At 33.9% G+C, this 72089-nt stretch overlaps 1 protein-coding gene and 1 long non-coding RNA gene across 3 annotated transcripts; both read right to left on the bottom strand.

Annotated features, from left to right (window-relative positions):
• Window positions 1-828: 828 nt before the first annotated feature.
• Window positions 829-5913, bottom strand: LOC105179685 (uncharacterized). 2 transcript variants are annotated; one of them, XR_016067270.1, is made up of 6 exons: window positions 5394-5913; window positions 4257-4309; window positions 2976-3273; window positions 2749-2878; window positions 2582-2644; window positions 829-1218 (listed from the first exon to the last, which is right to left on the bottom strand). It is a non-coding gene; the product is annotated as an uncharacterized LOC105179685 (long non-coding RNA). The 2 variants fall into 2 exon arrangements; XR_002286362.2 differs by having other exon boundaries at window positions 829-1202.
• A 16128-nt stretch (window positions 5914-22041) lies between these two features.
• LOC105179687 (uncharacterized) lies at window positions 22042-46493 on the bottom strand. Its single transcript, XM_088885007.1, has 6 exons — window positions 46150-46493; window positions 45639-45748; window positions 31034-31116; window positions 24709-25741; window positions 23056-24558; window positions 22042-22406 (listed from the first exon to the last, which is right to left on the bottom strand). The coding sequence occupies exons 1-6, from the start codon at window positions 46491-46493 to the stop codon at window positions 22042-22044; spliced, it is 3438 nt and encodes a 1145-aa protein (XP_088741133.1).
• Between the last annotated feature and the right edge of the window lie 25596 nt (window positions 46494-72089).

The following is a 72089-nucleotide window of genomic DNA, read 5'->3' as shown; positions in this document are numbered from 1 at the left end:
TAAATTGACATGTAGGGATAAAAGAGAACGAGGGAGATCGATGATGATCATCAAAAGAAAAGCTGCCTCCACTACAATAAAACGGCCCAAATTGTCCATTAGCATATAAATATGATGTGTATCTACCTCAAAGCACATACAACATACAAATAATATGGGAGAGAAAAGCATCTAAAAATAAAGCAAAAATGAGTGACATAAGGCTTGTTACCGAAATGATCTAAAAATCTAAGGGGCTCCATGCGGCTTCTAAGATATTTGGCCAGTGGCTCGTGCTTTTTTATTCATAATTTACATGTGGAACCTTCTTAAGTAACTCAACTCAAAAGGAGATCATTTTCTGTATGATACAAGAAGAGGTTCACATATAAGAAGAAAAGAAAACAAACCTAGAACATAACACAATTGCTAAATCTATCATAACTGGAAGTGAGACACCATTGGAGGACAATTAATAGTGCACTACGTATTGAAGCTTGTTTGGCAAAACTCAACCGTTCAAGAGTAGCAATATCAGCAGCATCTCCACAATAAAATCCTAAAATAATAGATCGAATAAACAAAATAAGCACTTTAATTGTCAGATATTGAAATTAAATAACTTCTAGAGATAGATCAACATAAATATTGACAGGAATTAAGCCAGTAAAAGTGACTTACCAGGACTGAACCTCGAGTGATAAGCTTTTGGGGAGTGACAATAAATTCTCCAATAGCTCACCCTACCAATGAACTATTGAATGGGTTTAACATAAGAACCCAGCAACACACAATTGTGTGGGACAAATGATAAAAATGATATGATAGAATACGAATAGTCACCTGCACCATGGAACACCAACACTAAGAAGCACTTCCCGCGACATCACCATGGTCTTCTCACCAAGTGTACAAATATAACTGAAATAAAATTATCTCATGAACTTCATTAGAAGAGTTAAAACAAAAATGGAAGACAAAAACGGAATCTGATTTTATATTCAATTGTTAGTTAACAATGATTCCCGACCTCATATACCTGGATAAACTGCATTCATGGGTCAGTAAAGTTAAAAAGTTATGATACTTCTCTATATCCAGCATGAAAGATTCCTTTAACTCTTATATTCAAGCACAACTTGTACATTTCCTTCTAAGTTTTACAGTTGGGGCTTGGGGAGAACCCATGTAAGAAGCATCACCGCTGTATACTGATCTTGAACCTGCTGAGATGGCAATCTAAAAGAAATAATTCATAAAATTAAAGAGAACTATAATAATATAAAATTTAAATGTCGTTACAATAATTATTTTCAGTTATATTGATAAAATAATATTAAGGCAAAAATCTATCTCCTACTATCCAAAAATAATAGTCCCACAAGAAAAGGCATCTCTAAATAAATCATTTTTACACAGAAAAAATTTCATATAGCCACCAAGAAATAAATGTGATAATTTTTTCAATAAATCGAAAAAGAAAGAAAGGATTGTTGTAATGTCTTTAAAGTTATAGCTCCCCAGACAAAACGAAATATTATGTACACATAATCTTAAAACACAAATGCAGCAATACGTTATACAAATGCTAACTTATCATAACGAGGGTAAGAGGCCAATCACATCACCACACTTTGTTTTGCCAGGTAGAGAGCAGGACAATCAAGCTTCCACAAAATCTATAGGTTTCTAAATGTTATCATCCCCGATGCTAGCACAATACCCTTTATCTCCTTATATCTACCTAAGTAGGGACGGATTTCGCTTTTCTTTCTTTTCTTTGGGCCAATAATGATTTTTTTTCTTTTTTCTTCCCCTTGTATTTTGTCACGGCTCTTTTCTCCTTTTTTTTCCTTCATTTTTGCCCGTGACTTGTGTTCTTTAGGCCGTCTTTCGGTCTTTTGACGCGAATGACAACACTTGTGGTGAAGGCACCCGGTTACTCAACCAAAAAACGTCGTATTCTGGCCTTTTGACGCGAATGACAACACTTGTGGTGAAGGCACCCGGTTACTCAACCAAAACACATTTTACCTAAAGTGCTTTGCATACTCATAGCTCCGGCCACCGTTTTACGTGAATAACAACATTTGTGATGAAGTTACCCAGTTACTAAGTGACCTAAACCAGCGGAGTAGATGTAATTTCATTTTTTTTTGCTATTCTTTCTTTTTTTTCCCAAGGGGAAGGGCCTTTGAATTTTTTTTCAAAATGATGCATGTCCCATGTTAGGGATATAAGGATCAATCGGGTAGGGTTTTAGCAAACAAATATGATGTCACAAGAATCCTAAGAGTTAGTAGAAGCGAAGACATTCCAACTCTCTTTCAAAGCAATTCAAAATGCATGAAATTATGCCTCAACTACTCCACATTTAATCAAAGCAACAGTCACATAACGCTAGTGCACATTCATGTCTCAATCTTATGACTTCCTAAAATCACATTTATTTGTCAAATTACTAAGGGTAACTAGAAACATAATATAAATGAAAGTAGTTTGATAATAACTAGCAAAAGAAAACAAAAAAAAAAAAAAAAGAGAGTAGTTTGATAATAACTAACATCCGAACCCGAAAGATCCACAGAGAGTAGAGATGAACCTGTGAAGAGACGAAGTCAATCCAATTGTCATTAAATCCTGGGTATTCTCCCAAATTAAGATCCTGCAACAAACAGAAAAATGAGCTCATGAGACCAGCTGTTGTCTATCCTTTAGGCAGCCAAAGCAATTTGTGACCTATTTCTTCACTTAGCAAGGCTTGCAAACCTGAAGAGCACAATCCCGAAAAGCTTCAAGTACAGAATCAGTTAGACATTGGGAACACACTAAATCGTCAAAAAATCTATTGACTTATATCCCTTGGCAGCATGGAGAAGGTGCTATATTTGTTTATGTCCTTCAACAAAAGAAAATTGCTTGTCAATACACTTAAAACAGTTTGGCTCTCCCTCTTATACAGTGAACTATAAATAGAGTAACCACGCCAAACATACTTGCCGAATTTTATATATACACATATCCATAAGAGATGGGCAACTTCATTTCCCTTGACCAGCGTCCATAGATGATCTAGAAAATGAGGTTCCAAGCCATTTTGAGCTCCCACTTTTAGTATATCTACCTGAAACCCCTCGGTTCAGGTTATCCTCGTTTACTGGCTGGTCTCGCTTCCTGGAATAAGCTCCCCCCATTTTTTACTGTATTCTATTCTATTTACATTAAGAAAACTGCAGCAAAGCCCAGCAATTGTCAACTTATCACCAATGCTGGGGGTACAAATTCAGCATCACCCTGCAAAACATAAAGAAATCAGATGATTCATCATGATTCTAGATGGATTACGAGTAGGCATACAAGTCTAAGTCAAACTTTCCTCATCCTCTTTCAAGAAAGCGCCTAATTTTTCCATTAAATTATACATATGAAAACATATAGATGAGTTATTACATCCAGGACTTCCAATTACAGCATGCCCATGGTACACTGGACAAGAGAAGAGACAAGTACATGACAAATATAGCATAAAAGCATATTTAGTAAATACGGAAGAACATAAATTAGCAGCTTCTATGAAAGAAAAGTATAATCCTCGTCCCCGTAACACAAGATTAATATAATATCAACTTTGTAGCTATGGTTAACCACGTTGAAATATTTATCCTAAGTCATATTAGTTGCTAGAGCATGAAACTTTCCCTGAGTTCCGGAAAAAAGCTTCAACATAATTGACAAAAGGGAGCGCTATTCACAGGTTAACCATGGTAATGTCAAACCAATCCCAGCATTATGTAAAACCCAGTATATCGATGCTAACTATTAGAACTTGAAAGCAGTGGAGGAAATATCTTGTTAATTAATGAGGACTAAAAAGCACTGACTATAAAGAATGCTCTTCACACTTCAACAATGGAGATAACATGGCATAGCTTATGATTATTTATTTATTTTAAATGAATCATCGTATAAGACAATCAAGATTAAACATTACATGCAAAAACTAATTCAAGTATGAACCAAGAACGACAGCAGAAATGGAGACTTGAATGTAAAAAAAAATGCTTATTGCCTTCGCCTTTAATCATGTTAGATTACTACACTATCTTTTACAGGAATGGGAATAGCATTTAATCACGCTAACGTAATAATAGTGGCAAACTACTTCACATGTAATAATACATAATCAACTAATGTGCACCAAATACGTCAAGAATATGTGCTTAAGTAGAAACCACAATCAAACTATATTATTTAAGAAAGCATTTTAAATTCGATACCTGCATGCTTGTGGACTGGGAGTTATTGGCCATTTCAGGCAAATGACCAATCTCTGAAACAACCATGAAAAACACAAAATATTAGTAAATTAGTTTTAGAAAACTCTATATTTTATAAATTAAGAATGTGCAAATTGTCATAAGAGCTCAGTTTCATAGCAAAGAAACAAGAAGTGAGAGGGAATACATTAAAAGTGGCAGATAAAGCAATGATAAGGCTAAGACAAGTTATGTCCTCGGTTAGGACTTCATGAAAACATTAACAACTGTCAATTCAATACGCGACTGTTAATTTAATTGTACAGGTGACCATAACATATTTTCCTTGTGAGTCATGACCACTACCAAAAGAACATACAAAACAATATCCACATATGTTCCAATATTAAAGTTTTGAACTATGCTGACAACAAGATGGAGTTAGTCATACCTAACAACCAATAAAGGGATCAAAAGAAACAGATCCGTGATAATGATAAAATACCTAGTTAGAATGCATGCCTATTATTTTTCATTCAAGCCTTTTCTGTTTCCTTGATTTGCCATAGAAATTTCATAACTAATGCATAATCAGGCTTTATTTGTAGATATATGCGGATGGCTGTAACTTAAAAAACCAGAAAGGTAAACCTCCTCTGCAAGGTCCCAGTTTAAAATGGATGAAACCCAAAGAGAAAGAAGAATAGCCAAATTTTATCTAAGAAACGCATGATCTTCTTGGGGTGCATTTTTTTCGTTAAAACAAAAATCTGCATTCTCACTCCAATTCTTACATCCTAAAGTTCAATAAAACCCTGCCTTGGCAGGCCAACCAAAATCTTGAAAGAAATCAACCAAGAAACGAACAACCCACCATCTTTAAGGAAAACCCTAAAGAAACTAAAAACTGGAGGGGGGAAAAACGTGTTGTTCTCTAGACATCTTTTACCCAAGAAAAACAAGAGAACACTTCTAAAACTTGATTCCAGAAAAAACCAACCAAGAATTCAATCAAGAAGCCAAGAATTGAACTACTCTTCAACCCAATGATAAAACCAAAAGCGCAGTTTTCATACATTCAAAAGTGAAAAACTAACAAGTTTTCATCACCCAATATTTCAAGAAAAGTGGAAGGCTGAGAGCGTCAAAATGAATTACATTGGAACAGAAGACAAGAGGTCCCCATCACCCTCCGGAGTCATAAACCCAGATCATGAAACCACTTAACGGCCCCCTTGTTCACATCACCCTCCGCTGCCGCTGGTACTCAACCCTAACCCTTCCCTCCCTTTCTGCTAATCTTTCCCCCTTATTCTTTCCTCTGTTTTTTTGGGTGAGAATCGAAACATGAATAGAGGAAATGGAAAATGAAGGGGTGAGGCTTAAAACGTGGGATTGTGGATGGACGGTGGTTTTGGGTAAAATGGCCGGAAAGAGGATGGTGATTTTTAGGGTTCTTACCCGTGGATTTTTTCTTTTTTGGGATATCTTTAGTACAATTTCTTCCCAAAACTATGACATCAAGATTCTAAGAAATCATCCATAAAAGGAAGAAGAAGAAGAAAAGGAATTCGCATTCGTCATCTTCATACCGAAGTGAAGAGAGACAGACTTTGAGAAATATGAGAGAGAAATGTTTTGTGTTTCTTGGGTATGAAGATGATGATGACGACATGTACCACTTGTGATTCCCAAAGTTGCCATTAGCCCCCACCCCCACCCTTTCTTATTTAGTAATTTCTTTTTGTAAAATACACAAACTCTTTAGATTAATTTCTAATGTAAATCAACTTCAATCACTTAAAAAACTAATTATTATTTAAAAAATATATTAATTAGATAAATGAAAAATATAAAAAAATATAATGAGAAAATTCTGAAGAAAAGAGAGAGACAGAATAAAAATTGATGTAGAAGTTGACAAGAGAGAGAGAGGATAGAAATAAATCTATGAACAGTTTTTTTTTTTTGTTCTAAATGTTTGAAAGTGACCAAATTAATCTGGACTGATTTTTGGAACAGTTGGTTGTACGTTCTTATAAATGCGTTACAAATATTTGGGAACAGGTCATGCCTGACCGTTCTAATTTAAGACTGGCACCGTAACACATTGTTAGAAGCTGCTCTTAATATTAAACTTTTCTAAAAAAAATATTTTTTTAATTGCAATGAACTGGACTAAATTTAGAAGGCTTATATTATTTACATCGGTTTACTTTTGGAAAGGTCTTTGTAATACTCATGTCTGAATTTTGGAACTGTATTTATTTTTATTTGTGATAAATATAGAAATAGCCTTTGTAATGGTTTGTTTGTCAATGTTTGCAATACTATTAGGCACGGTTATATTTTTGTTTGGAACAGTCTTCTGTAACTGTTTTATGAACGGTCAGTCATGTAAAATTATTTTAGTAATGGTATTAGGAATGATCATTCTTATTTTGGAGCACGTACTTAAAACTATATTACCAATGGTATTAGGAACGATCAACCACTTTTATAAACACGTATTTGAGATGATTTTAGCAATGATATTTGGAACGGTCAATGTAATTTAGAAATACGTGATTAGAACTATTTTAGTAATGGTATTAGGAACAGTCATTTAATTAGCTTTGTAATATTTTCTTTATAATTACCAAAATGTTCCTAATTTTTGGTTTTATAATTTATTATTTTTATGTAGTATATTTTAATAAATTATTTAATTCATATATTTAATAAATTTAAATAAATAAATAAATTATTTAATTCATATATTTAATAATTAAGGAAAAATATTATATTAATATAAAATATTATCTAATTAAAAAATAAAAAAAATAAAACCTAATTTAAACCCTCCTCATCAACAACGTCTATGTCGTCGTGGTTCGAGGCCGGGGGGTCTATCGAGGAGGTGGCCCGCATCTCCCTTATCATGGTCATCATCGTTTTCAAGGCGGCGGATGCGGTCCTCGACAGTCAATGTAACACTGGACTAGTAAATATCGATACAATGTTGAAAGATAATTTTTTATTTGACAGTGGTAGATGGCACCAATGGAGGTTATTTTTGATAGAATATTAGAATTATGTTGCATTGATTTATATATTGTCGTAAATGTTGACTAACGTTAAGTATTTAATATCTTTTTTCATTTCTTATTTATTGCTAAATTTCATAAAACAAATATGAATCTTTTGACATATATATATAGAATACTTTTTATTTTTTTATTCGATTCACTAAGGATCTCCCACACTCAATTTCATAAAACAAATATGATTAGTTCGGTTGCCTTTAATAGTTTCAACCCATTAAAATAATTAAAGTACCAATCAATTATCGAGATAAAATTGTCCTTATAGTGTAATCAAAGAGAGCAAAATTGTCCTCAAATGATGGAAGTGATGGAATGTGTAGGGATGAAGTCAATTTACTTTTTTCAATATAATAGCAACAAAAATAAGCCAGTGTAAACAATATTTCTCTGGTATGAGGGTCCCTCTTTTCTCTATCTTTTCAATAAAGGTAATTTTCATTAAGTAAAAAGAAGTACAATAGTAGAATACAACTTGTTTAATCTAAGCGGTTTCCTCGACAGCACAAAGAATCTGCCATAAGCGGTAAAACGTACAATTACTAATAGCAGTAGATAATTCTACAGTAAGAATCCTTTGCTGTACATCTCAAACCATCAGTGCACCCACAATACATGTATCTCTATGCCCTCTTTTCTCTATTCCAAATTTCGAACTAGCAGTTTTATGCAAACCCTAACTCACTCACATACATTCTCAAATGATAGGTTGTGCACATGAAGAGCATGCCCCTTGCTTGAATTTGCTTCGCATCTCTTGTAATCTCACTCTTCTTTCTTCTTTTCCTCGTCGTATTCTTTTCTTCCCTCATCATACGCTTTCACGTGTTCTTTTATTTGAAACTAGGGTTTACTATTTGATTTTATTTAAGGGCACAATATTTTTTTAGTCATACAAAATAAGGGTAGAATTGTTTTTAATACCACAACGATGTAGGTGCCGCTTTTAGTCTCATAAAACTCAAATCACGTACTTTTAATCCCAAAAAGTGTGATTTTAAGACTTTTTAGTCCCCATAACACAATGCCTTTTACTCCCAAAACCACAACATACTTGACTTTTCGGGACTAAAAATGCGTGATTATGAGTTTTATGGGACTAAAAGCAACATCTACCGTAGTTGTGGTATCAAAAACAAAATTATTCGGCCTTGTTTTCGGGACTAAAAAAGGTAGTTTGCCCTATATTTTATCTTTTTCTTTCTAGTCATATATATGCGAGAATTAAACGGAGGGCAAATACAACAAATAAAGGCTGGTTTATACCCAAACGTATGTTAGCTACATGGATTGGCAATTTAGAAGCTGAGGGTTGAAATCGGGTAAGGGGATGGAAGTTTGGTTCATCGTTTTTTATTCAGTTTGGTATATCATCGACATTTAACCAACCCATTGGTTAACATCCCTATCCAATTTTCAATTTCAGCTAGACAATTATCAACAACTTCATCTAGTAAATTAAAGTCTTAACCAAGCAATAGAGATGGAGGTAGGTGTGGGCGTTGGATTGGGTTCGAGTATTTTGGGTCAGATACCCGACAAGTTGGATAGTGTAAAAATTAACCCGATCCCGAACCCGATTGAACTAGGTACCCGACTAATCGGGCACCGTTGGGTTCAGGTGCTCGATTCGGGTAATTTTCTTTTTTGGAATAAATAACTATATATATTTTTACATTAAAAAATAAAGTCCAATTAAATATATTAAAGAGAATATATGAACATATTGTTATAGAAATGTAATTACAAGTATGAAAGCATTGACCAAAATTTTGGGCAAAATCATGTTTTGGTACCATTAAAAGAAGTCAGTTTTCTTTTTGGTATCACAAATTTTACAAGTTCGGGTTTTGATACTATTGAACCAAAAAATAAATATTTTTTGGTACCAACTTAATGGTAGAGCCTATGTGGGCCTTAACGGCCGTCGACCCTACCATCTTGGCGGAAAAAGTCACGTGAGTCTGAAAAAAAGAAGGAAAAATTGGTCTTCCAACATTCCATAGTCTTTTAGTACCATTAAATCTAAAAATATGCCTTTTTGGTCCCATAAAGTCATGTGCGGCGCAAAATAAGCAATAAACACATTCCAAAATAAAATATACATTTCATAAATATAAAGCAAAATATATTGGTTATAAATACACGATTTGAACTAATTCAAACCTGGTTGGACAAAATCCACTTGACAAAATATATACATTGCAATACACAATTTTTCGCTAATTGAAACCTACCAAAAGACTTCAACCTATATATTTAGTATATGGCTTTGAAAATTTTGAATAAAGTGATAAAGGTATTGATTTGACATATATAAAAATATATAAGATAAAAATTTAGTTGAACAAATAGGTATAAGAATTTACAAAATCGAGTTGAAGAATAACTACAATACAGACTCACAGTTTACATGGATGAATTTATAAAATTCGGCCATCCATAGAAAAATCTTATAAATTTTATATGTTACTCAAGACTCATATTAGTTAATACAGAAAATAATAAATCATTATAGAACTATTTAAAATTATCATATAATTTCCAAAACTGCTGAAAATTAACAAGTATTATATATATATATATATATCAGGTAATAAAAGTTTATAAAAAGTTTCATAACAAAAAGACATCTAGAAATATGTTAAATACTTGTATAGGTTGAAGTCATTTGGCGGGTTTCAAATAGTGAAAAATTGTTTATTGCAATGCATATATTTTGTCAAGTGGGTTTTGTCAACTTTTTATCAAATCAGGTTTCAATTAGCTCAAATCGTGTATTTATAACCAATATATTTTACTTCATATTTATGGATTCTATCTTTTATTTTAGAATGTGTTATATTACTTATTTTGCACCGCAAATGACTTTATGGGACCAAAAGGCTAATTTTTAGGTTTAATGGTACCACACAAATATTGGAAGACCAATTTTCCATCGTTTTTCTCAGACTCATGTGACTTTTCCCCCCAAGATTGTGAGGTTAACAGCCGCTAAGGCCCATGTGCACGGCACATGGCTATGTCGTTAAGTTGGTACAAAAAATGCTTATTTTTTTATTTAATGGTACCGGAATTCGAACTTGCAAAATTTGTGGTACCAAAAATAAAACTGACCTTTATTAATGGTACCAAAACACGATTTTGCCCAAAATTTTGAAATGTCTATTAAAAAAGAAACTCAATTAATAGTAAGAAATCTAAGACCTACAGTTTGCATTCTTCTTCAAAAATAGAATCCACACCTTTCCATGACAGCTTCATAAAATCAATGAGCAAATATTTATAATTATGAAAACTAATAAGAACAAAAAAAAAAAAAATAGACAATCATTTACATAAAACTAATTCTACCAAACTAATAATTGACCATACTAAATTATAATCATAAAACTACAACCACGATTTAATTACAAAAATAACTTCAACAACATATTTAACATACACCATATCTCATTAACAATTCACAACTATATGATACTAAAACACAAAAAGAAAATTCTATTGAATTGATTCGAGTGCGAAGAGCTGTCGTGCATAAAATAGAAATGAAGAATTGACATAATCAAATATCGATAATTATTGAATCAACCCCCAACTTAGTTAATTCTATAATAAAATGGAAAATAATTAGACAACTAGAAAACAGTTAGAGTACATAGAATTAAACAAGAAAAAAATAAAAATTATCTTTTTCAATGACTTCAAGTTTACTCAAATTCTCCTCAATGCTAATTGGTTTGGAATCTTTTCGAAGCCAATCTTAAGCACAAATAAGTACTTAAAACTATTTTAGGAGACAAAGAGCTCCTAAAAGCATCAAGAACACTATCACCGGTACTAATTACCGCTTCTAAAGCAACAATTGAGATCAGAAATGTCAATACATCTTGAGTCATTTTTGAGAGAATCGAAAACCTCTGAGCGTTTACTTTCCACCAATTTAATACATCAAAATTTTCTCTATGTATTCAACATCTTCACTAAAATATTTCCCCAATTCTGATTTCACACGATCACCTTTACCCCCTGTTTTGTACTTATTGAACTTTTGTTCAATGGTAAACTTATGAGTCACCTCATGATCATGCTCAATCTCAAATGCAGAGGAAGATGGTGAATAAACACAATTAGATGATGACCCAGGGCTTTTTGGTGTTCCTTGGTGAGTATGACCATATCTTAACTTATAATCATTAAACAACTCATAAAGACCATCTTTTGGTTGTCTTTTTATTGTATCACTTTTTCCAATACCACATACAATTTATCAAGGGAAAATTCTATGAACTCAAATTATGACGTAGATCAAGAACCACACAACATAATATAAAATCATATTCATCTTTTCAATTAATCCCGAATACTTGTCATATTTTTTTTTCCTTTTTCATACCATCTCACTTAATTCAATATTGTTACTACTTAACCACTATCTGAGAAGCAAGTCAACCCATATATTTCACAAAACACAAGATTAGATGTAGATATAAGGCATCAGAAATGTGCAAAGTAAGATTGTAAACTGCCATAAAAATTTCACCGATAGTTTTGTCCTCTCCTAGTCATAGTCAATTGGCACACCATCAGATCGTTTTTTTGATAGATCGGTCTTATAGGCAAGATTGACACCTTCATAAGAATCAAATGCTCTCTTAAGGCGTATAGCAGTCTCCAACATCAAGTAGTTTCACAAGAATCCTAAGACTTAGTAGAAGCGAAGACATTCTAACTCTCTTTCAAAGCAATTCAAAATGCATGAAATTATGCCTCAACTAATCCACATTTAATCAAAGCAACAATCATATAACGCTTGTGCACATTTATGCCTCAATCTTATGACTTCCTACAATCACATTTATTTGTCAAATTACTAAGAGTAAACTAGAAAAATAATATAAATGAAAGTAGTTTGATAATAACTAGCAAAAGAAAAAAAAAGTAGTTTGATAGTATAACAAAAGATAAATGAAATCTTGAAAAGAAGTTACCCTCTGGTTCGCATGTGTTAATTAACACTACACATGTCACATAATTCTTTACTTTTAAAATGGTTTTATCTCGTTCCAATGATGAATTGGGTCCTTCACATCAAAGTTGGAATATGAAAAGTTTCATGCAATTTCAATTGAACAAAGACTCTTAACCCTAAAATGCTAAACAATAAATGGCATCCCGACAACAAAGTATGTCTCACAAAGCTTGATATACCAGAAAGAAGAATACACTTTGTTTACTTGAATGAGATAACATAATAGCACAGCCAGATAAAACAGGATGAGAAATGCCCACATCACAGTAATAAATTAATTGGAAACCACTGAAAATACAACCAAAACTATTTATTAAAAGAACAACTTGCTATAGATAAAAAGAAAAGTACTACACCATAATGTAGATGATAAATATCAAGAATTCAAGATAACAATACAAACACATAAAAAGAGAGACATTCTTCATGGATGAAATGAAAAGTGGGGGGGAAGAAAATGATCAACTTTGTAGCACCATTATGACTTTGCGAAGACTTCCTAGTTTCTTTAATCATCATCTGTGTCATTGTTTCCAAGCCCCAGCCTCCAACACAGCTATAGTATTCCTCCTCTTTGCCACCTCACACACTTGCTATTGGTTTCGAGCATTCATGAAGACAAACATATAAGTTCAAAATTCCTCAACCAGAGTTATTAAACTGCACGTTCACAAGAGGAATTAGTGTATTGTGCATCATTCAGCAGTGTTGAATAAACTAAATAACGAACAGAGCTTACTTCTAAAGCCTTCATGACTCCTCAAGCTCTACTGCCTTCTTGGACCATTCCTCCAAACTTTGTACTACAAGCTTGCTTACCTATGTGGTCCAAAAACATTGAAACACAAAGACGCTGTCAAATGCATAGATGTGGCAAATGTCTACATATAACTATGAACTACCAATGCATTGCTTAAAAAGATAAGTAGTTGATAAAATGAAGCCTTAACCAACCATCAATCAATAACTTATAAAGCCATCATACAATCATTACATACACACAACACACAACTAAAAGTGACACTCTTATAAACAAGACCTGGATGAGCTACAGTACTTCAATACAAGTCAAAACAAATTATAGATGACATAGTGGAAACATGAAGCACAAAGCTCATGATGGTCCAGATTGGCATCATGGTACCATTCTGAATGATACAGGTATAGACAAAGGGATATCAGTTCAAGGCCTAAACCCGAATGACATCAAATTCTCAAATTGAACAACATGTTTAATTGTTTCAAAGTTTCAGATCTATTAACAAGTTGCATATTTTAGATAGCAAATACAATAGAAGGGTTTTGGGTGTAGCTGATCATAACCAATCTTGAGTAGCATAATCATTCTTGATACATGTACTCATAGAGATTCACAACTAAGTCAATTGCATAAACGAATAATACAAGCCTCTGTTATACTTGAAATTGTTTCTTTTAGGTTAACCACTCTGCATCTTATCCCTCTACTTCATATGCACAATGAAGCACTCATCTCTTTGTCTATATACTTTGTGTTCACTAATTTCTATGGTAAAAATAATCAGCATGCAGCATTGAGCAGTACAAAAATATTAGAAAAGTAGAAGAAGAAGAATAAACTGAAAGCTAAATTAAATTTATGCTTTCTCAACTTAGACAATCCTTTAAAAAAATCTACTTTCTCAACATGAAAAGTAGCTTACGACATACAATTACATACTCTCACTAACATTCAAATCAACCGCACAAACCTCCAAGCTCTCCATGAATATATTTTTGAAATGTAACGGATTCTTGCTCCGCCAAACAACTCAGATGTTGACATTTCTTCATTCTTTCCTTCTATCATTTAGGAGAATGCTGTTTCAAACATGAAATAATATTATGGAAGGCAGGATGCCAAGCAACATAGCAAGGAACATCGTTGAGGAAAGTTGGGAGTTCATGCTTTACTACATTATTAAGCGTTGAGAACAAGAAAGGATAAAACTTAAAGTTGCTAATATGCAAACTAGACAGTTAAGTTATGAATATATGGGCATATGTTGAATATTGAGTACAAGAATGTACAAAATCAGCTCACTAATAACATCAGTGGAAAATACAACACATGCCCAACTGAAAGCATATAAGGAGGACTTCATAAGATTATCAAATAGCATGATTGAATCTCTGACATTGTCTAATTAATAGTATGAATAGAGGCCACATACCATATTTTGAAAGAATGTTAAGTATTATTACTCCGTGGCCAGCCTGTTCAAGGACAAGTTTAAAGATTAGAAATCAAGATAATTGGTGGAAAAGGCCTAGCCAGAAGTATTAATATAACAACTAAAGACTCCTAAATAGTTGTTCACGAACAAGTTCGAAGATTAAAAATCAAGATAATTGATGAACAAGGCCTAGCTAGAAGTATTAATATAGCAACGAAAGACTCTAAATAGCTGTATGAATCAGCTGTCTCTGCTACTAATACCATCTTATATTAAGAAGAAACGATTAGTCACAGAAGAGACAGACATTAAAGCATCAACCTATATTAGAAAATTGGATTCAGACTAAGAGTATAGCCCCAAACTTATAAAAATAATCCACTAAGACTAACAATAAATAATTAGGAGAAAATAAACCTTTGATTCAGTAATCTCCCCATAACTAGCCTGCTCCTTTGCAATAGAAACTAGTGCAACACTAATACGTGTCTTCAACCCCAGGAAAACTGTCTTACTATGTTGTACTAGAATCTGCACAAGGAGAAAGCTTATATGATATAACTAACATTATTATACAATATCCTTCAGGTAAAAAATTAACCATAAAAATTGCAAGAAGAAACACAAATACACCAAAAAAATCTTCTTTAAAAAATGCATCAATTTCTAACTTCACTTTTAAAGGAAAGCATAACATTTCCAAGTTAAATTTCAGAATCAAAATGACATTGGGGCATTAACGATTGTCTGTAAGTTGGATACAAATAGACATGCACCGAGTCTATTAGCACAAGTATTCCCTTGCAAGATGTACACAATCAAGTGAACAAAAATATGTAACATGAACCATAGAGGTTTGAACAAAAGGGCAAATTACATCTATGGCAAGGAGTAGAATAGATTAAACAGGTTTTGGTGGTATAAACTAGTTGTGCTATTAGCTCAGGCATTCACTTGGAAGGTGTACATGCAACATGACCGCCCAGGTATGAATAAAAGGGCAACAACTCATATCCTACGGTTGAGACTAGAATGAATTAAACTGGTCATTTGTCCAGAAACAACAGAGCCTGAAAATATCAATATGCTTTAGTATAACACTATGTACCTGGTTCAACTTCTTCCCAAATTGTGGCACTCTACAACAATCAGCTAAGATCGGTATACACCTGTAAAGAATATATTTAAACTATCGAAGAGAATAAGCATGAACAACTAGAAGTGAACCAACAAATAGAGATCAAGGTCGTACAGGACAGCTGCGAAAGAACTTCTCCACTTGAGCATGACATCAACAACTTAATTCCTTATATAGATATGAAAATAAATGTTCAACTACAACCTTATTCTCTTAAAAATAGTTGTATTCATGGGGAAATTAGATAAGGACAAGTGTTGTTTTCATCTAAACACATGGAAGGACTTCCTTGAGTTCGGAAAATTAGTGTCATTCCCAACAGAAAACACTCTTGGCCATTAAGAAGATCGGTAAAGTCAGTTTATAGGGAAGCAAAGAACGCACAATTGCAGAGAGAGGAAGCAAGGAATTGGAGCAGAGCATTCACATGGTCAAGCCCTATGCTCTTCAACAAGAGCCCTCACTCACATTACCAAAGCTCAAGGTCAAGGTTTCCCAATAGCAAACCGAGGACAATCGCATGGAGGAGTAATTGGATTACTTTGGCATACGATTTCCATTTCTTGTTAAGAATTCAATGACTAGTAATGTAATTATGGATGGTTGCTTTTTGTTTGGTTTGGATCACTAGAAAAGTTCACAACTAAGACTTATGGTTTAAGTCAGATTGGTCCTGTTATTGCAATACGGTCTTGATATTGTATCTTATTCTCCTATAACTGATGCCAAAAAAATATCAAGAAAATAAATCTTCTAGTCTGGTGCAATCAAGAATTATAAAACACCAAATGCCCATATAAATATTAAAGAAGTAAATAAAAAAAATTGAAACAAAAAAGAAAATTAAAGGATTTCTGGTGTACAATCATTTAAAACCAAACAACAACAAACAACTCAAGCAATTATATCATGAAGTCACTGCTACAAGTATAGCCACACAGAAAGTATGATTCACAAAGAAAGCACGTTGTCCTCTTTTGATTACATTTTAAATTAAGTAAAGTCCATGTTAGTAAAAACCATTAGCAGCATAAAGTCCTAAAACATTGGTGGAAAAAGAATAACATAACTCGCCCAGTGCATCTCCAGTAACCTCCTGAGAGATCCTCTTGTCCCAAAAAACACGGCTACGATTACCAGAAAAATGAAGTACAATAAGATAAAATTCTTATATATTAGGTAAGTAATGTCTGACAATAAGACTAAAACATAAGCAAGATAAGACCGGCAGATTCATGCTGCTAGATTTGAATTGATCTAATTGTAAGTCACTGCTACAAGTATAGCCACACAGAAAGTATGATTCACAAAGAAAGCACATAGTCCTCTTCTGATTACATTTTAAAGGGAAAATTTTTTTTTAGTCTGTTAAATATGTCCAATTTTAGTTTTAGTCCTATAAGTATGCTCATTTTTTATTAACTCCAGTAACTTGCAAAATTGATTAGTTTTAGTCCTTCGGTCGATTGGATTTATAATTTGCACCGGAAAAGTGACATGACATGACATCTAGATGCGTTTTTGTTGATTTATAATCCTATGTGGCTAAAATTATGATGTGGAAGACAAGTTGGCCATCTGTTGGAGGGAAGAAAGGTGACTTTTCTTCTCTCCAAACTTGCACTGTTGGAGGGAAGAAAGGTGACTTTTCTTCTCTCCAAACTTGCACAGAAGATGGCCAACTTGTCTTCCACATCATAATTTTAGCCATATAGGATTATAAATCAACAAAAACACATCTAGGTGTCATGCCATGTCACTTTTTCGGCGCAAATTATAAATCCAATCGATCGGAGGATTAAAACTAATCAATTTTGCAAGTTACTGGAGCTAATAAAAAATGGGCATACTTATAGGACTAAAACTAAAATTAGGCATACTTAACGGACTAAAAAATTATTGTTCCCCATTTTAAATTAAAAAAAAGTTTCAAACAACTACTTATGATGCTGAAAAGGAAGTGTGGTTGAAAATTTCGAAATAGTAAAAATTCTAAATATCGAAATTCAAAAAATTCAACTTCAACCTAAAAATAATATCAAATGAAGAAACCTCTTCACCAAAAATTCAAGAAATGAAATATAACGAATATTGCAGCAGTTTTCAGAATTTCTACCAGCGGGTTTATTCTTTCTCGAATTATTTTGTGTTGTACCCAACCTCTGCCGCTACTTCTCTTGCACAAGGGCACCATCAGGCCCCGTCACTTTCGCCGCCCTGAGTGGGCCAAACTTGGCTCACTCCACCACTAACTCCATCGAGGTTGCATGTGCAGATTGGTAAACGAAGCAGCACGTCTTTACGCTTGCTTCGCTTCATGTTTTTTTCCGCATCTTTTTGGGCGAGAAGAGAACAGAGGAAAGGAGAAATGAATCTGAGGGTGTTTGGTTTTTCTCTTTCTTGAATTTTTCTGGTGATTCTTCTCTTTCTTGGATTTTTTGAAGCGGTGGAGAGGGGTTTCAAAGATTGAGGGTTTTTCGGGAAAGGTAAGTTGATTAAGTAAAAAAGAAAGAAAGAAAATTAAAATAATTCGATCATCCAGCGGTACCTCCTCTGGCAGGCCAAGGGATACGCCACAATCCAAATAAAGCTCGTGTATTGATCGATCTAGGCAAGGTGAGGCTATGAATTCGCTTTCTAATACCCTCGACTATTACTAATGCCATAGTGGTGGGTGTTTGTTCCATGTGCTTTAATCGTCTGAGATTGATCTCCTTCAAAATGAGGTTAACACATGATGCAACGTCTGTATTCCAGTCTCCGGTCTCGGTATATGACCCCGAGATGTATCTTGTGCATCATCTAGCAATTGTAGGGCATCAAACGTATTATACACGGAAATTGCCTTACCCTTTTACTCATGACTCAACCTTCTTTCACGAGGAAGCTCTCATCCCTCTCTTTGATTATCCACCCCTTGAGTCGGCGGCATTCTCTCTTGATCATGCTTTCATCCCTCTCGCTGGTTGTCCACCCCTTCAGTCAGCAGTATTCTCTCTTGGTTATGCATAGGTGGTGGCCTCGCAGGTCCCGTTTCAGGAATGCAGCATTCCCTGCTGATCCTGCTCGAAAAATGATCTCACACTGCGATCTCCAGAGGCCTTCCGAGTGGATCCGTAACCTACAGCACAGAAAGGTGAGACTAGTCGGGTTTATCCCCGACGAGGGCACCCCGACGCTCAAGTTAGTTTCAGTGAGGGAGTTTGTTTAGAGATGAATTTTCTTAGTGAAAAACCACGTTACCTCTTTTTGCCATTGTCCCTCATATATATAGAACCGTCTGAAAGTATATGCTAAATGCACTCAGGTTTCCTTATTTAGATCGAGTAGATTGGCTATAATTAAGCCGACCTATTGCAAGGCTGATATGGCTCCTTGATATTTGGCAAAACCTTAGGGTCAGGATGTTTCTTCCTCTTTTTAAACTGATCCCCATGTTCTCTTGTTGATTTTACCATGCTACCCTTAGTGGAGGGTAATTTTGTCCTTTTAATATTTTCTACCGTTATCATTTGCCCCCAACTTCTGCAAGTGTGATGTCACATCTTTCAAAAGTTGAACCGTCGCTTTGCTCTGATCACTATCCTCGAACCCGGTGACGACACGTGTGGCCCCATCCTGCTTGCTTCGTTAATCGTGTCATTACGTGTGCTTCATCCAATGGTTCGTATTCAGGCGCCTATGCTCTATAGATATAGATGTTCAATTCAAAAAGAACAACTGCTGTCTCTTCCTCTTCTTCGATTTGGATCGCCATCTTATTGCTCGCGACCTTCGTCTTTCTATATCCAGGTACTATGTCTTCTTCTTCTACTAATTCTGAGTCTGCATCAAATAGTGTTCCCCGTATGGCTTTTCCCCCTGTTCTGTTAGGGGGTCTTTCTAGGGTTAGGTCTCGTCATAGATCACGTCACAATGTTCACGAAGAAGAACATGACTCCAAAGAAACTCATAGTTATGCACGATTCCAATCTATGTTGGATCAAAATTCGTGGGCTGGAATAGTGAGCACTGTAAAACAACAGATACACAAAATAAAAGAGAAATATTTCATCCCCCATGGTTATGAGCTTGTCATTCCCTGGTCTTTCGATAGGATGCATTATCCCCCTAGGGGTTTTTGTTCGTTTTCACTTCACCATTTTGACGCTGGATTGCGTCTCCCTTTAGCTCCACCAGTGGCTCATATCCTTACTAGGTTGAACCTTTGTCCAATGCAATTATCTCCGAATTCGATTCGACATATTATCCTTTTCATCATTATTATGAAAGTTCATCGTCTAGAACCCAGTATCGACAACTTCTGGTCCTTGTGTTCCTTTACTACCTCAACTCGATCTGCTGATAGGGGGTTCTGTTATCTTTCCGCCCGCAAAGAGTGTAGATTCCTCGAACCTCTTACCTCTAATGTGGGTCCATGGAAAAAGAAATTCGTATTTATTCGACCTCCTTCAGGTCGCGAATGGCCCTTTAGGCTCGATTGAGTGTTAGAGAAGCCTAATCCAATTACTGAAGGAGGGGGACTAGAGGGGGACCAGATTAATAGCCTCACCTTTTATCGTTACGATCCGAAGAAAATTCTGGTAGAAGAAATCCTCTGGCTCGCACGCCTAACTCCTGCTCCCGTCCAAGTTGATGAATCTTTAGGTGAATCTTTATCCCTATATTGCATTTATTCTTTTCTTAATAATTCAGTTGTCTTGAACCTTCCCCTTTTCGCAGATAACATGGTTAATCAAGCTCGCATTACTCAGTGCATTCGGGCTGTCCAGGCGAGGGCAGCAGCGGGACAAGTCGCTCCGGTTGCCCCTCCTACAGTTGCTCCATCTGCTGCATCCACTCAGCCTGAGTTAGAGCATTCGACAGCAAACGTGCCTAATGAGAGGGCTCCGATCGAGGTCGTGAGTGGAGATACGCAATCGGGGGGTTTACGTGGTGATCGCGGATCGCCCAATGAAGGACGGTCACCAGTTCGATCTCACGTAGATGAATCTATCCCTGGTGTTACAACCGGTCGGCGTAGGAGGAGGAGCAAAAGTCCCGAGCGTCCTGACGTACGCAGCCGATCTTTCCCCTTCAGGAGCAATCCCCAATCTGAATCCGCTCGAGCTGAGGAGGCAAGGAACATGGAGCTTTTTAACGATGTATCTGAGTGCTGGAAGAAAGCTCGCGAGGAACTGCGATCCCCCCATCATCTATCTGCACAGTTGAATGGTGACAAGCTGGTTCCAGATTGGAAAATTTCCTCAAATAGCACAGTTCTTAGCACTCTATCAGGGCAGGATTCTTGGGAGCTGTATGAAGCTATCTGTCCTCCTCGCGACCAGGCGGCCCTACTTCAAGCATCCTTCACTCGTCTCGAAGAGCATTGTGCCCATTCATTAATCCAGGTCCATCTTCTTTTCTTAGCGTTGTTTTTCTCATTCCCTTCTTACTTGTTATGTTTTTTTTCTTCAGGCCACAAACTTTGTCAGAGGCCTCTCACTAAAATGCGCGGGATTTCGATGAAATCAGCTTCTTGCCGAACACAAAAACAAAGATATGAGGTTTAAAAATGTAGAGCTAAGTGGCCGCGAGCACGATCTTGAAAAACAACGACTATCTTTGGAAGCTCGGAACAAGGAACTTGAGGAGAAAATGTCCTCTGAGATTGCTAAGGCGATGGAAGCCGAGAAAGAGATCGGGTTTTCTGTTGGGCATGCAGTTGGGAAAGTTGCTGGTTCCACTGAAGGTCGTGACAACTTCCTGAAATCTGACGAGTTTGTTGGTCGTATCAAAGAGGCTTGTCTATAAGGAGCTCGTGACTTCATGAAAGCCCCAGGTTTTGACTCAGCTTTGGAGATCAAAGTGGCAGATTATCTGATACAAGGCTTTGATAGGTGTAAGGCTTAGGTTGCTACTTTGGGAGGGTTCGCTCCTGAATTTGAAATATCCAAATTGGACCCTGGACTAGATGGAAACATGCAACCGTTTCCCGAGGAAGATGCCCCGCCTGCCAAAGATGACGAGTTTGCCGTGCTTTTGGATGAGTTAGAGGATAGTTAAGTCTGCTGATCGGTTGTACCTCGATCGTTTATTCGAATACTTTAGTTTTTGTTTAACCATCTTTCTCAGATCGTTTTTCTTGCGATCTACTAATGTGATTTCTCTTCATCGCATTTATCGAATACAAATGGAACTTTCTTAATGTGATCTTTCTCAGGTCATCAATATTTGGTCGTTTGCATGTATGCAAGTGATCTTTCGCAGATCGTTTTTATTGAGATCTTTTACAGATCGTGTTTATTAAGACTTTTTCAGTCATACATGAGTGATCTTTTCCAAGATCGTTTTTATTAAGCTTTTTCCAAGCGTACATTTAAATGTAAAATTTCCTAAGGTTTCCAATGTTCCATGTGCGTGGGAGTTCTCTTCCGTTCGCATCTTGGAGTGTGTACGCTCCTGACCTCTTTATTTCGACCACTTTATATGGCCCTTCCCAAGTGGGGTCTAGCTTCTCCACATGCTTCGAGACTTCGACTTTCTTAAGAATGAGGTCTCCTATTTGAAACTCGCGTGGATGCACTCTTTTGTTGTAGTTCCTCAGCATTAGCCCCTTGTGGTGAAGCATCTTGGCATATGCTCTCTCCCTTGCTTCTTCAATCGTAATGAGATCGAAAGATCTGGCCTCGTTGTTGGTGCTCGGATTGTAATTTGTGATCCTCAGTGTTTCTTCGCCTATCTCTGCAGGAATTATAGCTTCAGAACCATATACTAAACAAAAAGGTGTCTCACCTGTAGAAGAACGTGGGGTTGTTCGGTAAGCCCACAACACTCCTAGTAATTCTTCGTCCCATGCTCCTTTAGATGGGATTATAGCTTTTAAGTGCTGGAGAATGGTCCTATTTGTTACTTCTGTCTGCCCGTTTGCTTGAGGGTGGCCGACCGAAGTGAAATTTTGTTGTATTTTTAACTCTTTTAACCAAGCAGCGATTCGTTTCGCTTGGAATTGAGTCCGTTATCTGATACCAATACTCTTGCTAATCCGAATCTGCAAATTATGTGCTTCTAGATGAAATCGATCATTGTTTTTTCCGTTATTTTGGCTATCGCTTCTGCTTCCACCCACTTGGAGAAGTATTCGACAGCGACCACAATAAACCTTGTGCCTTAGCGGGAGGAAAATGACCCAAGATATCGATTCCCCATTGGTCGAATGGACATGTGATTTTGATTGGTTGGAGGGGCGTTGCTGGTACATGTATTTGCGAGGCGTGTTTCTGGCAATTTTCACATTTTCGAACAAGCTGTTTTGCGTCGTTTAGCATCGTCGGCCAGAAATATCCCTATCTGGTTAGTTTCTGCGCCAGCGACCTTGCTCCGAAATGATTGCCGCAGCTTCCTTCGTGGACCTCCGACATAACATACTTAGCTTGATTGTCATCCAGGCATTTAAGGAGTGGCCCTTCAATCGATCTTTTATACAGCTGCGACCCAACTAAGGTGAACTTGGGAGCCCTGAATTTCAACTTTCTAGCTCGTGCTTGATCGTCTGGCAAGATGCCATCTCTGTGGTACTTTGCAAGTTCTTCTATCCATGGGCATGTTGACTCGACCGTATTTATCTCGACTACTTCGTTTATTGCTGGTTGCTCCTTTATTAATACCTTTACCTTTCGATCCTTGATCCTAGTGAGAAGGGCCCCAAATTTTGACACTGAATCGGCTTGGTCATTTTCGCACCTCGATATCTGCTGGATCGAACACTTATCAAGCTGCTGCATCAACATCTTAGCTCTTCTATGGTATAGCGCCATGGTCTTCTCCTTTATTTCGTAACTTCCTTCTATCTGCATTGCTATGAGCTGTGAGTCGGTATAGACTTCTAACACCTTTGCTCCTGCTTCGTAGGCCAAGTCCAAGCCCAAAATCAGGGCCTCATACTCTGCCTCGTTGTTCGTTGTTGGAAGGGAGAGTCGGACAACGACCTCTATCTCTACTCCTGGTCCTTGGATCAGAATTCCCGCACCTCCGTTGTGAGCATTAGATGACCCATCTACATGTAACATCCAAGTATCGAGTTTCTGGGTTGGTTCTCCGGTCAGTTCTATCATAAAGTCTGCCAATATTTGGCCCTTCTTCGCTGTCCTTGCTTGATAATCGATGTCGTACTCCCCCAACTCGATTGCCCATTTTACTAATCTCCCAGAAACTTTAGGTCGAGACAGTATGGTTTTCAAGGGTTGGTCTATAAGCACGACCACTTGGTGCGACTGGAAATATGGTCGGAGCCTCCTAGCTGTTATTACTAATGCCAAGACTAGCTTTTCAATCATAGTGTATCTCCTCTCTGCCCCTTGCAACATTTTACTGACGTAATACACTGGATTATGTACCCTTTTTTCTTCTCTTATCAATACCAAACTGACCGCATTCTCAGACACTGCGTCCCCCACTTTCGGATTGGCTAATAAGGGTGGGGATTTAAGATAATTTTTAAATTCTTTGAATGCTAGCTCGCATTCGTTAGTCCATCTAAAATCCTTCGGTTTTCTAAGGACTTTAGAAAATTGCAAATTTCTATCGGCAGATCTAGAAATAAAGCGATTAAGGGACGCGATCTTACCGGTTAGCTTCTGGACCTCTTTTACTGACGAAGGGGATTTCAGCTGCAGTATAGCTTCGATCTTTTCTGGATTTGCTTCTATACCCCGGCTGCTGACCATATAGCCCAGTAATTTGCCGCCTCCCACTCCGAATGTGCATTTGCTCGGGTTGAGCTTCATTCCATAAGCTCGCATGATATTAAAGGCGATCTCCAGGTGGGCTAGATGGTCCTCTGGTCGTTCGCTCTTTACGAGCATATCGTCCACAACACCTCCATTGTCCTCCTGATCTGGTCCTCGAACATTTTATTCACCAGCCTTTGGTATGTTGCTCTGCATTTTTAAGCCCAAAAGGCATAACGTTATAACAATAGATACCTTCATTGGTTATAAATGATGTCTTGTCCCGATCTCAGCTGCTATGCTAATTTGATGGTAACCTTGGTAGGTGTCCATCATGGAGAAGAGTTTAAATCCAGCAGACGAATCTACAAGTGCATCAATTTTTGGGAGTGGGTATGGGTCTTTGGGACACGCCTTATTCAGATTGGTGAAGTCAGTACACATCCTCCACTTTCCTGATGCTTTTGGTACGACCACCACGTTCGATAACCAGTCGGTATAATGGACCTCCGAGATATATCCCGCAGCCAACAATTTTTCGACCTCTTCCTTAATAATTGCGTTCTTTTCTATGCCAAAAGATCTCTTTTTCTGCTGGACAGGTCGCGCTGCTGGATCGGCGTTCAAACGATGGACGATTACTTCTGGGCTTATTCCTCTAATATCCGATCGGTCCCATGCGAATACATCTGAGTTATTCTGGAGGAAAGCGAAGATCAAAGTCTCCATTTCCTTTGTCAATCTAGATCCAATTTTAGTTATTTTGGTCGGATCTCCATCTACTATCCCCACTTCCTTATGCTCGTCAATTGACTCGATCCTTTTCGTCTTCTGATTGCCTTGTTCCTCGTCTAGAATATCTAATTTCCTTCTTTTCTCTTCGATGTTGCCCTTTTTTAGGGACAAATTATAGCACCTCCTTGCCTCCATTTGGTCGCATGACACTTCTCCTACTCCGTTGGGTGTTGGGAACTTCATTTTGCCATGGTAGGTAGATACTATGGCCTTGAAAGAGTTAAGTCCTGGCCTACCTAGTATAACATTATAAGCAAAGGGGGTACTGACTACTAGAAATTTTACCATCAACGTTCTTCTCCTCGGCTCCTCACCTATAGACACTGGTAGGTTGATCGTACCCAGCGATTGTACTTCGCTACCTCCAAATCCGACCAGAGGGGCTGCGACCGGTGCTAGTTTAGCGTTATAAAGGTCCATCTTGTTTAAAACTTCCATCAGAATGATATCTACCGAACTGCCGTTATCCACCAATACCTTATGGACCGAGAAATTGGCAATATCCATCTTGATGACCATAGGGTCGTTATCCGTCCTGAATCTGTTCTTGGCGTCCTGTGAATTGAAACTTATCTCTATATCTAGTGTCTATTATAAATTATTGAAAATTTTATGTTTTAAGTGTTCATTTGACCCTAAGATTAAATAGACCAAAATTGAGTTTTAGAAATGCAACTTTTTTTCAGTTTGGCCATTTTCTAATAATGACTTTTGAGATTCAATTCCCTCAATATCACATTTTAATAAAATTTATAATTTTTGGCTTCTAATTTCACTGTAATTATTTTGTATCTAACTATATCATCTTACCCATGAAGTAATTTTTTTTAATTGACGTTACAAAATATTAGTTTTGAAAATTAACTAAAATTTGTCTTTGTATAAGTAATTATGAATCCAAACATTATATCTTTCTGAAATAAGTTATTTTATAATTAATTCTCTCATAATCAATTATATTATAATTAATTATATAAACGAGGAGCCAAACTGTGTGTCCAAATTTTTGAATGTACAACGATGATCATAAACAAATCATATATTATAATCAATTATTTTAAAATTAATTATCTCATAAATAATTATATTATAATCAACAATTTCGCACACCGTTTGATATTTATAGTTATAATTAATTGAAGTAGCAGTTTTTTGGGTCACTAATTCAGCAAGGCGTAATAATATTCTACGACTATTTATTTTTTTTCTTGAATATTTTGAAAGAAGTTTTTATGTAATATATCAGAAAAACTAAACAAATTTCATAAAGTGGTGAATTAAGACTATCGAGAATCAAAAATAGCAAAATATGTCAAATATACTTTATATGTATTATTAAACAAATTATAACAGTATTATCTACGATCAATATCTTTTTGTCTATATCTTTGTTCACAATTAAAAAGTACAAAAGTGAAAAATATTTTGAAAATAAATATAATAAATAAGCACTACCAATCAACACACATATGTATTGTTGCGCCAATTACTACATTTTTAATATATGAATATCTATACCTTATTATTAAGTGAGAGCATCATTTTGGTATCTCACGCTTTTGGTATGCTCCCACTCATTTGCACCCCAAACCATTCTTATAAACCCCCATATTGCTCACACTTTTTAAATTCCACTAATTCTTTATAACTTTTTTTTAAAATTTAAATATTTTAAATTTCTTCAATTAAAATTTATTGTAAAAAATAAAATTACTTTTTAAATTTTGATTTAATTATGCATACCCATTTGAGTGTGCCATACACACTAGCGTTTAGAATACTACCAGGTATTTATTCTAATAACCATCATGGAAACGATGGAAAACTCTGTGAAATCCTCATTTTTATATTTAAAGTTTGAACTATTTATGAATTTTTTAATTTTTAATTTGTGTAACAATATAATCTACTCGTGCCTTGGTACGGAGTACTAACTAGTGATGTAGACAATAGAAAAATTGGTAACTTATCGAATTGGATTTTTTTTTAAAAAAAGTATTGTATTTTCTACTCTATTGAATACATATACATAATGCGTATAAAATATTTTTCTATATAAAATAAAAATCCTAATCCATTAACTTACTCATTTAAGGTTTAAGTATGCTATAAAGCAATATTATAAAATTATGTTCAAATTTAAGAGATTTTTATGTAGTTATCCTGAAAACAACTATCATATAAAGAAAAAAATAGAAAATTTGGTCGATATGATAACCACAAAAAATGCCATCCTCGTCAACTGATCTTTAAACAAACTATTATGTATTTTTTAATGCAATAGCCCTCCTTATAATAATAATAATAGGAAAAAAAAACATATTTTTTTGATAAAATAAAAAAAAATAGCACCCTCTTAACTTTAAAAGAAAGAACAATGTAATATCTTGACATTGGAGTATGAGCTTCGGTTTTAAGAAAGCGAGAGGCAGATTAAGAATGTCAACAAGTTAGATTTGCCAAAACTCGGGACCCCATCTATCAAAAAATTCTTAAACCTAGAGGGTTAATTAGACCCGCTAAAACCAATTTAAACCTTTTAAAAATTTAAAAGTATATTTTAAAAACTAATACTATCATAACTCTATAATACGAGATATTATTGAAAGATTACAATTCTTTTTATAAAATTTGATCTCATATTTTAAAATATTTAAACTTTCAAAACATATGCTACTTATATATATGTTAAAACCACGAACCATTATTTGTATGCATTATAGGTAAGTATAAACAAAACATATATAAATATATATATATATATATATATATAATATGAAAAACAATACTAAAAGAATCAGTTTGGCTCGAGTTTGTTTCCAAAACTCCAAATTCTGATACTCATCCTGGAACCCAGTTATGGTTCCAAAATGGGGCTAGTTCAGATCTAATTTAAATCCATTGTCATCATAAAAATACAATCAACCCATTTACACACACATACCAAACAAGTTTGCATTTATACTTTTTCTTGATATTATTAGATAAATAATACCTAAGCAAGTGAGCACAACTTGCGAACGTGCTAGAGCTCTCAAAATCTCTTTCACTTGAGAAAAGTCCAACAAACTTCTCAAATGGGTTAGAGATGATATATTTATAGTGCTTGGTAAATAAGAATAGTAGTTTTCACTACCCTTCATGTTCAAATTTCTATTGGTCGGGACTATATCTAGTAGCTTCTTGGATGGCGGTTGCATCATTATACCTTGTAGCCATCTCATCAATATTCTCCTTGATTGATGCTTTTCATTAATGTTGATGTCGATAATCACAATTAATGATTGTTACATGTGACGTGATTCTCACTCTTGAACTAATATTGATGACATAATTTGTACCAAATCAAGTACTTTTTTTAAAACTTGTTTTTAATAAGAAGCTAACAAACAGTTAAATTAAACTATTATACATATTAGTTCGAGGAGTGATAAAATGAAAATCCCAACAACTACCCAAAGTTGATTAGAAGAATATGGAGATCTTGTTTTCAAGAAATTTGGCATTTTTATCATGGAAGATAACTTTTATTGTGTGAAGAGGTTGGTTTGTTGCCAAAACAATTTTGCCTGTGTTGATTAAGTGTAGCATATTGGATGCATCCAACGGGATTTAATTGCCCAAGACAAATAAAGATAAATTAAATTTATGTGCTCTAACATAAATTAAAACAACATAAACATTTTAGACCAAAATTAAATATATATCTTGCAGTCAAAGGACATATTTTAATCTTTCAACTTTCCTAACAATCTTATAAAATATTTTTAAAGCTAGTTAGGTGCTAAATCTTATTCTAAATTAAGTTTTTAAAGTATTTGAATAAAATAATTTGATGGAGCTTACTAGTAGTAAGAAATCCTTTTTTTTTTTAGTGTGTGTGGGTGTTAGTTTAAAGATTATTTTAAAATTTTAAAATAAATTAAAAGTTTCTTACTCTTTATAAATATGGTTATAAACTCACCCAAACACCCTCTTAATTGTTATAGCATAGTTGTAAATGAAAATTTTGATCTAGTTAATGACACTGGCCCTCGACTCTATCAACAATCATGTGGAACAACCATTTTGAGTAGCATACAATCATCTATGCTCTAGCAAACATTATTGCCTTTCCAATCAATAGATTTAAGATTCATGTTCCCTAATATCGCTATATACAATAGTAACAACACAGGGTCACCTATATTACACTATATATAGGGTTAATGGAACGATGCTGAGTACACAAGCACATAAAGTGTGGGAATAAAAGAAATATTTGTCTATGTGAGGTGATAGAATACATTGAGTGTTACAAGACAAAAGGGATCTAATTTCATTGCTGAGAGGAAAAATATATACATGTGTCCATCTACAACGAGTAACCTAATTGTTTCTTGTAGCTGGACATAATGTTTGAAAGGTAAGCCTTAGTGGTAAGGCTCTCTTCCAGCAACCTATCTATAATCTTAATCACATCTAGATAAACTTATTTACATAGAACCTTTCAGTGAAATTGTTATAAAAGCAGGATCTGCATTCCCTCTTCTTTTCCAGACAACCTTCAAGGTTGAAGTCCCATCTTTTCTACCCAGTAACATACAAACATATACATATGTATATGTATGGTGTCAACTGCCCAAAACTAGGTTGAAAATATTTTTGCTGGCAGACCCATTGATCAAGTTGTTACTCTACTTCCTAAGCATTTCTTCTTTGGCACAAACATCACCATCGTAGACGAAGTATAACAAATTCAATAAATAAAGGCGCTTTCGTGCTTTTGCAAAACTGGTAAATTCTAATTCATCTTTCCTTCCGAACCAATAGTTGCTGCAGATACATGACTAAGCTCATACTTGATCCCTCAGACAATTTACATGTTAGATTTAGCAAATTCAATTGATTAATCACCAACATGAGGTTTTTTTTTATGTACAAGAACTGTTTTTCCCCGTTACTTTACCAAAAGTAACAAGATTTCAATTAGAGAGCATTTTTGGATTGAGTGTTTATGCAACTACAAGGAGAAATGGTATAATAATGTAGACAAACAAGGACTGAAATATTGAACAATGCATCACCAAATAATGTGGAAATACAAAAAAATGAATCTACATGTTGCAAATCATGTTTCATACTTAGTTACGTTCTCGACCCGTGAAATACTATTAACTGCAGATAAGTAATTTTATTTGACCATGCAATTGTACTATATATAATTTTTAACAAGATTTGATCAGTACAACTGTTGGATCTAATAGGACCAAAGGGTCTCTTATTGACATAAGCCTGGAGCCTTTTCAGAAAGAAGATCATACATATATGATGAAAAACTATGATGGTTTGTGTGTGGATCAAGAATTTGGAGCTTGCCGTTGAATTGCAGAAAATGGTTAAAATTGAACTGCTAAATTTGGAGTTGGTTTGGCAGTTAAAACATAATTCGCTGATGAAAATATAGTATCTTCACCCTATTGAAAGGATGTAAGTGATTTGTCTCTTGGAAGAAACTTACATCTCAACTACATATGTTCTTAATTGCCAACCTTCCTAAGAAACTTGGAAATTTTCTTCTCAGTTTCTCTTGTCAACATGAGGCTATAGTCAAGTTTAATTTATGCAGAGATAACTTCAACTCTAAAGAGCTATTCACACTAGCTGCACTCTAGATCTCAAAAGAGAGAGTTTTATGGTATTGGCTAAAATCTAGGGATGGGTGGAAGTGGGAAGGAATAAACAACACTTCGAAGAAAAAGGTAACTTAGGGTAACAATCACTAATCTAGAAATAGACAATTAAAAAAGCAAGATTTCTAAAACTTCTGCGTTTAATGCTGTGTCATCATAGCGACAGAAAACCTACAAGCAGAGAGTATGCACGAGCAAGAGAGAGTAATGTTGGATCATATCCAACAACAAGAGCAATGCCCTCTTTACTTGTGGAACCTGTATTCATAAAATTCAAAAAGATATCACAGTTTTCATCTTATGGAAAAGACAAAATAAGTGACCTTTTTGTCAAACTTCTTTACATTGAGAACTTTGTAACTGCTAGTTTGGTTGGATTGCAGAGTCCAACAAGCTTAGCAATAATCTTCCACTTGTGGAAGTTTTAAATCAACACGCTCAGCTATAATATTTTTGTTTTACCATCGCTACCTACTAGGTCTATGTACTAACTCTCAGGAATCCCTCTGCCCCAACTAAAATAGAGAGTGGGATGGCGATAAAGCAATACGATAGAAGAAAAAGGCAGAACTAAAAGAATAAAATAAATTAATAAGCATACATATAGTAAAGAGTCACTTGCATTATTGCTTGCTTTATTATTGTCTCAAGATAGTACAAAAAAATGCTTCATGAGAATAGTCATACACAAGTAGGCTAGTGTGATGTCCGTAGAATTTTTACACATAATCAAGAGACTAATTGGTAACTTTAAATTAAAATAATATTATAAACTATCAAGAGTTTTAAACAATCCATATAAGTTGGATTAATTATTAGTAAAGAAAACTAACCACATAATGAATAAGCAAAATAAATTAATTAAGCATAATACAAAAAGAAAATAGTTAAATAACAATTAAATATTTAAGATTATAATCAAAAGTGAAAACCTGAGGAACAACTAACTTGTACACATCATGTATCTATTATAAACTGCAATTTCACCCATATGAAGTGCAACAAGAAAAAATTCAAAAGAAAAAAAAAGGTTGTATTATCAGTAGGAAATATTTCAGCGGGACTTGATACATTATTCCCCAACAAAAATTACATCCAATTTCCTTTAACAAAAACATGCAAACCTATCCCTTGCATCCTAAACCTGTGATAGACAATTCAGTGGGTGCATCTCTCATGATTAACCTAAATAACCTTAATACTATGTTCTTGCCTCTAAACAAGCAAAACATTCAAAAACCATTACAAGCTGAAAGTTTAGGCCTCCAAGTCCATCTCTTAGACTTATCCCTGATATTCTGTTAATACTTAATCAACGGTTGATTTTTACATGAAGAAACTGGTGGATCTGAATTACTTCCTAAAGCTGCAGCAGGTGTTGAGGTTGTGGTAGATTTTTGTGTTGAGGTATGTATCCCTGTTTCCCAGCAATGTATAGTTCCCAAGCCCTTTATGTAAATGTTTTTCCACAGTTGAAACCAACAATTTAACTCAGACTTTTTCCCCAAAAACTGACTGAATAATGTTTACCTTTGCTGCAAAAAAGTCTAAGTTTCAATATTGAATTAAACTTAAAGAACTCTTACTGAAGGTTTTGAATCTCATCAGGACCCTTTATCTTCTTCTTTTTAGGTATGCTCCTAGCCTTTTTTAACTGGGGGGGTGGGGGGATGGATCAGGACCCTTTATCTTCTTCTTTTTAGGTATCCCTTGCCTTTTTTAACTGGGGGGAGGGGGGGTTTAATTTCTTGTACGAGTCCTCCATAATATCATCTAGATTTTGTCTCCCAAAAGAGATTGCAACACAAGCATGTGCACAAGGACAAAACATGCTACATGGACGGATTGTTTTACTTAAATCAACAATAAATCTATAAAGAAGCTAATCTATCTCAAATTGAGATCCCCACACCATCTAGTGAAATAATTTTGGACAATTGCTGTTGTTTATTGATATTCTTCATAATGTTGGAGCATATGTTTCCTGAGAATTTTTGCATTCCTTTTTTACAGTTATATCCTAGAAGTTAATTTTGAAAGCACCGAAAAATGCTAGTTGATCGGACCCGGAATGTGCAAGCGAAAGCGATAATATAAAAATACGTAAATTAAAATAAAACATAATAAAACCATAATTTCAAGGAGTGTGCCCTTGGAGTTCCCGGGCACTCGATGTAATTAATAATGACACTAGTAATATTAAACCGGGCTAATGGTTGAATTAAAAAAAATAAGAGGTGCGAGATCGTAAATCAAGAATTACCTCATTCTTTGATTTACTTCGAACCTCCTTCGTTTGATCCGTTCATGCAAGACTTCGACGTAAAAGCCTTCTAAAGTTGCGTCCACACCACACCGAAATTTGGGATCCCTCAACTCAATTTGCTAGAAAAGAATTGGGGAGGAAAAATACACCAAGTCTGTATATGAGAGGGGCGTTCGAATAGGTGCTAGGGAAGAGGAAATTATTTTGTGTTGTGTGTTATGTATTCATTAGTCGTTCCAAATAACTAATATACATATATATACCTTGTATGGATATATTAGAATGTGCCTAGGTTCATTCTATCATCCATAAGGTAATAAAATCCTTTATTTCAAATAAATAATGACTAACATGGCACCTTCCAAAAGTAAAATTATTAGTCAATAATTTCCTTTTCTAGAATTTTCAACAACTTAATTAAGGGGTTTATTGGCCGATTTTATCTAGAAATAAAATACAAGGCCCAAATACATTTAATTAAATCTAATTTAATTAAAGCCCACCTAATTAAGCCCATAATATATTTATTCCAATTAAATATATAAACTCAGTAAGATTTTATTAATTAATAAGTCCAACTTATTGAATAATAAGGGCAAGCCTAATATAAATTAATCCTATTAATTTATTCTTGGGCTCCTCCATCGAATAGATCCCTCTCATTTATAAGTAATCCAATTACTTATAAAATTAATTCCTAATTAATTCCTCGTCCCTTCTTGGTGTTTGTGTGTGACTCTTTAGGTTCACCATTTAGCTAGACTTGGCTAGTGTCTAACACTATTATTAGTTAAATCTAATTTAACTAATAATTCTCGATCAACCCTTGTTCAAGAAAGCCCGTCACCATGGGTGGCTGTTTAGCAACGGTCTATGACACTAAAGACTAGGTGAATATTCATGTAAATTTTTAGGCTCTCGAGTCTATATAGGTACGGTCCTTCCGTCTATCATCTACCGGCCTTAGTCTAGGGCACGAAATTGGGTGTTGGTTCCCATCCTAGACTAGGCGTCTATACATTATACTTGAGATAGCGTTACGCCAAATTGATCGACATAGGAAACTCTTGTCCTATTCGATCAATGACTGTGGCCACAGGTTTATAGAGCGTAAACGCATCTTCAAGTGCATAGGAGATACCTCTGTCACGTTTTGACAGGGGACGGATCCTCTTGTTGGAACTCATTGTCTTGCTATATGCTTTGACTACACTGGATAGGGCTTATGATGACCATGTTTGGGACACGATCACCTCTCGCACAAATTCAAGATACAGTTATCGCATGCATGTGCTGCTGCGATTCCTCAAGTATGAGGACTACTTTCGGACTATCAGAACCGGGATTTGAGTCATATCGATCAAGCTTCTAAGGCTTCCATATGAGATCCCCACGAGTCAGTTCAGTTAATTCAACACCTAGCCAATCGACCTATTAAGATTGTATAGACATCCATCTATCGCTGATGAAATACGACACTCATCAAATAAATGCAAGTCTCCATGGGACACTCGATGCCCATTCTTGAGGTTCTCGAATTGGAACATTTCAGATCTAACCCTAGACAGTTGGTTTCATGACTGCCATCTAATTCGCAGTTCAATTGTTGCACGGTTGCTAAAGTGGTCTGTGGGCTTTGCTATGATGTTTCAAAGAAATGCAAATAAATGTGTAATGAGCACAACAAATGAAATGCCAATAGCGAATACTAATTTTATTCACTGAATAATATTACATAAATTGAGTTACTGTCAGAACAGATTACAAGTATGCCAATCTAATTGGCATTCAGATCACCTATTCAAACAAATTTGGTCCTTATACACTGTAGCATTGTGTCTATACTATATATCACTGAAGAGCACCTTCTTAGTGTCTCCAATTTATTAATATGTTCAACTTTTTATTTTTTTAAATTAAATAATTATTTTTAACTTTCCCACTCATTATGATTTTTCATTACTACCTTTTGGTAGTTTTTTTTCCTTATTCATTTTTATCTTATATATATAAATATATTATCTTATATATATTTTAGGTATTTTTTAACTCTATCAAAAGTAAATAATATAATTTATAAAATATTTTATCTTAAATATCTATTAAAAATTATGCACACACGTAAGAATGTGACACACATGCTAGCTGTGATAATTGCTCATCGCTTACATCCAATTTATAGTTATTGAAACTTTCACACAAATTATTCATCAATGTATCACATTTATTGTGGGCTGGAAAGAAAGACCGACACCAATGTTCACAAGGGATTTTCCCCAACCATTGAGATGCAGTGTCAATTGAAACAAAAGTTTTAGGATCCAATTATTCAATTTTTAGCATATCTGTTTCAAAATCCCTTTTATTGCTTGTTCATGCAGCTTTTCAAAAGTATATCTTAAGTTCTTGATACTTAAACTTCATCTTAAGGTTCCAGTACTTGTGTCTCAGATATTACTTATTTTCACTCTCACAAACAAACTCTATTAATGCTTCTACTAACCTTTTTTGTGTATCTAAAATAGAACTCAATTTCGTAGTGCTCAATCGGCTAATATCATCTAACAACTTCTCCAGAAACCATTGCCATGTATGTCTGTTGTCAATAGGTACAACAACAATGGATATGTGAACCATGTTGTCATTTCCATCTGATGTAGGTCGCACGAAATTTGGATCGGATCGCTGATCCTGGTCCTGAGGTCGGGTCGCTAGATCCTTCTTTCAAGCTTCCTGTTAATGGATTTTCAGAACAGAGCAAACGTAAGACTAGCTGGGTAGCCCCCAACAAAGCCCTCCGATGCTTAAGTTAGAAATGAGAGGTCGAAGGTGATAAATGAGATCGAATGAGACCAAGAAAAAGCGGTAAAAAAAAAGTAATAAAAAATGTGTCCCCTCAAATATTCATAAATGCTTGTATTTATAGTAGCACAGTACCGCATGAGTGTTCGACATGTGGCATCATCTGGATGCATCCACGTTATATGATCCAAGGGTTGGACCAGTGGGTTGACTTTTGGACCCAGGTCAGGCGGGCCGGGTCGCGCCTGACCCGGGTCGAATTCATGTACTCAGATCCTTGCATTAAGAGTAAAATTCTTTAATAAATAAGGGCATTTTGATCATTTGATAATTACCCTCATCACCATCCTTCCTAACACCCACAAATAACTGCCCTTTAAGCAACATCAAAGCCATTATTGGCCTACGACCAGACATGAATGCATCTTTCGTTGAAAACGAAATGAAATACAATTTCTCAAACACAATACGGTTTGAACCCTCAGCCTTCATTAGTATCAATTTTAACCCTTAGCCTTCACAGTAATCCCACATATTTTCAAATTATTGTGAATCTACCCCCTTATTGACTCAAGTGCAACCCTTTTTACCATGATCACTTTCCATCTAATGACTTCTACATTTCTAAGGATTATACTCTTCAATTGAGAGTTGACAAAATAAGGATTATCCATTGAAAAATTTTCCATCCTCTTTGCCAAATAATAAGACTTGGCAACACCATTAGCATAAGTCCTTGCACATGTGTTTTAATCATGATTGTTTTGATTGAATGTAAGACTTTTTAGATAGGTGATATATGGATTCTCCATTCACATCCCTCATGTTTGCACTTTGCAGTGATCCTACTACTTTATTCTTGTTCCACTTAGCCCTATCAAATTGTGTTTGAAAATTTTCGAATAGTTCTAAGTTTCATCAATTTTAAGGACCACTATCTTGTCCCTCCTTTTGCTGTGGTTCTATAAGACCTTCTAATGTCTTTAAAGAAAATTTTACTATATTTAGTCTCTCATTTTTGCTTTATTATCAGATCTTTTACATACTTAACAAGAGCAAGTCCAAACCATATGTGGCATGCGGGTCATTAAAGACCCTCTCTGCTATATTTCCTTCTTTCTTAAGTGGCTTTTAATGTTTTTATATATTCCGATGTCAACTCTGAGAGCCATATTAAGTAATTATTAAAAAATAAAAATAATTAAATCTACAGATTTTGTTTTATGTCCACCTAGGCCTAACGAATTACATTAAATATCTTGACCAATGCTAAATTTCATCACCTTGAGTAACCACTATCTTGACCCAGTTGTTGTGGATCTATAAGACTATTAATTATCTTAGAAAAATATTTACTACATGTAGCATTTATCATTGCTTTATAAGTTTTTTACATACAAAACAAGAAGAAGTGTAGAAGCACGTGTGGCATGTACTTGATTTGCCTTCTTTGTCATGTGGCTTTTAATGTGCACATATATGCCAGTGTCAATTTTAAAGCTAAATTAAGTATTATTCAAAAAGAGATTTATGAAATCTACTACTTTTGTTCTTATTCCATTAAGGCCTATCAAATTACATTTGAGAATTTTAAAACCGTTCTAAGTTTCACCAACTTGAAGAACCACTGTCATTTGACATTGGCACATGCATAAATATTAAAAGCCACAAAGCAAAAGACGAAATCAAGAAAGAAGTTCTCTCCAGAGCATGCCACACGTGCTTATGCACTTGCTCTTATTTATTTTTACCAAAAACTTGATAAAGTAACAATGAGAGACCTCATGTGATAGATGACTATTAATAGACAATTAATGGTATTACAGAACAACAACATGAGGGTCAAGATAGTGGTTGTTCTAGTTGATGAAATTCAGGACTGTTCTAAATAATTTTTAAGGTAATTCGATAGGTCGAAATGGAAGAAGAACCAACGAAAAAGATTTCATATAGCTCCTTTTTAGTAATTACTTCATTTGGCTTTCAAAACTAGTGTTGGCATATACAAAAACCTTAAAAACATGGAGGGTCTCCAGTTATTACACAACACAAGTGCTTATGCACATGCTCTTCTTGAGTGTGTCAAAAATCTGATAATAAAGCAACAATGAAAGACTTAATGTAGTAAGACTTTCTTTGAAGATATTTAATGGTCTTGTGAAACCAAAACAGAAGGAGGGTCAAGATAGTGGTTCATCAATTTGATGAAATTTAGGACTATTTGAAAATTTTCAAATACAATTTGATAGGCCTGAGTGGAAAAAGAACGAAAACAGTAGATTTCATAATTTTCTTTTCTAAGAATTACTTCATTAGGATTTCAAAATTGGCATTGGCATATACTTATACATTAAAAGCTATAAAACCAACAAGGGAAATCAAGAATATATATTCCTACAGAGATCCATACCCAATATGTCTTACGCACTTGCTCTTGTTGAGTATGTTAAAAATCTTGTAAAGCAATGATGAAAGGCCTACATGTAGTAAATGCTTCTTCAAAGATTATTAATGGTCTTATAGAGCCACAACAGGGGAGTCAAGGTGGTGGTTGTTCAAGTTGATGAAATTTAGGATTATTTGAAATATTTTTAAATGATAATCAATAGGCCTAAGTGGAACAAGAAAAAAATTAATAGGTATAATGTTTCTCATATAAATAATTACTTAAGTTTGCCTTCAAAATTGACATTGGTATATATGCATGTTAGAATAGGTGACTTGAAAGCCAATTGGATTAGCATGCTTGTAATCTATTTTGATGACAACTTGATTTCATGTAATATTATCAGTGAATAAAATGAATATTTGCTATTGGCATTTCATTTGTTGTGCTCATTACATTTATATTTGTATTCCATTTCAAACATCACAACAAAGTCAACATACCACTTTGAACAATCATTTCAACAGTTGGACTGCGTATTGGATGGCGGTCATAAAATCAACTATTTAAGGTTGGATCTGAAATATTCCAAGTTAAGGACCTCGAGAATGGGCATCGAAGTTCCTATAAAGACTTGCATTAAGAGTCACATTCATTTGATGAGTGTCGTGTTTCATCGGCGATAGACGTGGGACGTCTATGTGATCTTAATGGGTCGATTGGCTAGGTGTCCAATCAACTGAACTGACTTGGGGGGATCATCATATGGAAGTCTTGGAGGCTTGGTCGATATGACTTGAGTCCCCGAATCTGATAGTATAGGAATAGTCCTCAAATTTGAGAAATCACGGCAGTCACGTGCATGAGATGACTGCATTTTGGATTTATGCGAGAGGTGATCGTGTCCAAAACATGATCATCATAAGCCTTGTCCAGTGCAATCAAAGCATGCAGTTAAGACAGTAAGTTCCAAGAAGAAGATCCTTCCCCTGTCAAAATAGTCACAGAGGTATCTCCTATGCACTTGGAGATGCGTCTATGCTCTATGAAGCTGTGGCCACAGTCATTGGTCGAATAGGAAGAAGAGGTTCCTATGTCAAGAAATTTTGCGTAGTGCAATCTAAAGCATTAAGCATAGACGCCTAGTCCAAGATGAGAACCGACGCCCAATTCCATGCCCTAGACTAAGGCTGGGAGACGGTAGAAGGAAGAACCGTACCCGCATGGACTCGAGAGCCTAAAAGTTCACATGAATATTTGTCTAGTTTCTAGTGCCATCGACCGTTGTTAGATGGCAATCCATAGTGATGGGCTTTCTTGATCAAGGGTTGAGCAAGAATTATTAATTAAATTAGATTTAATTAATAATAGCGTTGGGCACTAGCCCAAGTCTAGCTGAAAGGTGAACTTAAAGAGTCACACACAAATCACCAAGGTAGGAACGAGGAATTAATTGAGAATTAATTCTGTAAGTAATTGGATTACTTATATATGAGAGGGATCCATTGAATGGCTAAGCTCAATGATAAATTAATTAAATTAATTTATATTGGGCTTGACCTTATTATTTAATAAGTTCGACTTATTATTTAATAAAGGTTTATTGGACTCATGTATTTAATTTGATTAAATATATGATTGACTTAATTACGTGGTTTTAATTAAATTGAATTTAATTAATTGGGTTTGGTACTTTAATTAATTAAAATCGGCCCAAGCCCATTAATTAAGTTGGTGGAAATAATTGACTAACAAATTCACTTTTGAAAAGTGCCATGTTAGTAATCCTTTATTTTGAATAAATGATTTTATTACCTTATGGATGGTTAAATGAACCTAGACATATTTTAATGCATCCATACAAGGTACATATACGTATATTAGTTATTTGGAATAATCAATGAATACATAGCAAAGCAAAAAAATAATTTTCTCTCCCCTATATACTCCACCCGGCCGAACCCGCTTTGTGCACACTTGACGTGTTTTTCTCCTCAATTCTTTTCTAGCAAATTGAATTGAGAAATCCCAAGTTCCAATATGGTGTGGACGCAGCTTTTTAGGGTTTCTACGTTGAAGCCTTGCGTGAACGAATAAAGCAAACGAGGTTCAAAACAAATCAAATCAAAGGTAATTCTTGATTTATATTTATGTACCTCTCGTTTTTCAAACTACGAATAGCCCCTTTGATTTTATTATTGTCGTTTATATTATTAACTACATCGAGTGTTCGTGAACTCCAAGAGTACACTCTTTGGAATTATAGTTTCATTGCGATTTCGTTTTATTTATGTAATTTATTTTAACTGCTTCCGCTTGCACGTTCCTCGGCCGATCCACTCGCACTTTGCGGTGCCTTCAATGGAAACGTTAAGCCACAAAAGAAAGAAGGGAAATACAACATAGAATGTCCCTAGTGATCCACATGCCACACTTGCTTTTGCATTTGCTCTTTTTTACTATGTAAAATATCTATAATAAAGCAACAATGAAAGATTATATGCAGTTAAAGTTACATTAAAGACATTTAAAGGTTCTTCAATTTGATGAAACTTGGGACTGTTGAAAATTTTCATATGCAATTTGGTAGGCTATAGTGGAAAAAGAAACACCAAAGTAGTAGATTTCATAATTCTCTTTTTCAATAATTACTTAATTTGATTGCAAAAATTGACATCGGCTTGTACGAAAACATCAAAAGCCACAAATATAAAGAAGAAAAATCAAGCACAAAGGTCTCTATAGAGATCCGCATGCCACACGTGCTTCTGCATTTGCTCACTTTGAGTATGTCAAAAAGTTGATAAAGTAGCAATGATAGACCACGTGTAGTTAATGTCTCTTAACAAATAATTAATGGTCTTATAGAACCTCAGCTGGAGGGTGAAGATAGTTGTTGTCCAAGTATAAGGAATTTAGGATTGGTTGAAATATTTTTAAATGCAATTCGTTAGGCCTAAGTGGAAGAAAAACCAAGTAAGTCGATTTAATATTTTTCCATTCTTATAACTACATAATTTGGCTTCCAAAATTGATTGTGGCATATATCAAACCTTGAAAGATATAGAAGAAAGAAGGGAATAAAGCATAGACAGTCTCCAGTGATCCAGATGCCACACATACCTCTGCAATTGCTCTTGTTGAGTATTTCAAAGATCTAATGATAATGCAATAATGAAAGACTAAATATAGTAACAGTTGCTTTGAAGATATTTAACGGTGTTATAGAACCACAACAGAAGGAGATTCAACATAGTGGTTCTTCAAGTTGATGATACTTCGGACTATTTGAAAATTCCCAAATGCAATGGGCTTCAATGGAAGAAGCTTCAATGGAAGAAAAACCAAAGTAGTAGATTTCATAAATATCTTTTCTAATAATTACCCAATTCAACTTTAAAAATTGACATTGGCATATACTCTTGCATTAAAAGCCATAAAACGCAGAAGGGAAATCAAGCAGAGAATTCTCTATAGAAATCCAAACCCCAAACCTCTTCCGCACTTTCTCTTGTTGAGTATGTAAAAAATCTTATAAAGAAACAATGAAAGATCACAAGTAGTAATTGTTTCTTCAAAGATAACTAATGGTCTTATAAAACCACAACAAGTGAGTCAAGATAGTGATTGTTCAAGTTGATGAAATTTTGGACTGTTGAAATATTTTTAAATGATAATCGATAGGCCTACGTGGAACAAGAAAAAAATCAATAGATTTAATATTTTTTATTTTTAATAATTACTTAATTTGGCTTCCAAAATAAATATTGGAATATATGAAAATTTTAAGCCATAAAAGATAGAAGGGAAATACAACACAGAAGGTCTCAAGTGATCTGCACGCCACAAGTGCTTTTGCACTACTCTTGTTGAGTATGAAAATACAATAATGATAGTCTTTTGTGGAAAAATAACCAAAGTAGTAGATTTCATAAATCTCTTTTGTAAATAAATACTTAATTTGGCTTCGGATACTGATATCAGCTTATATTTATAAATTAAAAGCCGCAAAACAAATAACGGGAATCAACACAGAGATCTCTGTTGAGATCCGCACAACACATATTCTCTTGCACTTGCTCTTGTTGAGAATGTGAAAGTCTAATAAATTAATGATATAACGCGTGTAGTAAGAGTTTCTTCAAAGAGAATTCATGGTCTTATAGAACCACAATAGGAGCATCAAGATTGTGGTTGATCAAGTTAATAGAATATAGAACTATTCAAAAAAAATTTTAAGGCAATTTGATAGGCCTAAGTAGAAAAAGACCCAATCAGTAAATTTCATATATATCTTTTTTCATAATTACTTAATTTGGCTTAAAAATTTGACATGGCATATACAAAAACCTTAAGAGCCAAAAAACTGAATGAAAATATAGCATAGAGGGTATCAAATGATTAGCACGCCACACAGGTTTCTTGTTTAATATATAAAAGATCTAATAATAAAGCAAGAATGAAATATTACATACAGTAAAAGTAGATTTGATGATATTTAAGGGTCTTATAAACCACAACGATAGGAGGATCAAGATAGTGGTCCTTCAAGTTGATGAAACATAGGATTCCTTGAAATTTGCAAATGCAATTTGATAGGCCTTAGTGGAATAATAACCAAAGTAGTACATTTCATAAATATTTTTTTATTGATTACTTAATTTAGCTTTTGAATGACATTGACATATACATACACATTAAAACTCACAAAACAAAGAATAAAATCAAGCACACAGGTCCACGCAGCGATCCGCGCGCCAAACGTGCTCCTATACTTGCTCTTATTAAGTATGCCAAAAAAAATCTTATAATGAAATGATGAAAGACCACATGTAGTAAATATTTTTTCGAAAATTATTAATTGTCTTATAGAACCACAATAAACCAGCCAAGATAGTGATTGTTCAAGTTGATGAACTTTAGGACTTTTCAAAATATTTTTAAATGCAATTTGGTAGACCTAAGTAGATGAAAAACAAAATAAGTAGGTTTAATATTTCTCTATGTTAACAGTACTTAATTTGGCTTTCATAATTGACATTGGCACCAGAAAGAAAGAAGAAAAATACAGCACCAAAGGTCTCCAACGATCTACACGCCACACATTTTTTTGCACTTGTTCTTGTTGAGTATGTCAAATATCTTATAGTAAAGCAGCAATGAGAGATTAAATGTGGTAAAAGTTGCTTTGAAGATATTTAAGTGTCTTATAGAACCACAACAGAATTGGGGTCAAGATAGTAATTTTTCAAGTTAGTGAAACTTAGGACTGTTTCAAAATTGTCAAATGTAATATGATAGGCCTTAGTGGAACAAGAACCAATAAAGTAGATTTCATAAATCTCTTTTCTAATAAGTGGTCAATTTGGCCCTGAAAATTAACACTGACATATATATACATATTAAAAGAACAAAGAAGGTAAATCAAGCACACGCCACACATGTTGCCGCATTTGCTCTTGTTAAGTATGTTAAAAGTTTGATAAAGTAACAATGCAAGACCAATGTAGTAAACGTTTCTCTGAATGGAATTAATGGTCTTATAGAACGACAACAAGAGGGTCAATATAGCCGTTGTTCAGGTTCATAAAATTTCAAACTATTCAAAAATTTTCAAATACAGTTCAATAGGCCTAAGTGGAACAAAAACCAAAGTAATGGACATAATATTCCTTTCTAATAATTACTTAATTTAGCTTTCAAAATTTATATTGGCATATACGAAAACCTTAATAGCCTAAAAAGAAAGAAATACAATCAAGCGCAATGGGTCTCCAGTGATCAGCACGCCACTCATACTTTTGCACTTGCTCTTTTTGAGTAATAAAGATCTAATAAAGTAATGATGAATGACCACATATAATAAAAGTTGCTTCGAAGACAATCAAGGGTCTTATAAAACTGCAATAGAAGGAAGGTCAAATAGTGGTTGTTCAAGTTGATGAAACTTTGAACAGTTTAAAAATTTTTAAATGTTGTTTGATAGGCCTAAGTGGAACACGAATTAAAGTAGTAGACCTCGTTTTTAAAAATTAATTTTTTTTCACTATAATTTCTAGTTCCATTTGATAGTTACTTAAGTAATTTGTCTCACATTTTTTATTCTTTATACTTTAAGAATTTGTTTGTTTTTTTTATCTGACTATAATTAAGTTGAATATCATCTATAAATGACATGTTACATACTCATAAGGTGAACCGGCATTGCATTTGACGTAGCCCTCTTGCTTTATATAAACATATCTATGTATATGTGTGTATATATATCTTGAAAGAGAAAGAGAGATTTTCACTTAGTAATAGTTTTTATGTTCAAAAAAGAGAGATTTTCACTTAGTAATAGTTTTTATGTTCAAAAAAGAGAGATTTTCACTTATTTATAAATCGTCTCAAATTTGCTTTAATGGAATGTGCCGAACTTATTGAAAGTTTTTAATACGTAAAAATGTGTAACTTGTTGGAGAAGTTCCAAAGTACTAAATTCCAAGCATGATTTCCTATATTATATAATAAATTTTTATATTATATTGTTATTATGAGTATATTGGAATATTTAGAACTTTGTCCTTCCAATAAAATTAATCTTGTAAGAGATATTGGTTTGCGAAAAGCATATTAACATGAAAAATTTCCTACCCTTTTCATTTGTAATCTTATAAACAATTAAACAAACCTTCTTTGGTTGACAAGTGTGTTTTCAAATGATCCCATTATATACCAGCTAATCATATAGAAAAAGAGTTCAATGCAATTTACTTTTTAATAAAAAAATAATAGTAATTTATTCCCTTATATTTTTTAAAATTAAACAATTGCTTATAGAAATTTGCTCATTTATAATCACACAAAGGGATTGCTTGTAATTTTTTACCTGAGAAAAAAAGCTTCCCATTCATGTATATATATATAAATATATTTTTTTGGACAAAAACTACTTAGGTAGGGTAGGGGGATTTTTGGGGTCTCCTCCCATCTCAATATATAAGCATGAGAAGTACAACAACTTTTTTGGGAAGTACTACACCCGTCATAAAATATAAAGTCCAAAGCAAGGCTAATAATAAAAAGAAAAAAATATTACAAATCAGGGTGGATCCCAGACAAGCCTTGGTAAAACCTGCATCATCATGGAGTCCAAAATAGTCATAAAGAAAAACCAACTTTATTTTTGACCGGTCCAAATTTGTCACCGTAAGCTTGTAAGCCCAGAATTTTGATCAACCAAAATGCTACTCATCAAAGTCATCATCTTAAGGAGGGGGTGGGAACGAGACCTCAGTGCACTTCGAGTTTGCATACTACAAAAGGTGGAATTTTGTATCTTACTTGACAACGCCCCTCTTCTTGTGAAACGAGAAGTCACTGCATCATCATCATCATCATCAAAGAATTTTTTGAAGACATTGTTCTTCCTCTTCATCAACAACAGGATCCTCCTTCATATTAAACAAAAGATCAAACCTATTTTCACAACCCAAACCCTCTTCATTTCTATACACCTCCTCAAGTGGGTTGTTTTCATCTGCCTTCTCTTTTTGTCCTCTTGAACGCTTTCTTCCTTGTCATTTATCCCCCTATAGAATTATATTCTTCCATCTCATTCTCGAGAATTGAATTTTGTTTTTTAATTAGTTGAGTAACATCATCAATCCCAAACTGCTTAATTTGATTGCAATTTTCCACAACACTGTTCACTTTTTTTGTCTCCTCAAACAAGCATATATCAGGATCATGTGTCTCACTAGATTCTTGATAACCTTTACCAAGCAACTCACAAATAACCAAATCCACACAACTATCAATTTTTTTTATCTAGAGTTGGTTGAGGGATACTTACATTTTTTTCGAGATTACTCCCCATTGCAGGTTCCTTATGTGTCTTTTGGCCCGTTTCTTTCCCACTCTGATTACCACATCAATATTTGCTCCTTTGTTCTTATCAATACAGTCTTTTTCTTCATGACCCATGTGTCGATAGAAGCAGCAATTGTGAGGGCAATTCTCATAGATAATTTGTTGCAAAATAGTGTTGTGACCAACCCCCATGTACACTTCAGTAACTTTAGGTTTCAACAGATCAAATTCAATGCAGACTCGAGCGAGGTTAGGTTTAGAGATATCCGTTGTAGGCTCATCAACTCTCAATGGCTTCCCAATCACGCTAGCAAACATCTGGTGCATCTATAATGCATGAGGTTACCAAGAAAATTGTTCACTAATACAATATCTTCACCAACCCCCCGCCCCCAACCTAAAAAAGAACAAAAAAGAAAAGGTAATCTGTGAAGTTCATCACCCCCTCTTCAATTTTATCCAGATTTTTTAGGGTGAAATTGTCCTTAACTGTATACATAGTGACATATATATATATATATATATATATATATATCCAAAAATTAGATTCTTTAACCTTAAATGGGGAAGTATTCTATCTGGAAAGTAATATGTCTAGTCTCCTAGTGTCCTTTGGGAGGAGTATCTCCAGCTTTTATGCTTTTATCTAATTATATATATCTATAAAAATATGAATTAGTTTAAAAGTTTTTTTTCAATTCGATTAAATTAATCATGTAATATTATGTTACTAAGGACAGAAATATAAAATAATATATTTATTAATTTCTATTAATTACTTTTATATTATACTTATGTACTCATGTTAATTTGAATTTCTTTTTAATAATATATTCATAATATGTTATGCATACAAGATAAAAGGCATCCTTATGCTATAATATGAAATGACTAAAATAATTCAAGAAAATTAGAGGGATTTAATGAATTGAAAAATTTCGTAGCATATATATAAATGAGAATTAATTAGATCACTTATCATGTTAAAATAAGCGGAAAAACAAATACAAATGTGATGCGTTCCAAAAAATGCACGGGTCCAATTGATATGGGATATACTCAAAACTTGAGTTGAAACGAATGCAAATCCTAAAGGAGGACCTGCAAAAAAGGCATTAGCACTCCTGCGCTCAAGTTAGTATCGAATTTAGAAGAAAATTAATCATAAGAAATAAAATATAATGGAATCTCGTGATAGAGTAAGCAATTTTGTGAGAGAAATTGTGCTTTGAGTGCAATTCAAATGCTAAAGCAAGAATGGAAAGTGGTTTTTCAGATTCCAAATATTTCATCACTAAAGGGGATACCCTGCTGCTTCTATGAGGCGTTCCCGCGATTTGGTGTTGGATGTCTTGGAGGTAATTTTGCAGGCATTCCAGACGTGCGATCCATTGAGGAGGGATGTCCTACTGGATTTTTGCAAGGGGGTTACTGGTCTCTTGCAACCGACGATGCAGGGGCAGGGGATACGCTTTGACTTCCTTCCTTAGGAGCATCCACGTCAAATAGAGTTATTGCATGGATTGGGATTAGTGTTGCCATTTGCTCCCGTATGACCATCGTGATGATCTGTTGTATGGTCCATAGGTGTTTCGGGGAGTGCCCCCTGAGGAGTTGTCTGAAGAGGGATTATGGTGTGGAAGCTCCGTTCATAGGTCAGTAGGTCTGAAGGGTCTTGGGACCATCGCATCACTGGCGTGGGCTACCCTACTGATAGGAGATATCCTACTGGCGGGTGTAGGGGGGATTCCTACAACAACTTACAAAGTCTGATTGTTGCCAGGTGCCTCCATAGCCTTTTGTTTGCTAGTGGTTTCCATGACAACACACGTCTTTAACTGAAATTTTTTACAAATGGTGCCAATGATGGTTTGAAAAAATGGGTCTAATTGATATGGACTATGATCAAAACTTGGGCCGAAATGAATGCAAATGCTAAAGGGGGACTTGTAAAAAAAGCGTTGGCATTCCGACGCCCAAGTTAATATCATATTTAGCAGAAAAATAATCGTAAGAAATAAAATATAACAAAAAATCATGATAGAGTAAGCAATTTCGTGAGATAAATTGTTCTCAGAGTGCCCTTCGAATGCTAAAGTCAAAACATAGAGTTGTTATTCAAATTTCGGAGGGTATCCCCATAGAGGGACTGAAGGTATCCCATTGGAGGACTCAAGGTGTTTGTTGGGGGACTGAAGGTGTCTTTATTAAGGAGTGTTGTCTGTATTTATAGAGAAAGAGTTCCTTTTCGTAGGGACTCTGTAAGTGACTTGCATTTTCGAGAAAAAGGATGGAAATCTGTGGATAAGGCATGATCTCCTAGTTAACTTGAGTAGCACGTCTTTGGTTAGAAATCCTACTCTTTTAGCCCTTCTAGGTCACAAAGTGCAGCTTCTTGGGGGCGCCTCCCTTCTCTTGAGCTGGGCCTGGAAGATAGGTTTGAGGTCCGACAGGCCTTGTACTAGGCCTCCTTCTTGGGCCGATCTTGATGTATATGACTGGCGTGCTCGGTTTTCCTCTTGGGCTAAGCCTGGTAATTTTTCAACAGTCCGTCCTTATTATGGGCTAGTGGGCCTGATTCGGGCTTTGGATCTCATATGTGGCCAAATTCTTTTGGGCCATACACATCACACATCAAAATGAATTAAATGAATTGTAAAGTAAAGTAAATATTTTAAAAGTAAAGAGGTTAAAAAATAAAATGGGATCAATTAAATCACTTTTCCTATAAAGTTAATAGTTTTTACAGTAAGATAGACTAAAAGATAATTTAAACATTTGAGGTATAACTACTATTTTTTTTATATGATTTGTTATTCATTTATGATATAATAGGAACAAAATGTCATCATATGATTTAATTTTTTCAACAATGTACGATAAAATTTTTCTCGTATTAATATTGAAATGTATAAAATTTATTTCTAGACCACCACCACATATACATGTTTCTCACAAAAAGAAAAGACAAATAAGAAACAATGGGCATTGGAATTATAGACAAATATTATCTATACTATTATAAAATTAAAAGTGTGAATGGTTCAAAAGGTCATTTAAAATTTTTGTATTACATATTATAGGTTCATTATAGTTACTAATAAGATTGTAATAAGTATTATAAAAAATAACTATTAATTGAGTCATTTAATATATTATTAATATATGAAAATGATCAATTTGGTATCTACTCAAAAAAATTAAATGAATCACAATTGACCGATCATGCTTATTACTCTTCTTATTTTGATTTTTGGTTTTACAATATTTATGTAGTCAACATAAATTTATCCAATGCCTTTTGAAAAGTCATATAAATTAATTTTTTTTAAAAAAATAATTGCGTTATATAAGCTTAGCCTCTAAAAAGGACACATTAAATTGCCCAAACTGATTTTGATAAAAAAGATAGTGTTTTATTTAGTAATTAAAGTATATTAATACCTATAGATGCATGTTATATTTCTTTAATTGAACTTAGAGTATTTTCATGATAATTACACATAAGATATGACTTGGTATATTTTGCGTAACTCAAACAACATTTATTTTTATTCTTATTATTTATAAATAAATTATTTAGTGTGTGTTTATTTTTACTAAATGTGATAAATTTAACTTAGAATTTTCCTTTCAATTGTATATTATTTGGTATATTTGAAAAATAATTGACAATTAATTACTTAAAACTTAAAAGGAAAAGTTCAACAATCTTTTCGAAAGTAATATATAATCCAAATCAAACAAACTATCAATTGATTAAATTTTTCAATTTTGAACTCAATAGAAATTTTGTACAAAATATTTATAGATAATAAATATAAGTATTAAGCATATGCAAGCAAAAGATCATAGTTAGAAATGTTGTTTGCAAAAGCTATTATTATAACATGGTTATTAAATTATTAAATTATTTGTGAGTTAAAAGTTTCAATCATCAAAAATATTTTATATAAATTCTTATTTACATAGTTCCAATTTCTCATCGCACACAACGTGACATTGAAAGGATAGTAGAGGGCAACAAAAAGAAACATCTATTATAAAATCACAAGAAAAAAAAAAAACATCAACCAAAACCAAATTAAGTACTTCAAATTTAATTCTGTATTAAAATTTATTAGACGATCCATAATAGATTACACTTCAAATGTAGTTGATATGAATAATTGAGTTTTTTTAGTTGATTATTCATAGCAATCATTACAAAAGAATTCTTCAAATATTGTTGATCAGAATCTAATTATTGTAATTAATTTTGTTAGACATTGATATTTGATAAAAATAATTATATGTTATTTATTTTAATTAATAATAGTTCAATTAAAAAACAAAAAACAAGGAATTAATGATGATGAGTTCTTATGGAGGATTATCAATGTCAAACCCGGACCCAACCCTGTTAGAACTTAAATTTGTCTTCTAACTCATTAAATGTATCCTAAAAAGTTAATTACGTGCAACTCATCAAAATTGGATATTTACTAATTGTATTTAAATCCCTTAAAAAAAACTTATAAGAAAATCATTTATTAGTACTTAATCCATGTAAAACCCACATCATAAAACATTATATTTTTAGCAACAATCATAAAGCAAATTATTAGACTTCAACTACTGCTTTTTCAAACAATTGGGTAAAAAAATTAAGTTGTCATTTTTCAAATAGGATTAGGTGAAATATATTTTTGATAGTTTGGTCAAGAAATGTCCGTAATTGATGTCTCCGAAGATTGTGGTTCTTGTGAATATTATGTCAACTTAACATCTTTTTATAGTATAACTACTTGCGTTAGCTCCGGATATAACAAATCCAAGATATTTTATCTCCTTTCTTTCTTGCTTATCCCTATTGTTTTACTCAAGCTGGTTCTTGTGGATATTATGTCAACTTAACATCTTTTTATAGTATAACTACTTGCGTTAGCTCCAAATATAACAAACTCAAGATGTTTTATCTCCTTTCTTTTTGGTTATCCCTATTGTTTTACTCAAGTTGATGAACTGAGTTGTCTTCCCATATTTTGGGGATACTATCGTTCAGAATCCAAACTTCTTTGGCACAATAGTGGAATTCTCATTGGTTATGAACATGGAGACTCCAATTCTCCTATGGTTTTGAAATACCATCCTCATATGACTCATCATAGGATAAGATTGTGGTAAAGAATCAAGTTCTACTACCTTTCAAAGAAAGTTAGTCCAAAACTATGGAGAATGGCTATATTGATCCATCTACATCTATCCTCTAATTTCCTGATGATTGTTTATACTTTCTCTTCCAAAGGCTTGATTCTAGTTCGGAACATGAATCTTATGGTTTAACTCGCCATTGTTGGATTCACGTTCAATACTCAAGTTTTTGACATTTACTAATTCAAAGTTAATTCACCCAATTGAACCCTACATCACTATCTCACCCTTCAACCACCATTAATTTTTTACATATGTATAGTTGTTGATTGTTTCCCAAAATTGTTGTTTTGGCACTACCAATCATGGACTTTCCTTCATTACTAGTGCTTACCCTTGGTTTAGCTATAGTTAGTGTTTATCTGCATAATATTATGGATATTGGATTAGAAATTGTTGGAACTGGAGCGCAGGGAAGCAATAAGCGTGGGCGAAGGAAGAAGAGAAATTCATGGTGCAATTTCTTGATAAATCAGAAGTATTCAAAACTGATTAATGAGTAGCTTTATAGAGTCTGTATATATAGGCAGAGAATAACGGACTAAACTGCCAAGAACAAGAAAATAAAGAAGAAGAAAGAAGAGGAAAGTGGCCAACGGATAAGTAAAAACACATTACATAAAACACGCTTTTATAAGTAAAAAAAGCTAAGCTAAAAAAAACCGGCCACTGTTCATTATCTTCAATCCTTCAGCATTCTGCAACCTTTCTCCATTACTCTGCAACATTGGCCTTCTTCTAAGTCTTCAGATTGAAAGTTAACAGCTCCCTTGCAAGTTGGACTTGCATCAAACGTGATCAAGCCCAACTTGGAGACCAAAAATAGGAATGAATTACTGGGAAGCGATTTGGTGAACAAATCTGCAAGTTGCTGCTTTGAGCTAACATATGTAGGTAAGATAAGGCCTTCCTTGTACTTGTCTCTTACCAAATGACAATCAATCTCAACATGTTTTGTTCTCTCATGAAACACGGGATTTTCTGTGATATGAATAGCTGCTTTGTTATCACAGTAAAAGGCTACTGGAGTCTGAACATTGATTCCCAAAGCTTTGAGCACATTATTGATCCAGGTAATCTCACATACGGTAGATGCCATACTTCTGTACTCTGCTTCTGCAGATGATCTGGATACTGTGTTCTGCTTTTTAGTTTTCCAGGATACAGGACTGGTTCCCAACATTATGCAATATTCAGTTGTAGATCTCCTTGTAAGTTGGCATGATGCCCAATCTACATCAGAGTAAGCTCTCAGTTTAAAGTCATTATTAACAGGGAAAAACAAACCTGAAGAATGAGTGCCTCTGAGATATCTGATCAAGTACATAGCTGCATTCCAGTGTTGCTTGCAAGGGTGCTGGATATGTTGACTAAGTTGATGTGTTGCATAGCTGATCTCAGGCCTTGTAGAACCACGGTGTAGAAGTCTTCCCACAAGCCTTCTATACCTTGAAGGATCTTGTAATGCTCCTTCAGATTCTGTGACAAACTTAAAGTTAGCAGGAAAAGGTGTAGATACAGTTTTTCCCTTTTCAAGGCCTATATCCTTGATAATGTCTAAGGCATACTTGTTCTGTGTCACTACTATGCCTTGTTTAGATCTAGCTAACTCCAGCCCCAAGAAATATTTGGCTTCACCTAAGTCCTTTATGGTGAACAACTCATTAAAATATAGTTTAGCTTCTTGTATGGAGTTCATTGTGGCAGCAGTGACTAAGATATCATCAACATACACTAGTAAAGATACAAAATCATTAATCATCAAGCTTTGATCTTTTCAGTGAATTCTTCATTCCACTTCCTTAAAGCTTGTTTCAAACCATAAAGAGACTTCTTAGGTTTACATACTTTTCCATCAGGAACATGATACCCCTCAGGAGGTTGCATGTAAATGTCTTCATTCAAATTTCCATGAAGAAATGCATTATTGACATCTATGTGGTATAATAACCAACCTTTTGCAGCTGCTACAGCTAAAAGAAGTCTTACTGTAACTGTTTTGGCTACAGGGGCAAAACAATCAGTGTAGTCTATCCCTTCAATTTGATTAAAACCCTTTGCAACTAACCTGGCTTTGTGTCTCCCAATGGATCCATCAGGTCTTAGTTTAATTTTGTACACCCATCTGCATCCTATGGGTAATTTTGCTTCAGGTAGTGAAGCAATTTCCCATGTGTTGTTCTTTTCTAAAGCATTGATTTCTTGCCTCATAGCAACTCTCCACTCTTCCTGTTTTTGTGCCTCACTGTATGTTTTAGGTTCATGTATCAAACTTAAATTTTGCATAAAATAGCTATAATCGGAGTTAATCTTAATGTTAGTAGGCAAGGTCATTCCTGTAGCTTTATTACAGACAAAATCATTCTTCCACACTGGTTTATTTGAAGGTCATGTGGATCTTCTAAGCTGTACAGGGGAATCAGTAAAAACATGAGGCTCACTATCCTTTTCAATATCAGTTTCTTGATCATTATAATTTACTGCAGGTAAGAGGCAAGGGACATTGTCCTCTCCTTCTTTATGAAAAGGAAAATTCTGTTCATGAAAGATGATATCTCTTGTAACAAATATTTCATTAGTATCAAGATTCATAACTTTGTTTCCCTTTTTTCCTTGAGCATATCCTGAAAAAACACATTTAACAGCTCTTGGCTCAAATTTTCTTTTAAAAGGGTTGATATTAGTAGCAAAACAAAGACATCCAAAAATCCTAAGGTGTTTGTAGTCAGGTATTCTTTTATGTAGTAATTCATAGGGTGTCTTCCACTTCAGCATTTGAGTAGGCATCCTGTTTATTAGATATGCTGCTATTAGTAGAGATTCAACCCAAAATTTTTCTGGTAATTTAGCAAAAGATAGAAGGCATCTAGCCACTTGTAATAGATGTTGATGTTTCCTTTCCACAATGCCATTCTGTTGTGGACTGTAGGTACATGTTCTTTGGTGCATTATACCTCTATTTTCAAAAATGTTTTGGCATTCTTGATTAGTGAATTCAGTCGCATTGTCAGTCCTTATCTTCTTAACCTTTGAATTAAACTGAGTATTAATCATTTTGCAGAAATATTCAAGTTTCTGTGGAGCTTGTGATTTGTGATACATCATATATAGCCATGTAGCCCTACTATAGTCATCAACTATAGTAGGCATATAGCTGCAATTGTTAATGGAGTATTGCCTATATGGCCCCCAAACATCAACCTGAATGAGATCAAATATTTTCTGAAATTGAGATTTACTAAGATAAAAGGGTAGCCTATGCTGCTTGGCCAAGGAACAGGTTTGACAATCTTTAATGCATTGTACATTCTATTTACAACAAGGCAAATGTAACATAACATCTTGACTAGCATGTCCTAGCCTATTGTGGCAGAGATTCCCATTATCTACAACCTGTCTTTCAGCCTTTTCCTTATTCTGAGGTATTGTATAAGTCTGGAGAATTCCTATGTGTTCAGTCTTTTCCTCCGTCTTGTGTCTTTGGTCAAGAAGGTATAGCTTTCCTCTTTGTCTACCTACTGCAATGACTTTCCTAGTCACAAGGTCCTGCACAAGACACTGTTCTTTAAGGAATACAATACTAAAAAGGCCTGAAGCACAAAGTTTACTAACAGATAAAAGGTTGTAGTTAAAACTGGGAACATATAAAACATCTTCAAGTATGATATGCTGAGAGATGTCAATATTACCAGCATGTTCAACTTCACATGAGGAACCATTAGGTAATTTGATAAAACTCTTGTTTTTCAATGGTTGTAAAGATTTAAAAAGATTTCGATTCATGCACATATGTGTTCACCACTATCTATAATCCAAGAGCAATTATCAATGGTATTGAAATTATTAAGGGAGAATGAATTACCTGCAAAATTCTCATAATCCACCAAGTTGGAAAGATCTTGGCTTAGTTCTTGATTTTGAAGTGCTTTCTTGAGCTCTTTTCTGATGATTTCAGATATGCTATTTTCATCAAGAACAGTATGACAGCTCATTTCTCCCTTTTCTCCTTGCGTATTCAAGGCTCTATTTATGGGTTGTTTACCATTTTTCTTTCTCTGTTCGATTAGATCCTTATACCAATCTGGGAATCCTTTTAATTCAAAACAATTATCCTTGATATGATCATTTTTCTTGCAATTATCATAGTACATTTGTTTCTTATCAGCAAAAGATTTTCTTTTCATGAATCCCTGTTTTCTTGAGTCTTGTGTTTGTACTGTCATAATTTCCTCTCTATCCAAACCTTGAACTCCAGAATTAAGCTGTCTTTGTTTTTCTACTCTAGCAATCATGGAATAGGCTTTACCAATGGAGGGTAAAGGATCCATCAAGAGTATCTGGTTAAGCACATGATCATAGGCGTCACTGAGGTCCACCAAGAACTATATCAATTGTGTTGAAACCATCTTTTCTGCTATTTTCTTTCCAGCTCCACAACTACAAGGAGGTAATGGATCTAAAGCTGCAAGTTCATCCCACAGCCTCTTTAAGTTGGTGTACTAGACAGCTGCTGAATTCTTGTTTTGTGACATGGACCCTACTTCTCTCTAAATTTGATAGAGTAGGGGTCCATTACTTTCTATAGACTCAAGTTCGAGCCATAGATCTCTTGCAGATATTGTGTATAAAAAGGCCTCAACAATATTTTTTGATATAGAGTTCAGAATCCATATAATCACCATACTTACAGTCTGTCTTTTGCCATTACTCAATCTCAGCATTTCCTGAGTGGGTTTTGGACAATACCATCGATGAAACCCACCTTTTGTCTAGCCCCTAGTGTAAATATCATAGATCTTGCCCAAGAAAGATAATTGCTGCCGTCTAAAGGGGCGGATACCAATCCTAATGTTGAATTTTTTGCACCCTAAAGTTTCAACATATCTATTATCTGTTGTGTCTTTGAATCCTCCATCTTGACTGTTTCAGTCTTCTTATCAGTCATGATGTTGTGAAGTTTTGGTGAATGAACTATTATATGGGATCTTTATTGCTCTGGTACCATGTTGGAACTAGAGCGCAGGGAAGCAGTAAGCGTGGGCAAAGGAAGAAGAGAAATTTATGGTGCAATTTCTTGATAAATCAGAAGTAATTCAAAATTGATTAATGAGCAGCTTTACAGAGTCTGTATATATAGGCAGAGAATAACAGACTAAACTGCCAAGAACAAGAAAATAAAGAAGAAGAAAGAAGAGGAAAGTGGCCAACAGATAAGTAAAAACGCATTACATAAAACATGCTTTTATAAGTAAAAAAAGCTAAGCTAAAAAAAACGGCCACTGTTCATTATCTTCAGTCCTTCAGCATTCTGCAACCTTTCTCCATTACTCTGCAACATTGGCCTTCTTCTAAGTTTTCAGATTGAAAGTTAACAGAAATTTTGTCTAAATCTACTCTTAAAGATGTGAATCTCTCGTATCATTCACCCATCTCTCATCATAGAACACCGAGCTATTTTCCAAAATTGTTCTCATCTTAAACCTATCAAGGTAACTTAAATGATGTGAGAGGATAGGAACTAACTTTTATTGATAGAGACAAATAATGAAACTGTAAAGAAAATTTATATTACAACTTAGAGCTTTACAAGAGAGCTTGTGAGGTAGATGATTAGTAGAAAGCACTCTTTATACAACTTCACCACCTCAATGGATTGTTGAGATCCATTTTATCTAACAAATATGATTATATTCTAAATTTCTCTACACCTTTAAAAGCTTCTAAGATGTTATGCTTATTTTCTACAACTATGCACAAATCTACTGAGGCTTCTAGAAGTTTATGGAAGACTCTTTTAATTTTGGCATATTCTACTAAAACCTTCTAGAAAGTTCTAAAAGCTTTTCTTGATTGGCACTATAACTAATACAAGAAGAGGGAAAGCTAAATGTTAGTAACTCTTGGGTAATGTTAATCACGAATTTTATAAACACTACAAAAAAATAGTTTATTGGATCGATTTTTGTAACGGCCAACTTATAATTTTGCAACCGCTATTTAATATTTGAAATGGCTTGTGTAAAGGACAAACGTCCACAGCGTTGCAAATTACTTGTAATGGCTCTTCTTGTGGCCATTACAAATTGTAATGGGGTTTACACTGGCCCGGTAAGCCGTTATATACTTGAGCAATTGGAAAAAATAAGTTTGGAGTAATTTTTGAAACAATCAATATGAATTTGATAAATATATTGTTAGAACGGCCATTATTACACATATAATTATAAAAGTATATTCATGTTGGAACGGTCGTTTGAATTCTATTTATAACAATATTGCCTAATATAGTAACAATTTTTGTAGCACTTTTTTGTAATAATCTTTTCAGCACATGTTGCAATGATTTTTGTGTCTCCTGTTGTGAATGTTAATTTTAGCTTTATGTTGATTTTTGTTCCTATTTTAGTAATAGTTTTTTAAACGATTTGGTAAAAATTGCTAACACTCTTTTGTACGGTCTTTGGAATGACTTTTGTGGTATTGCATTAATGATCTCTATTCCAAACACCGTTACAACAACAGTTACAAATTCAATATATTTTTTATATTATTTATTTGTATTTAATTTATTGTAGTATTCATTTTTGTAGTAATGATTTGTTGAAATTTTTATTATAAATATATAGTTGAATTTGTTAAATGTGAAATATTATACAAAAACATATAACATAAAAATTAAATTAAAAAAATTAAAATATTTTTTAAACATTGTATTTATATTATAAAAAAATCATAATCTAAATTGGTCTCCTTGTCGGCAGCGTCTGCATCGTCCTCGTCCTCGTCTCTGTCGCCAGGTGTCGGGGGTTTAGCTCGAGGCTGGGATGGTTGGGGCGATAGACCATCGGGCCAGGTGGTCGCCCAACGCTCCCGCCTCCAGCCTCATGACCAGATCATCAAGGTCAGGGTGTTGTGCTTGTAGTGGCAAGGAGGATGGAGCAGTAAACGAGCTGTGTTGTGATGGTCCAAAAATCGTGTGGTGGGCCTCGAAGCCGAGACTGAATACATGATTTCTCTTCCAGACTCTCTCTGCTAACAACCAAAATTATTGCTCGGTCAGGGCTACCAAGCCTTGAGAGGATGATGGAGGATCTTGATCATTGTGTGGCTGGGTATGTCGTTCCTCCATCATCCTCAGAAATAGATCTTGCAAACAGATTAGTTGATTACAATTCAAAATTTAAATTTAAAAATTAAATTTTAATATACTTAACACGACCTGCGCTGCCCTCGGGCCTCTTCGTTGGTTGTCTTCCTTCTTTTTGTAGCACTTCTCAAACTGACAAAAAAAATACATTCGATGAAGTTTTGAACTTATTGTTAGAAATGGTAACCAGAAAGCCAATTGGATTGGCGGCTTTGGGAATATTAACAATCTTTATGAATTTTATGTTCACTTGATAAATGTAGTAAGCATTCATCTATGGCACTATGTGTTTGTTATGCTTACTATTTATGTTGAATGATGTTTTAACATCACAAAAAATGCCCACAGACCAATTGAATAACCAAAAGTAGTTAGGCTGCTTATTGGATGGCAACTATGAAACTAACTTCTGAGGGTTTGTCTGAAATGTTCCAAGTTGAGGATCCCGAAACCAGGCATTTAGAGTCCTACAAAGACTTGCACTAAGTATTGCATTCATTGGGGGAGTGCCGTGTTTCATCAGTGGCAGAATGGGATGTATATGAAATTTTAGTGGATTAGTTGACAAGGTTGTTAAGTGATTGAACTGACTCGCTGGAATCTTCATATGGAAGCATTGGAGGCTTGGTCGGTATGACTTGAATTCCTGGCTCTGATAGTACAGGATTAGTCCTTGAAATTGAAAAATCATGGCAGTCGCATGCTTATGATGGCTATATCTTGGATCTGGCAAGAGATGACTGTATCTTCGATGTAGTCATTATAAACATTTTGTAGTATAGTCGGATTATGTATAGGACGGTGGATTTCAAGATAGAATTTATCCCCTATCAGTATATGATGGATATATCTCCTATGCATTCTGAGATGGCTTAGACTGTCTAAGTCTATGGCTATAGCGATTCGTCAAATAGGAAATGGTTTCCTTTGTCGATCAATAGAGTAAACACATCTCAAGTACTCAGGATAGTTGCTTGGTCCAGGATGGGAATTGACGCCCAATTCCATGCTCTAGACTAAGGCCGGGGATAGTCGACGGAAGGACCATACCTGTATGGGACTCGAGACCCTATATGTTCACGCCATCATTCACCTAGTCTCTAGTGCCATGGACCGTTGCTAGACGACCACCCATGGGAACGAGTGTTTCTGATTAATGTTTATTTGAAAATAATTAATTAAATTAAATTAAATTAATTATTTGTGTTGGATACAATTCCCAAGTCTAGTTGAAGGTGAACTTAAAGAGTCACACACAAATCACTATGGGATTGGTGGAATTAATTTAGAATTAATTCGAAAAGAAACAAATTAATTTAATTGGATTAAATTAATTTTAGGAGAATATAAATAATTGGATCATTTATTTAATAATGTATTTAATGAATGACTCAAGAATTAATTAATTGGATTAATTAAATTTGAGCTTAACATCTTTAAATTAATTGGATTACTTTATTAGGTTTGGCTTAATTAATTGATTGGATCACTTAATTAGCGTTTAGGCTTAGATTTATTTACTTGGATAAATGAATCTTTAAACTTAGTTGGGCTAAAATTAATTTAATTAATTATTATCCAATGGATTTTGATTGGGCTTAATTTAATTTGATTAAATCAAGCCCGGTCTATACTAAAAGTTCAAGCCCATTTGAGGGAGGTCAAAGCAAGTTAAGAAGGACTTAAAACTCCTCACCATGATGAAGATAATGGAGTGTTTATTTCATCATGGTTGAATGTTATATGCATGTGTGTGTATAGGTTGCCTTAGAGGCAAACTTGGTAGTTATTGAATTTTGAATTCAATTGTATGTAATGTACAAAACTACACAGATATCATGTATAACCAGCAACTGAGACACGGAATTTGCTCTCTTTTTTCTCCAAAAATGTTCTCCTTTCTGTTTTACATTGAATTGGATTCAAGTTAGAACATAAAACAGTCTAAAAGTACTAAACAATAACGTTAGTTTGGAGTTGTTTTTCTTCTTGTTCTTTGTTCTATCTAGTAATAGAAAAAGAACTATATCTCTTCCGCTGTGTGGTTTGAAAAAATTAGAGGGGTTCCTATTTGGATCCTAAAGTGAAAGAATGGTAGAACGTAAAGGGAACAATGCATGTTGTTGCTCAACTATAGAAACAAAAAGGTAATTTCATTTTTGTTCTATGTTTTTTAGTTTCATCCTGTAGGCACTTGTCTAGCATTTTATATGTTGATTATTATGCTTTTGAAAGGGAACACCCCTTGGAACCGTTTTAATTATTTTTTTATTTCACGCTTCCGTCGCATTTTCTGGCCATACCAATTCTTTCAGTGGTATCAGAGCCCGATTCGGTTTTGTGGCTTTAGGATTAAAAAGTTATTATGTGTTGAGCATGAACAATGTGTTTAATTTGCTTTTGGAAAGCATGTTCAATGGCTTTGAAGCATGGTTATGTATTTACAAAATATATATTAATTTTAATTTTAAATTATGGATATCTATTCATTTTTGAAAATTGGATTTTTTGTAAAAGCATGATTTTATTTCAGTTTTTAATTATAGAAATTCAAAAAAAAAAATTATAAACGGAGCTGTATGGCCGTTGCTGCCCTACTGTCTGTGCGCGTGCGGTAAGCAGAGGCGCCTATGCGCACGAGCGCGGCCGGCCGCCTGGTGTTCTGAACGGCTGGCCGTTCTGTGCCCTTTTTTCTGGAAAATTGGATTTTCCTAATTTCTGCAATTTTTTCTGAAATTATGAATCTAGTCACATATCCTCATCTCCTGCTCCTTCATCAGGGTATAGACCGTTTTATGCATAGCGTTCGATCTCTGTTTGTCCACCTCAAGCCCTGGTAGATTACATATGATCTTCAAGTTTTTTCCGTGTATTAAAATTGTTCTTCGTTTTCCTTTTATATCCATCACAGTATTGAATATATTATCAAAAAAATTTCCTCAACGTGCATGACACCAAAGTTGTGTCGAATTAGATGCGATGTCCATCCCAGAGGATGCTTTTCTTTATCCACTTATGGTCATTTCCATAGCCTGAAGGGAGTATCAATGGTTGTTTAACTGCACAACTGAAGTCTGCAACCCAATCACTCATCTGCTCTCCTATCAGCCTCGAATATGCAACCTTATATTCCACTCGATTCTTTGTGAAGGCTTTTTTGTTCCTTCAGTAGGGATGGTCCTTAGGGAGAAGTTGTTTGTGGCCGTAAAAGTTGTGACGTCCATAAAATTTTTCACATAATTGGGAGACTAATTGGTAATTATTAGAAATTTAAATTTAATTAGTAAATAAATTATAGGTTAAATTTGGGAGAAAATAAAACTTGAACGGATTAAATTGGAATTCGTTATAATACTTGGAGATAAATTATATTAATTAAGAAAATAAAAAATGACGTAATGAGTATTTTAAGAAAAATTTAAATTAAATTAAAAAAAAAAAAGAAAGAAAGAGAAAAGAAAAAGAAAGGAAAATGAATTGGAGGAGGGGTGGGCCATCACCCACCGCCCCACCCTCATGATAAACATATATATATATATCCATATATAGAAGTTCATAATTTGTGAATCGAACTTCGACACGTTATAAATCGGCTTACTTGACTTTATTGTGCCGCAATAAATCGTTGTCTGATTCGAAAGATCAAAATATAAAAATCTAATACTATGGATAAATTCATAAAAAGCATGAATTCTGGAGCCTCATCATCAGGGGACAACCAAGAAAATTCGAATATAATTACCACAGGAGAGACACTGTGGGAAGACAGAGATCTATTCGATTGGAAACCTCCCAAAATCAATACTAAAGAAATTTATAAAAAATCGTTTATTGATTTTAAGTCAGCTTATACTATAAAAACAGAAGAACAAGTTTTACCCCTGGTTTCTGACCAACAAACATTACATTTATTTTCAAAATCTTCTATTATTACATATTAAAAATGGATATAAATTTCTGCATATTGGTCTTGTTCAAATTGCTATAAAACCTTTAACAAGAGAAGGTTTAGACACCAGTGTGTTTCTAGCCTTAAGAGACTGTCGACACTTAGATTTTTATGATTCCTTACTCGGTCTAGTAGAAACTAGTCTTTGTAATGGCCCAATTTATTTCAATTCTTTTCCAAATTTCACTATTTCTCTTAATGATCCCCATATTTTGAATATTTTAACTTTAAATGTAAAAAACTATAATTATAAAATGAAATCTGGATCTCATATCTATGAAATATTCTATAGGCTACACTACAAAATTACTAATACTGGCCTAGATATTCAAGCCATATCACACACTAAATCACCAGGTCAAACAGTATTTTGGGAAATCAATAGAGCCAAATCTAATCTTTTAGTTCCAAAAACTATAGAATGGAAAAATGTTATTTTACCAGAAACATGGAATTTACCACCAGGATCAATTCCCCCGATTCAACCTATAGAAAATTCAGAAATTGATCAAATTACCCAACATCAAGATGGATCCGTAGGAATAAAATTTTGTAGACAAAATTCACTAAAAACAAATAGAACATCCATCTCTCATCCTATCACCCCCTCCAGACACTCAACATCTGAAACAATTAGACCTACCACCTCAAAATTTCAAGGAATAAGAATAGATCAAAACCTTGCACAACTAATATATCAAGATTATGAGGAAACTGGTTCCCCAAATTCCGCACCATCGCAAATTCTTATCATTACCAAAGAATTTCTAATAGATAAAGAATTTCTTAAAAAAGACTTTCTTTCTGAAGAAAATATTTCTAATAGAAAATGGTTCATGAATAATTTCTCTGAGCCCCAAAGAGCAAACATCAGATCTGAATGGTATGAGTACATTTCATATACTAAACAAAATATTCCTTTTTTCTCCTATCTATTCCAAACATATGGAAATGACAAATTAGCAGTCATTCAAAAAACTCTCAAAAAATGGACAAAGCTTGACGGGTCTATAATCTCGAGTGAACATCCACCTTTAGAGGAATCCGGTATCTCTATAAAAGGCCAAATCATCAAATCTCTTCCAGTTAGTGAACCATCTACTAGTGAAACTAGCACTGTACAAATTAAACAAAATAATTTTTCAAATTTAATCCTCCATTCCATAGGAAAACAGTTAGATTGAATAGAAAACAAAATTGAAGAAACTTTAGAAAAGAAAGAGCCTTCATCATCTTCTCTAATAACATCTAAAGATCAAACTTTTCATATTAATGCTAATAATCTCCCTTTCCAAATTTCTGATTATATACCAAAATTAAACTCAGAAAAATCTATTCTCTTAGGAATTCAAGATAGATTGAGAGATCTAGGAAAAGACAAAGTCATTAATACAATTGAACAAAATCTTGAAAATTCTGATAATGAACAAAATTTTAATTTTATTAACCCTGTCCAACATTTATCACCTTATAAAAATTATTATAAACCAACTCCCCCAGATCTAAAAATAGAGGAAGTCCAAAATTTTAGGTCTTTTAATGGAAATTCAATATATGAATGGAATCTAGATACATTGTCCGAATATCAAATTCTTAGCTTATGTAAACAAATGGTTATGGTATCAAATATTTACAAAGAAAGAGCAGGGTTAACAGATGAAGATGCTGCTAAAAATCTTATATTAGGATTCCATGGACAATTGAAAGGTTGGTGGGATAATACTATAACACCTGAAGCCAAAAATCAAATTCTTTCTAGTGTTAAAAAAGATCAAGAAGGAAATATCATTAATAATGATGAAGGGAGACCCGTTTCTAATGCAATATCTTCTCTAATATATACAATTATTATTCATTTTATAGGAAATCCTCAAATATATCAAGAAAGGAATACAGAATTTTTACAAAATTTAAAATGTAGAAAACTCCATGATTTTAGATGGTATAAAGATGTCTTTTTGTCCAAAATCTATGAAAGAAATGATGCAGATAGTTACTTGTGGAAAGAAAAATTTATTTCAGGATTACCTAAATCATTTGCAGAAAAAGTTCGTGAAAAAATCAAAGAAAAATACGAAAATATTGCATCCCTTTCTTATGGGGAGATTATAAATCATGTTAATTTAGTAGGATTACAATTGTGTAATGATTTTACCCTAAAAGCCCAATTGAAGAAACAAAATCTCACAACTAGAAAAGAATTAGGAAGTTGGTGTGAATAATTTGGATTTCAAAAAATAAGGTCACCATCATCTTCATCAAAGCCAAAACATTATAACAATCATAGACATAGATCAACAAAGAAAACTCCTTTTAAATCTACTAATAAACCCTTTTCTAAACCGAATTTCCAAAAGAAGAATTTCCAAAAGAAAAGGTATTCTAGTGTCCCTAACTCAGTCATATGTCATAAGTGCCAAAAACCAGGTCATTATGCCAGTAGTTGTAGAATGAGAAAGAAAATTTATGAATTAAGTTTAGGAGAAGAATTAACAAATCAATTATTAAGAATTCTAGATGAAGAAGACTTAAAAATATTTGAAATTGATAGTTCTAGCCTAGAAGAACAACTAGATCAAATTCAAACAGATGAAGGATATTCCTCCTCAGAAGAAGAATCCCAAAACTCTAATTCAGAAAACAATAATGAATGTACCAGTTGTTCACCAGAATTATGTCTTTGTAATAAACAAATAGCTATCTTAACTAACCAATTTTCCTTAATCTTAGATCTTATTGATAAAATCCAAAATCCGGAAGATAAAGAAATTTACCTCCATAAACTTCAAGAATTAATCTCAAATGAAAATCCTCAGAAAATAAAACCCCCTCCTAAAACAGATTTCTCAGAAATTATGAATATGTTTGATTCTTCCAATTCTAAAGTTTCAATATCTGACCTTAAACATGAAGTTAGACAATTAAAAAAGGAAGTTAAGACTTTAAAAGAAAATCATGATCAATTACAACAGGAAATTTTAATCATAAAACTCCAAAATCAAATTTCCAAAGAAAATTCTAATAAAATATCTCCATCTAAAGTTTCTGAAGAAGAAGAAACATTCGTTAATACAATATCCAGGATTGCTTATCAGAAATGGTATGTAAAAATTAATTTAGTTATTGAAGATTTTAAATTAAATGCTATAGCTTTAATGGATTCAGGAGCAGACATGAATTGTATTCAAGAAGGATTGATCCCCACTAAATATTTTGAAAAAACTAAAGAAAAACTCGCAGCTGCTAATTCAGCTAGTCTTAAAATTAACTTCAAGCTTTCCAAAGCCCATGTGTGCAATGACGGAATTTGTTTCAAAACTAGTTTTGTGTTAGTAAAAGATCTTAATACTCCAATAATTTTAGGAAATCCTTTTCTCCAAATGCTCTATCCAATTAATGTAAGTTCTGAAGGGATTAGAACTAAAACCATGGGAAAAGATATTCTATTTCAATTCCAATTCCCTGTAACCCAAAGAGATATTAAAGTAGTACAAGATACTTTTATATTTCAAGAAATCAGTAATAAAGAAAAACAAATTCTCTTCCTAAAAGATGAAATTTCTCATAAAAAAATCGAAGAACAAATTTCTGCACCTTTCATTCAAAAGAAAATTCTTGAATTTCAAAATCAAATCCAAAAACAAATTTGTTCAGAACTACCAAATGCATTTTGGGAAAGAAAAAAACATGTTATTACTCTGCCTTATGAAACAGATTTTGATGAAAGACAAATCCCTACTAAAGCTAGGCCAATACAAATGAACCAAGAATTATTAAAATATTGCAAAAAAGAAATTCAAGATCTTCTTAATAAAAAATTGATTCGCCCCTCAAAATCCCCTTGGTCTTGTCCAGCTTTTTATGTTCAGAAAAATGCAGAATTGCAAAGAGGGACGCCTAGACTGGTTATAAATTATAAATCCTTGAATAAAGCATTAAGATGGATTAGGTATCCTATACCTAATAAAACAGATCTTCTTAAAAGATTATATAATGCAAAAATATTTTCTAAATTTGATATGAAATCTGGATTCTGGCAAATTCAAATTAATGAAAAAGATAGATATAAAACAACCTTCACTCTCCCTTTTGGTCAATTTGAGTGGAATGTTATGCCATTTGGGTTAAAAAATGCTCCTTCAGAATTCCAAAAAATTATAAATGATATTTTCACTCCATATACTTCATTTACCATTGTTTATATTGATGATGTTTTAGTCTTCAGTGAAAATATAGAAAAACACTGGAAACATTTACAAATATTTCTTAAACTTATTAAAGACAATGGCTTAGTTGTATCAGCCCCTAAAATAAAACTCTTCCAAACTAATATCAGATTTTTAGGACACCAAATCCATCAGGGAACCATTGTCCCAATTCAAAGATCTCTAACTTTTGGAGAAAATTTCCCAGATCAAATCTTAGACAAAACTCAATTACAAAGATTCTTAGGAAGTCTAAATTATGTTTCAGATTTTTATCCAAATCTTAGACAAATATGTAAACCATTATATGAGAGATTAAAAAATCCACCACCTCCTTGGACCCAAGTCCACACAGATTTAGTGAAAAAATTAAAAATAGAAATTAAAGAAATTCCTTGTTTAAGTATATGTCATCCAAATGCACCAAAAATTGTTCAAACAGATGCATCCGAACTAGGATATAGAGGTATTCTTAGTCAAATTATTAACAATAAAGAAACAATAATAAGATATTATTCTGGAGTTTGGAAAACTACAGCTCAGAAAAATTATCCTACAATAAAAAAAGAAATATTATCTATTGTATTGTGCATTTCTAAATTCCAAGACGATTTGTTAAATCAAAAATTTCTTCTAAAAATTGATTGTCGAGCTGCAAAAGATGTACTTACAAAAGATGTTAAAAATCTAGTTTCAAAACAAATTTTTGCAAGATGGCAAGCTTTACTATCTGTATTTGATTTTGATATTGAATATATTAAAGGAGTCCATAATCACATTCCTGACTACTTGACAAGAGAGTTTTTGCAGGGATGTCGAAATCAGAAGAAGATTCAAAGCTAAAGGTAAGTCCTTTAGCAAAAACCAACACCCAAATTCTCAAATTAGAATACCCTTCTCTAACACCAGAGAAGACCCAATTGAGAGCCCAAAATCTTCAAATTTCAAAGCCACAAATCCCACAAAATCCAAAATCATTACGAATTTTACCCCCATCTCTCCAACCAAAAACACAAAGTCTTGCTCAAACAACCCAAAAAACACAAACTCCCATTCAAATTGTCAACAGATTTACCCCGTTGGGAAAGCCAATTCCTTTGGCACCTTCCAAACTTACTCAAACCTATAAAGACATAGCAGGTACTTCTACTGCTAGGCCAATCAGTTCCCAATCAAATTCACCAATTTCCCCATATTTTGAGAAAACAGATTTCCACCTCGATTGCATAATTGAGGATGAATGGATAAATGACCAAACCCAAGACAATCCTGTTTTAATGGCAACAATTATTCTTGATGAAGATCACAATAGGATTTATGAAGATCCTCAAAAAACCCAACAATTCTATGAAGACATTCTTGTCTCTACCAGATCCATCTTTATTCAAAATATGCCTTCCAAAGGAGCCCCAGCCAACTCCTCACAAATTGGCTACCGAAAAATTTTCATAAACTCCATCCTTTCTTTGACAGATTGGGGAAAAAGTCCCTATGAGCTCAAAAACATACCAAATAAAAAATATCCTTTGATATCTTATTGGGACTATATCAAAGCCTTCCAACATTTCCTTCTAAAACAAAATGAGAAAAATACCATGTCCTTTTATTTCCTTTTTGGCACCAAAATTTCTCCCGAAAAAATTCCAAATTGGTTTGTCAGATGGTGGTACTATTTTGGCCCAGAACCACATATTCTTCCTAAACCAGTCCAAGATGCATTCCAATTTTTCAAAGAAAATCTCAAAACCAGTATGTTTCCAGGAAAACATCTCCCCAATTTACTCAAGTTCTATGTCCAATTTAATCTGACCTGGATTCTGAAAATTGAGCCCCAATTCAAGCCCATTCAAATTGATGAAGATACAATCATATTTTCCTTAGGGAAAAAATATTGTGTAAAATGGTGGGACAAAATGAACACAGAAACCTTTGAACAAACAGCAATATTGGAGTGGTTCAAGCAAAATCCTACGATGTGCAAAACGACAACAATTCTTGGTAAAGAATTCAATTCAGAGCAGGAACAATTTTTATTGAAGAAAAACAATTTGTCCGCAAGAATTGCAAAAGCAACAACAACTGAAGAAATGCAAAAAATTCTTGAGGAAATTCAAAGTGACAAGGAAGATTCACCACCACCAATTCACCTTGGAGATGAAAATGAAGATGACTGTTTCGGCATTTTTAGTCCAATTCCGTAAAAGTTCAGTTTAATGTAAAAATTATTATTGTTGTAATAAATTGTTGTAACAAATTTCATTTAGAAAATGATGTAATCATAATGTAATCATGATGTCAAAAAAAAAATCAAAAATCAAAAATCCGAAAATTCATATCAGCTTTTCCAGCCAACTTGCAGCATTATGGAAGTTTGATGGACAGCCACAAACAGCAATAATTCAACTACATGATGAAGGCCAAGCATTTCTATAAATGGAGGCATTGGTGGGAAGAAGGATACAACTTATTCTGGAGAACCATTCTCACACTCTTTCTAGCATTTGCTTCATTCAAGTTCTCTCTCTTGTTCTTCATCTCTTCTTTCAAGTTCTTTCTATTGTACTTCATCTATTTCCTCTTCATTCACTTCTTACAAAAAATATGATGTCTTGGATGATTAGTATCTTTGTACATCCAACAAAGTTTCTGTAGATCCTTTGTAAACAAATTCGGATATCCAAGTAAGTTTTTCTTGAACTCATAATTGCCTTAATGTTTACTTCATAAATTTATTCTGTTGTTGTATAATTTCTTATTTTATATAATTTATTGTTATAATTCAATCTTTTTGGATCTTTATATTTCCTTACATAGTCTTCAAATATGGTTGTTATATTCAAATTATTCTTGGTTTGTGATATCCTGGTACAAATGGTATCATATATATATATATATATATATATATATATATATACTCTCAAACCTTCTCAATACAAGAAGCAATTTCCCTTTTCTTCTTCGGTTGGCACGCAGCGAGGTAAGATTTGTATTTTAATTTTTATTAGCTTATATAATTATATTATTTAATTACTCCGTTCATTAAATGTTGTTTATATTGAGCGATGTACTATTTATCCAGAATATTTTATGATTTTGCCTATTAAAATTAGTGTCGAAGTAAATATCATATTTGTTAAAAAAATGATATAGTTGGTTAATTAAATTATTAAATTTATTAGATTTAATTATTATTATAGCTAATTTATACAATTCTATCGGAATAATTAATCAAATATATAATTCTATGTATTGTTGCTTAATTAAATTATATAGTAATGATAAATCGATAGAAAATTCATAGAAATATTTCAAAAATTATATTTAAAAAATATTATGTTATTAAAGGGGAAAAATGAGATTCTAATGGTAATATAATTTAGGGATGTTATTAAAAATAATAGTTATAAATATATAAGGTGTTTGATTAAATTAATTCTTATAAATTAGTTGATGAATTAAATATATATTTGAGCAGTTTAGAAAATGTAGTTATTTGAAAAAAATGGAACAGAGGTTGAACTTCAATATAAAGGGAATATTAAAGGATTGGTGAAAAATATACGAACATTATATAATATTTTATTTAGAGTTTATAATATTCTAAATATATTGATTATACGTATAATATTCTATTATAGGACGTGACGACAAAGTAGAGGGTTGAGCAATCCCTCGTGAAATCGAAGTATTTTGGGATTTAAGGTAAGTATAGCTAATTGGATTTATATATAGCTATATGTATTGTATTGTATATATTATATATATCGGTTTCTTAGATGTGATTGTGAACTTAGTTTTATATTTATGTACGTGATTTCGTACATTGATTGTTTATATAAGTAGTTGTGGATTATTTGTTAGATTACCATGATATCGGTGAAATTGTTACTATACGTTATATGATTGTAATGTAGGGACATGTGGGATATGATTATATGATTATTGTATAATTGATTGTTGTATGAAAGCAAATTGGTAGTTATTATTAAGGAAGGAATTATTATAAAGAATAAAATGATGATCGTGAATGGAAATAAAATATGATACTTACCTAGTTGAGAACACAGTAAACGGTTTTATGATAATGTGATTGATGATGTGATGCAAAAAATAAATGAATTAAGCTAGGTACCATGGCGCGTAGGGTACCGGGGTATTCCGGGCAGTAGGGAATATCCTGTGGTGTTAGCTACACAGTGAGAGTGGTGTGGGGATACCATATTTGTTGTGATGTTTTGTGCAGATATTTCTACACACTGGAGTAAGAGAGTGTGGGGATATCACATACAACGGGTATCTTGTGCTATGTATGATATGACGATGATATGATGATGGCCGACGAAACCATTAACTGATGTACTCCAACTAGAGTAGGGCCCTTAGTTAATAAACGATAATATCAAATATTATGTCGTGGGTTGATTTACAGTTGTGGTATGTATTACTTCTTATATCTGATGTTGCTATATGACGAATGACTGTTAGTCGATGTGATTGCATGTATGTGAATTGTTACCTGTGTATATATATAGTCTGATTAGCTATACTTATTGAGTAGGCAGCTCATTCCTTGCCACGTACTTTTAAGGAAACAAGTCACACCGATTAGCCATATTGGACTTCAAGCCGTGTTGTTGTTCTTATTAGGTGGGTCAGCCGTGACATCTGAAGCTAGAGTTTTGGCAGTCTGGTTGTTAAATTTTCTAGTCTTTTATCGGGTTTGTGTTTAAAATTGTGATACTACTTTTCTTGAGGTTATGTATATGAGGACATCTAGTGAGGTATATATAAAATTTTGGTAGTATCTATTATCTTTTGTGATATATATATATATTACATTGATAAATTAGAATTTATTTTACGGGTTAAAAGGGAATTACTTATCGAATGAGTTCTAAATTAAAGAAATGATGAAATAGTGATAATTAGATGTAGCGACTAGGGGGTGCTACAAAAGTAGCACACCTTCCTACTGTGTTGAGAGGGAATGCCCGTGTGTCATCCATACAAATAGGACAACCCATAGAATAGTGGTACTCTATCCAAACGTCATCCCATAAGCGGGTAGGTCGTTCGCGGTCCACATCAACGCCGCCCGCATAATGAATGCTTGGTCATGGTATTGTCATGCATTCGAACACCCACATGCCAGAATTGCAACAGTTGCTCAATCAACGGCTTCAAGTAGACATCGATTTTCGAACTAGAAGAGCCAAAGATCACCATTTTCAGAAACATATACTCAGAACTCATGCACATACCACGGGGGAGATTATACGGTGTAAGTATGACGAGCCAACAAGAATAAGTACGAGCGTATTGCCCGTGCGGTGCCAACCCGTTTGTCCAAAGGCCAACCGAATATCACGCTGCTCTTCTGCAAAATCAGAATACATTTGGTCAAAATGCCTCCAACCTCTACATCGAAT

Source organism: Sesamum indicum, linkage group LG9, assembly GCF_026168435.1.
Source record: "Sesamum indicum cultivar Baizhima isolate 11 linkage group LG9, ASM2616843v1, whole genome shotgun sequence".
NCBI lineage: Eukaryota > Viridiplantae > Streptophyta > Magnoliopsida > Lamiales > Pedaliaceae > Sesamum > Sesamum indicum.
The sequence above is the reverse complement of the archived record's forward strand: the minus strand, read 5'-3'. Positions and strand labels throughout refer to the sequence as shown.

Bases quoted from the DNA above. Each gene is read 5' to 3' on its own strand.
- LOC105179687 (XM_088885007.1), bottom strand. From the start codon at position 46,493: ATGCACCAGATGTTTGCTAGCGTGATTGGGAAGCCATTGAGAGTTGAT. The intron at 25,742-31,033 runs GTAGGTTTTCTG...TTCAATTCACAG, and splicing joins CTCGTGCATACTCTCTGCTT to GACGCCAAGAACAGATTCAG. The intron at 24,559-24,708 runs GTTACCATCAAA...TTCGAGGACCAG, and splicing joins CATGATGGACACCTACCAAG to ATCAGGAGGACAATGGAGGT.